Source organism: Hypomesus transpacificus, chromosome 8, assembly GCF_021917145.1.
Source record: "Hypomesus transpacificus isolate Combined female chromosome 8, fHypTra1, whole genome shotgun sequence".
Classification (NCBI taxonomy): Eukaryota; Metazoa; Chordata; class Actinopteri; order Osmeriformes; family Osmeridae; genus Hypomesus; species Hypomesus transpacificus.
The window spans coordinates 12,840,809-12,912,897 of NC_061067.1; the positions used below are offsets into that span (position 1 = coordinate 12,840,809).

Sequence of the window (72,089 nt, forward strand, 5' to 3'; positions counted from 1 at the left end):
CCGTCCTCTGAACGCGATCAGTTGTTCATCCACGGTCACTTCGGGCCCTGGGTCGTAGAGGCGGGGTAATCTCTCTACCCACATATCCCAGACCTCTCGTATCGCCGCCAACTTGTCCGTGGCGCGTCTCGCCGCTCGCGTCCCACGGTCGTCAAATCGTATCGACGTCGAATAGGTGTAGAAGACTTTCAGCTGCATGGTAGCGCGGAAAATCGCTCTGCCGCTCTGCGCGTCCCACAGACTGGCGGCCGCTTCGCCTCGGGACTTGTACACCCCTGCCAGGATTAGCAGCCCTATGTAGGCACGTAGGTCAGAGGCGTCCATTGCTTTCCACTCCTCTCCGCGTTTCAGATAGCCTTCCCGATTTGTCTCGTCCAAGATCACTGTTTCGATTTGTGGCGTGACAAAGAGTAAAAACGCAGAGACGATGTCGAGAGCGTGGGAAACGGCGTACGCTGTGGGTCCTCTGGGGGTCCTCTCACGGCTGTCACGTTGCGACAGCAGCCTCGGATTCCTCAGATACGCAACCGAACGCCATTCAATTTTGCCATCTTTCGACAAGAAAGTATCTCTGTCGATTTCAGGGGCTCGGGCGGCGGCGGCCGCTGCTGAGTTGTCGTCGACCGCATTATACTCTTGCCCGTCTGCTTGTTCCGACACATGCTCCGCGTACTCTTGCCCGTCGTCTTTTTCTTCTTCTTCTTCTTCTTCTTCTTCTTCTTCCTGCTCTTCTGCCACATGCTCCACGCACTCTTCGCCGTCTTCTATTTCTGACACATCCTCTGTCTCCTCTTCGGACTCACTTTGCTCGATGTTTGCAAACATCTGTTGTAGAACTTGCAGGGCACTGAAATCCCGAGCCATAGCTGCGTGACCCTAGACAACGGCTGTCCTGACCCCCAACGAATGTGTGTTAGTAGCACTTGCCTACAGCTCACGTGATTACATGGACAAATGATTGATGATATGATCGACGATCGTAAAGGCTGTGGTTGGACTAAATGGAGTGGGAGGGTGGGATGTTTATATATTTATATAAAGGTATATAAAGGCAGGCATAAAAGTATGAAATTATAAAAGTGACCAACTTTTGGTCGCTCGACCTGACCTCACAGGCCTAACGCGCCTCCGGGCCGGCCGGCCGGCGGACCAGCGGGCGGGCGGGCAGGCATGTCCCGTCGCGGTTTCCCCTGACGCTCGACCTGACCTCACAGGCCTAACGCGCCTCCGGGCGGGCCGGCCGGCGTCCGGGCGGGCAGGCATGTCCCGCCGCGGCCTCGAATTCCGGGGGGTGACACGCCTCTGGGCGAGCGAGCGTGCGTGCGGGCGGGACGGACACCCGGCCAATTCTCCCGCCTAGAGGGATCGACGATCGTGAAGGCCGTGGTTGGACTAAATGGAGTGGGAGAGTGGGATGTTTATGTATTTACGTAAAAGTATGAAATTATAAAAGTGACCAACAGGTAAGTTCGTCTATCACGTGACCCACGATCGTTCTTCATGATCACAATAGCGTGATATTATTCCACTCCACGAGAACTGCCATGCCAGGTCAGGTCAGGCCATGCCAGGCGCGAGTGCGGGCAGGCATGTCCCGCCTCCCCGCCTAGAGGGATCGACGATCGTGAAGGCTGTGGTTGGACTAAATGGAGTTGGAGGGTGGGATGTTTATATATTTATATAAAGGTATATAAAGGCAGGCTTAAAAGTATGAAATTATAAAAGTGACCAACAGGTAAGTTCGTCTATCACGTGACCCACGATCGTTCTTCATAATCACAATAGCGTGATATTATTCCACTCGGCGAGGCCTGCCAGGCCAGGCCATGCCAGGCGCGCGTGCGGGCAGGCATGTCCCGCCGCGGTTTCCCCTGACGCTCGACCTGACCTCACAGGCCTAAAGCGCCTCCGGGCCGGCCGGCCGGCCGGCGGACCAGCGCGCGGGCGGGCGGGCAGGCATGTCCCGTCGCGGTTTCCCCTGACGCTCGACCTGACGTCACAGGCCTAAAACGCCTCCGGGTGCGCGGGCCGGCGGATGGGCGGGCAGGCATGTCCCGCCCCGGCCTCGAATTCCGAGGGGTGACACGCCTCTGGGCGAGCGAGCGGGCGGGCGGGAGGGACGCCCGGCCAATTCTCCCACCTAGAGGGATCGACGATCGTGAAGGCCGTGGTTGGACTAAATGGAGTGGGAGAGTGGGATGTTTATGTATTTACGTAAAAGTATGAAATTATAAAAGCGACCAACAGGTAAGTTCGTCTATCACGTGACCCACGATCGTTCTTCATGATCACAATAGCGTGATATTATTCCACTCCACGAGGCCTGCCAGGCCAGGTCAGGCCATGCCAGGCGCGCGTGCGGGCAAGCATGTCCCGCCTCCCCGCCTAGAGGGATCGACGATCGTGAAGGCCGTGGTTGGACTAAATGGAGTTGGAGGGTGGGATGTTTATATATTTATATAAAGGTATATAAAGGCAGGCTTAAAAGTATGAAATTATAAAAGTGACCAACAGGTAAGTTTGTCTATCACGTGACCCACGATCGTTCTTCATAATCACAATAGCGTGATATTATTCCACTCGGGGAGGCCTGCCAGGCCATGCCAGGCGCGCGTGCCAGGCCATGCCAGGCGCGCGGGCAGGCATGTCCCGCCGCGGTTTCCCCTGACGCTCGACCTGACCTCACAGGCCTAAAGCGCCTCCGGGCCGGCCAGCCGGCCGGCGGACCAGCGCGCGCGCGGGCGGGCAGGCATGTCCCGTCGCGGTTTCCCCTGACGCTCGACCTGACGTCACAGGCCTCACAGGCCTAAAACGCCTCCGGGCGCGCGGGCCGGCGGATGGGCGGGCAGGCATGTCCCGCCCCGGCCTCGAATTCCGAGGGGTGACACGCCTCTGGGCGAGCGAGCGAGCGGGCGGGAGGGACGCCCGGCCAATTCTCCCACCTAGAGGGATCGACGATCGTGAAGGCCGTGGTTGGACTTGGTCAGGCCATGCCAGGCGCGCGTGCGGGCAGGCATGTCCCGCCTACAGGGATCGACGATCGTGAAGGCCGTGGTTGGACTAAATGGAGTGGGAGAGTTGGATGTTTATGTATTTATATAAATGTATATAAAGGCAGGCGTAAGAGTATGAAATTATAAAAGTGACCAACAGGTAAGTTTGTCTATCACGTGACCCACGATCGTTCTTCATAATCACAATAGCGTGATATTATTCCACTCGGCGAGGCCTGCCAGGCCAGGCGCGCGTGCGGGCAGGCATGTCCCGCCGCGGTTTCCCCTGACGCTCGACCTGACCTCACAGGCCTAAAGCGCCTCCGGGCCGGCCGGCCGGCGGACCAGCGCGCGGGCGGGCGGGCAGGCATGTCCCGTCGCGGTTTCCCCTGACGCTCGACCTGACGTCTCACAGGCCTCGAATTCCGAGGGGTGACACGCCTCTGGGCGAGCGAGCGTGCGGTCGGGAGGGACGGACACCCGGCCAATTCTCCCGCCTAGAGGGATCGACGATCGTGAAGGCCGTGGTTGGACTAAATGGAGTGGGAGAGTTGGATGTTTATGTATTTATATAAATGTATATAAAGGCAGGCGTAAGAGTATGAAATTATAAAAGTGACCAACAGGTAAGTTCGTCTATCACGTGACCCACGATCGTTCTTCATAATCACAATAGCGTGATATTATTCCACTCCGCGAGGCCTGCCATGCCAGGCCAGGCCAGGTCAGGCCACGCCAGGCTCGCGTGCGGGCAGGCATGTCCCGCCGCGGTTTCCCCTGACGCTCGACCTGACGTCACAGGCCTAAAGCGCCTCCGGGCCGGCCGGCGGACGGGCGGGCAGGCATGTCCCGTCGCGGTTTCCCCTGACGCTCGACCTGACCTCACAGGCCTGACGCGCCTCCGGGCCGGCCGGCGGACGGGCGGGCAGGCATGTCCCGTCGCGGTTTCCCCTGACGCTCGACCTGACGTCTCACAGGCCTCGAATTCCGAGGGGTGACACGCCTCTGGGCGAGCGTGCGGTCGGGAGGGACGGACACCCGGCCAATTCTCCCGCCTAGAGGGATCGACGATCGTGAAGGCCGTGGTTGGACTAAATGGAGTGGGAGAGTGGGATGTTTATGTATTTACGTAAAAGTATGAAATTATAAAAGTGACCAACAGGTAAGTTCGTCTATCACGTGACCCACGATCGTTCTTCATAATCACAATAGCGTGACATTATTCCCACTCCGCGAGGCCTGCCATGCCAGGCCAGGTCAGGCCATGCCAGGCGCGCGTGCGGGCAGGCATGTCCCGCCGCGGTTTCCCCCTGACGACGCTCGACCTGACGTCACAGGCCTAAAACGCCTCCGGGCGGGCCGGCGTCCGGGCGGGCAGGCATGTCCCGTCGCGGTTTCCCCTGACGCTCACCCTGACCTCACAGGCCTGACGCGCCTCCGGGCCGGCCGGCGGACGGGCGGGCAGGCATGTCCCGTCGCGGTTTCCCCTGACGCTCGACCTGACCTCACAGGCCTGACGCGCCTCCGGGCCGGCCGGAGGGACGCCCAGACAATTCTCCCGCCTAGAGGGATCGACGATCGTGAAGGCCGTGGTTGGACTAAATGGAGTGGGAGAGAGGGATGTTTATATATATTTATATATATATTCTCCGGCCGAGAGTAACGATGCAAAGTGTTTCATTCGAATCCAAGAAAGCAATTCATTTGACTCAACTTTTCATGATAAAATAAATAAATAAATTGAAACATTTTCTTTACACTCCGCGTGGTCTCTCTCTCTCTCTCTCTCTCTCTCTCTCTCTCTCTCTCTCTCTCTCTCTCTCTCTCTCTCTCTCTCTCTAGCCACCTAGTGTTAACTAGTGATATAACGTGGTATATTCACTTTGGGGGTCACAATGACCCGAAGGTAGCACAAGGGTTAGGTAAAATTATTTACCTACACGACGGTGGGTCACAATGACCCGAAGGTAGCACAAGGGTTAAGCAAAGGCTCTTGCTGGTTCTGCCTCCCACTGCCTCCATTCTGTGCCACCACAGCATTTGCATAATCCTTCGGCTGGCTGTCCGCAACCACAGTCCCACAATGTTCCCCAATGCACCACCACCAGTCATGGCACGGCATACTGTCCAAGCATTCTTTGGCACTCAGTGATACAGATAAATCTGGTGTCTGGCTAGAGCCATCGTGGCCGCTAGCAGCACAAAGGCTGCAGCACATTCCCATGGTGGGAACAGATCTGTTAATATAACTGGTCTGCAAATATCTACTGAGAAATCCCTTACCCTAATCTGTCCTCACTGATGTCTGTTATATCACTGTTATGGACTGGCCTTGTGTCCTTTGTATGTAAGTATCACCCTAGCAGCCTTACCATAAACCAACCAAGAGACACCACCCTCAATGAAGAAAAGGAAGAACCCTGTGGATGTCACAACGTAGGACTGATGTACCCTTGGACTTTACACCTTAGATGTAAACAGGTGTGTACACGCCTGTTAGGCCCTGATAACAGCTAGCACCACTCAATACAGGAGTCTCTGCTATAGGGTTAGGTTTAGAGAACATAGAAGGTGGAAGCAGAAACTCCAGTGGTCAGAGTATGACAGAGGGTTCGGGTAGAGGTCAGGTTTGGTCAAGGTTAGGATAAAGATTTAGCCGATTTTATCTATTATTGTACCAGCCTCCAGCCTTGATGTCTTCACCATAATCCTTGCATCCCAAAACCGAGGCAATGCCAGGCCAACAGTGAACAGACTGAAAAGTAGTAGTGTTCACAAGTGAGTAGCAGAAGTTTCATTTACCTCATTCATACTAAAACAATAATATTTGTGTTTTGTACATTTAGTCATTTTTCAGTAAGGGATACTTTTTCATCCCCAGTCCAAGCATAGTCGCCACTGTTAAAACACCCTACAAACACCCTGCTAATGGTGTTAACATCACTACTTTCATCTTCCAAATAAACGTATCGGTACGTTTATTTTTTTTACCCGAAAAATACACCCGGTACGTTCTCATTTTGGACGATACGTCTATTTTAGGGGGGAAAATCGAGACATAATTTTAGAAAATTCCATGCATTTGGGAAGGGAAAATAAATTGGAACTCTTTGATGGGAAAGCGTTAGCTACCTTAGCTAGATAGCTACTGGCAAGTAGCCTATATTAGCTAACGACGTTAGCTACCAACTGAAGGTTGTCAGTGCAAGCTAGTAAAAGTTAGCCAGAGCCTCATTATGGCACTGATGTTAGCTCTACCTACTGTACAAGCTAGACCTCAATAGACTGTGCAGCCCAGATCAGGCGATCGTCGAAAAGAGGAGTTAAGTCGCAAAAAGTAAAACGTAAAGCAGCAGAGGGATGTTGTTTCAGCACCGTAAATTGATTTTATGCGTTTTTTGGAGTTGTCCCCAAAAAGGGCAATGTTGCCGCAATTAACATGGTAAGGGAGACAACTTGTCAAACCATTACGACCGTTAACATGCGTAAATTGTAGACCTACCAAATCGATTTAACATATGCATTCAGGCCTACTGATAATTAGCGTAATTTGATGAGCTGTCTGAAACCGTTCTGATAGTAGACTAGCCTATGGCCGATATTCTCAACAGGAGATTGAGAATAATATTAGCCCAAAAGAGAACGTGGCAGCAATTGAAAATTGTAGGATAAAATTTCAACATATAGGCTACTTTAAACAATGAAAATACGTTTTACAATTGAATAAAGAGTCTCCTTGATTCTTTGTGTTTCAAGATAACCTGAAAAACTGATGATAATATTCAGGTACTGCTTGGAGCACAGTATACCCTTCACATTTCCTGGCATAGTTCAAGAACGTCCCACATGCAAAGACATACAGATGCAGACAGACTGAACAGTGTCAAGGCTTGGCCACAGTGGGTAATTTGCTTCCTTGTGTGTGATTCCAGCAGACTACATAGTCTAGGCATACCTACATAAACTGCAGTTTACTACCCTCCTTTCTACTATTATAGTCTACTCTCCTTTCTATTACTTTCTATGAAGGATGGTAGGCTGCTCTTATGTGTTCATTGCCATCCCAGTTGCCATCCCAGTTGCTAAAGTGTTACTTTACATATATATATATATATATATATATATTATTTATGTTTTTGTATTTTTAAGAATGACAATTAAATCTATCTAGATGAACTATGCTGGGCCTGCTGAACCTATACGTCTTCCACAGATACTGGTCAGGGAAGCATTACTTCTGTCTCTGAAGACCCTTGGGGCTGGTGGGATAAACGCTCTTTGTATAATCTGAGCACCTTCATCCACCACAAACTTGTCAAAGAACGGATACGCCATAATTGATTGTAACTTGTCTTGAGGCTCTGCTTAGTTTCTATGGCCTTATTTTATGTCAATTAACCAATGGCTTTTGAAAACAGCTAAAGTGACATTATTTATTAACTTGTTAATTTAAATTAACATATTTTTGGGAGATGAAGTAGGCCTAAACACGTGAATCATTCAATTCTGCACAAGTCTGAATTTACGTTTCCGAACGCGGACTAAAGTGCTTTGCGCGCAGGAATTTACTCGGCAGAACTGTCTTTTGAGATTCTGTATCCGTCTGTTTGAAATTATTTGCAACACATTTTAGTTTAGCTTGACTTCTAGCCTGACACGGATCAGGCTAGTTCCGAACCTTGGTTACGTAGCTAGAACTAGAATAATCCACCTTCATGGAACGGAACTCTCGCTAAAGTAAGTGAGACTTGGCGAAATAAGTCTCGCTTTTCCTTGATCGACGTTGATGGAACACCCCCCAGTAGTCATGGCATGTTTGTTATTTGACAGATTTGTAACTATGTATTTCCAAGCTACAGGCATTGAAGTACTTTCCTAGCAATGCTTTATTTGGTAGTGGTTGTCATGTTGACTGTAAGCTGTTTTAGGAAAAGTGATAATACTAGTACATTTATGTTTGTAACTAGACAGCCTCTTTTTTTAACTTTGTAATAACCAGTGGTTTTCATGTTATGTTGCAATCATGTTGGATGTAAGTTTTGGAGGAAAAGTACATATATTTGTAACCAGACAGACTCTTTTTTAAAAAATGTTCTCACAATGATTATGTATTTCCAAACAAGTGTTGAAGTTTTTCCCTAGCAATGGTATATTTGCTGTCCATTTCTATTCCTGATTGCAAGTGACAGTAAAAGATGCGCACTTACACTGGTAGTAACACATTTTGATAGCATATGGACACAGTTTGCGTGCTGATTTGGCGATTTTCCAGGGGGTACTTTTATTCCTGGGGGTACTTTTATTAGATTTTGAGGATTTATCTGGAGGGTACTTTTATTTTGGAGGTAAAAGTAGTGAACTTTATTCTATCGAGATACTGATACGTTTCTGTTCACAGCTGTGCTTCTTTTACCAAAGGTTGTATCTGTGTGTCTGTAAGTGAATGTTTGTGTGTGCCAGTGTGAGAAAGTGTGTATGCACGCATACGTGGTTAGGCCAGAGCCAGCTGGGACCAGTCAGGGATTAAGGAGTTAGATACGGAGAACAATTCTGTTTGACTGTTTGGTTATTTATTGCAGCAGTACTAATAATGAAACATAAAACAGTAACTGGTAACTAGGGATGCATCGAATCCAGGATTTTTGACGGGGTTCGGTTTCGGCCGAACCTTAAGATTTTTTTTTCACCGAACCCTAAGCTTGCACTACACGTGCTACGCTGGTCGACATAATGACGCCGCCGTTGATTACGGGAAGGTATTTACGTAGGTGGACTGTTTAATGTAGTAGGCTGAGAGAAAGTGAAAATGGAACTCGTGAGCAGAAAGTGTTGTATGGCAGTACTTTCAGTTAAAAGAAGGCGATTCAAGTCGAGCTACATGTTCAATTTGCAATGCTGATTTGTCTCGTGGTGGCAAGGACCCTAGCCTGACGTTGTCATACTCATAATTCTAGTCAGAATATGAGTCTGAAAACTCTCCGTTGGGCTGTGACTATGGGGCGTGTTTCAACCGAACTCGTAAAACAAATGCCTCTTAGCTCAATTGGATAGACCTACAACCAATCAGAGCAACGTAATAGGTTGTTTGTTGAAAACGAATTCAACCCAAGGGCTCTTTCGTGACGTTGTTGGTTAAGTTACTGTTGATCCTCTGTCCATCATCGTATAAAGCCCGCCCTGGCAATTTCATTGGTCCTCCCAGATCCTGGTTTTATGTAGTTGTTCCCAATACGAGACCCTCCAGACCCAACTTCCCGACCAAATTTTTTTGTGGGCGGGGAGAAGTTGGGCTGGCAGCCAGGCTACAAGGACCCTAAACAATACACAACATATCCGCTGTTAAAACATTTGCGTATGAAACATACGAAAGAAATTCAAGAAATCTAAAAGGCTAATATTTTGGATATTGATTGGATCTTGAGAGAGGTATATGGTAATTGCCAAAATAGTTTTTCCCACTTGTCTTCCTGGCATATTGCCTTTTCTTTTTTTTCACAGTAAAAATAAAATAAAAATACACTGCTTTGGACGTTGTTTACTTCATTAATGTGTTTACTGTGTTAATGGACTGAGGATGGGAGTAGGATTCGGTATTCGGTTTTGGATCCGGACGAATCTTAACCAGTGGATCGGTCGAACAGACAGGGAGTCTACCCGCGGGAGTCCACCGAGGATGGCCAACGAGGCGGATCACCTCTTCTGATAAGTATCAACCTATTTGTATTATATTCTACCTTGAACATTTTCATAGCTAGCATGTGTTTCCTTAGAATTCCTGTTCATTACACTACCCGTAGACGTAGACATGTCACAAAGAATATACGGTCAACTTCTAACCTTTACTACATATCCAGATCTTCTCCACCTGTCCTCTCTCTTTCCGTAGGGCTCTGGAACTGCCAGTCTGCTGTGAACAAGGCAGACTTCATCCCGGCGTTTGCATCCCAGGCTTCTCTTCATGCCCTTGCGCTGACAGAAACATGGATCCGCCCAGAGAACACTGCAACTCCAGCTGCTCTCTCCGTCAACCACTCCTTCACTCACACCCCCCACTCAACCAGGCGGGGTGGTGGGACAGGCTTGCTTCTTACCCCACATATTAAATACACATCCACACCAATCTCTTTTACTGCCAACTCATTTGAACACCATTATGTGATGCTAAATGCCATGAAATGAATGCATATCAAAGCATGCCTAATTGTTGTTTATCGCCCACCAGGACCACTAGCCGACTCTGTGGAGGAGCTGGACATGCTCCTCAGCGTTCTCCCGGATGATGGAACCCCGCTGATAATCCTTGGGGACTTCAACATCCACCTCCAAGGAACACAGGCCAACGACTTCTTGTCTCTCCTGACCTCCTTCGACCTGACGCTGCTGAGCACACAGGCGACCCACAAGGCAGGCAAACAGCTAGACCTCATCTTGACACGCAACTGTATCACTGACTTAACCTCTGTACCCCACTGCACATTTCTGATCACTACTTTATCCAATTCTCTGTCTCTTTCCCTCCAACTCCTCCTACCTCCCCTTGTAACTTTCCGGCGCAACATCCGCTCCCTATCCTCCTCCCATTTTTCTATTGTAACAGCCTCCCTCTCTCCCATTGACGAGTTCTCGTCCCACCCCATTAACACTGCCACCGACACCCTGTTAGACACTAACTGCATCACTTGACTCTCTCTGTCCCCTGTCAACCAGGACTGCACGATCTTCTCCCTCCTGCCCGTGGCTTACGGATTTTATTTGTGAAGAGCGGTCCACCCTTCTGGCACCTGAGAGGAGTTGGCGCAAGTCCAAAGGCGGTCTGGACCTTGATAAGTACCACTCCCTCCTTAAATCCTTTCTTATCACATAAATGGTGCTAAAACCCACTACTTTCTGAACAAAATTAACTCCGTCACAAACTTTTTTCTACCTTTTCCACCCTTCTTAACCCACCTCCCCCACCCCCCCCACCCCTTCCACCCTGACAGCAGACAACTTCTCCTTCTTTGAGGAAAAAGTTGCTGACATTAGCAGTCGGTTCCCGAAACCCACCTTTCCTACCCTCTCACCCTCCATGACTGACCCAACTAAATGTCTAAACTTTTTCTCTCCTCTGTCCGAGGCAGAGATCTCTGACCTAATTCTCTCTCATCGCCCCACCTCTTTCAAACCATCTCCCCCTCCGTCATAACTTTTCTTTTCCATGTCCTTAACTCCTCTCTTACCTCCGGCACCTTCCCCTCTGCCATCCGGGAAAAACCATCCCTTCCGCCCTCAAGAACTACAGACCGGTATCACTGTTACCCTTCTTTAAAAAAACTATTGAAAGTGCTGTATCTAACCAACTGTCAAACTTTCTCTCTCAGAACAACCTGCTCGACCCTGCTCGATCAGGCTTCAAGACTGGCCACTCCACAGAGACTGCCCTCCTTTCAGTCACCACTGCCCTCTAGTCTGCCAGAGCGGCTTCAAGGTCATCCGGTCAAGGTCATACGGTTAACCACCAGATCCTGCTCTCTAGACTTTCTGAGATGGGCATCACTGGAACTGCACTCCAATGGATCTCATCCTACCTGTCGGAAAGATCCTACCAGGCATCCTTCGGAGGCAAACTGTCAGGCCCTCGCCAGCTCTCCACTGGGGTCCCACAGGGCTCCGTCCTTGGACCCCTCCTCTTCTCTCTGTACACCACCTCACTTGGACCAATCATCACCTCCCATGGCTTCTCCTACCATTGGTACGCTGACGACACGCAGCTGTACCTGTTGTTCCCCCCGACTGATCCGGGATTTCAGCTAGAATCGAGGCCTACCTCACAGACATCTCCGCCTGGATGACCAAGCACCACCTCCAGCTGAACCTCGCCAAAACAGAAATTCTCATCATCCCGGCCAAACCCTCCATCTCCCACGATCTCTCAATCACCATGGGATCTGTGACGGTGACCCTTCATCCTCTGCCAGGAACCTTGGGGTTACCATGGATGACGAGCTCACCCTCAAAGCCCACATTGCTGCAGTCTCCCGGTCGTGTAGATTCACCCTCTACAACATCCGGAAGATCAGGAGATACCTGTCTGAGCAGTCCACCCAGCTGCTCGTCCAAGCACTTGTCCTCTCCAAGTTGGACTACTGCAACTCGCTGCTCGCCGGTCTCCCAGCATGTGCAACCCGCCCTCTTCAGAGGATTCAGAACGCAGCGGCCCGCCTGGTCTACAATCTTCTCAGACGCTCCCATGTAACCCCGCTCCTCATCTCCCTCCACTGGCTACCCATCATGGCCCGCATCAGATTCAAGACCTTGGTACTGACCTTCCGAGCAGTGAACGGGACTGCACCCAACTACATCAAGTCTCTCCTGCAGCCTTACACCCTCACCCGCCACCTACGGTCTTCTTCAGACAACCGCCTGGTGGTCCCACCGCTCAAGACGGTCCCAACGCAAGCTCTTCTCCTGTCTGGCCCCCCAGTGGTGGAATCAACTCCCCACCTCCATCAGAGACACAGACTGTCCCCCTACCTTCAAGAAAAGGCTCAAGACGCACTTGTTCTGGGAGTACAACGGTACTTAGGAATGGTTTGCTGGTCCCAATGTTAGTTTCCACAAAGATCACAATAACTTGCTTAGAGACGTGTTGCTCTTGGTTAGTGGTAACTGATTTAAATGGTTGTACTCGCTGTGAAATATGTTTTACTGTTGCTTGCTTTTCTACAGGTACACTTGTACTTATAGCGATTCATGTTGTTTAATTGTAACTTGTTTAACTACATGCTCTTTTGGTTCTTCCCTTTGGCACTTATTTTGGTTGTTCACTGTAGCGGGGTCTCGTCGTGTTAAAATAGAAATACTTAATTTATCATAAAGTTCGGGGCACCACCCTAATATTGGTTTAGGACATTAGGGAATCCTATATTTAACATGTATTAATCAGTCTCATCTTTAGGAATGAATTCGTTCTAAGTGTAGAGCCAATCGTAGCATCAGTGAACACGCACGTCAAAATATCTTTACAATGAATTTATTCAAGTAAGGTAAACAGATCTTATGAACAAGTTAGATTATGGGTTTGATATGAGTTATTGGTTTCAATGAACAGAATGAAATGGACTAACTTAAAGAAAGACAGAAATGGTAAGTCAATGATTACATCCTTACAAATCATAAACAGAGCTCACGCCAATGCCATGTCTGGGAGGAAAGAGCGTTAGCCATAGTTACGTTTGATCAGGGGTTGATCAATGAGGTTGAGGGCGGTTTGCGCCAAAGGTCCATTTGAAGAATCGGAAGTGAAAGCACGGTTGCGCTGCAAGGTCGTGTGGCTGAATCTGCGGGATCTCAGTCAAGTCGCAATGATAATTGCGTTTTGGGTTCTTCTGTTGAAACGTCCAGATAGTGTCGCGATCACTATGAAGTTGAATCTCAGGAGAAGCTTGGGGACGTCCTTTGGAACGCCAATCCCGATGGTGTTCATGCCATGGTTGGTTTCGCTGGAGTCTGAGATTAATGGTCATCTCAGATATTTATACAGTTCAGAGTTCGAGGGAGGACCTGTCTGGGTCAGACGTTGATTGGGGGAAGCTGGGTTGTCAACTCTCCCCTCCTTCCTTCACACCTACCAAAGGTGTGATCTGGTCTCTGGCTGGTTCAAAAGATCATTCAAATACTGTTCTGGACATCTTGGTACAGTTACAAAATATAGTTGAATGGTTGTTTTATTATGAGAGCTTTGTGTAGATACCAAAAATTACATGATTATCTTTCAGGAAGAAGGATTAGTTACTAGAATCAAGATTTCCGTAAACACAACATTAAAACAAAGTAACAAACATTACACAAATATCCCTCTCATAATTCTCCACCTTGTACTTTCGTGGTAAAGGTGAAGTCTGAAGAACTTTCCTCAAAAGTTCTGATTAAGGTATGTTCTTTGTTCAACTGCCGCCAAAACGGATGCACGTCTGGAGACGTGTTGTCTCAAGCAGGTCCTTTGAAGCTTGCAAGTTAGCAGGAGGGCTGAGATTGGGGAGGTCCCCCCCCATTTCTATGGTTCCTTTGCATTGGCATTTGGTGGGTAATCAGCATACTGAGGGTGTCACAAAGGCTGATTAGGTTTGTCTGATGTGATTGAATCACTCTTCAGGTGTGGCAAGATGTTGGCTCCGTGTGGTCTTGCTGACCTCAGTACATCACAATGTGTGCTTCATGTTTTGGCTACCCGCAATGTTTTGGGGGTTATCTTGTTGTTATTATCAGTGACCTATGCACTTTGTAAAGCTCTCTCTTGGAAGTTGCTTTGGATAAAAGCGTCTGCTAAATGAATAAATATAAATGTAAATACCGAATCCACTGGTTAAGATTTGACCAAAACCGAATACCGAATCCTACTCCCATCCTCAGGCGATTAACACAGTAAACACATTAATGAAGTAAACAACGTCAACAGCAGTGTATTTAAAAAAAAAACTGTAAAAAAAAAGAAGAAAAGGCAACATTATGCCAGGAAGACAAGTGGGAAAAACTATTTTGACAAATACCATATGCCTATGTTTACCCTATCTCAAGATCCAATCAATATCCCAAATATTAGCTTTTTAGATTTCTTGGATTTGTTTCGTATGTTTCATACGCAAATGTTTTAACAGCGGATATAGTGTGTCATGGGCGTCGTTAGACCCTTTTAACTGGGGCACGTGCCCCAGTATAAATTTGCTGTGCCCCAGTAAAATCTAAAGTTTTGAGCTTTAACAATTTTCTTTATTAGTCAGTGTATTAATTTAGATTGATAATCCCTGAAAAAATGAACGCAGTATCCCAAACAACACTTGCAAAAGTATTTAACCGAAAACACAAACCAATGCAAGCAGAATTCCATATCAGCGCGCTCTTCTGAGCTTGCCAAATAGCCACTGCAGCACGCACACAGAAGTCCTTGTGACTCCGCACACACAAGTCAGAATTGAGGTAAACTAAGAAAACATTACAAACAGTGCTCGAAGTGGGCCGGTACTCACCGCAGTACCGGCACCTCTACATTTGACTCTAAGCGTACCGGCACCTTTTCTTGTGTACCGGCACCTTTTCTTGCGTGCCGGTATGCTACATTCGAAAAAGTTATCTAGACAGCATCAACTGATGCCTGAGTAAAACAGATTTTTCGCTGCTGCTTTCAAACCTAAAAACTAAACGACTTTCGTTTGTAAGTATTTAGATTGGCCTGGCTTCAGAAAGGCACTAAAAGAACGCTTGTGCCAGAGCCAGACACTTCAACAGAGGTCCAAATCCAACCAGAAACACCGGGTAGGCTTTACCGGCTAAGGTTTTACCAATTAAAAAACAGCCATTTTTATTTTACACAAAAAACTATTTTGCACTCAAATAAAGGCCAAAAATGTTGGCCTTTAAGTATCGAACTCCCGACCTAGCATCACATCAAACACAGACTATGCATTAGCAGGCAGTTGTAGTGGCGTAGCTATACTGGGGCCGGTTATGGTGGTCCGGCTGGTCTGGATAAAAGTTCAGGGCCTATTTTTACTCCCGTCCGTCCTTGCTGCACCGCAATATTGAGCCACCCCCCTGAAAAAATATGTTCCCGAGGCTATTTGCATTTATGTGCATTTATGTTGTTAATAAATAGGCTAACAATAAATTGTTGTTGTACCAGCAATCCAAGTTGTTTTTCACTGTAGAAATCTCAAATTTCATAATGATTTGCCAATGCAAGAGAGTAGCCTACCGGCACCTTTTTTTCTCCACTTCAAGCACTGATTACAAAACTAAAGATAGTTTCTTAATGAGAGGCCTACCGATCATCATGTTGTGACAAAACAATTATTACATAAAGCTAACAGTATTTGCGCTCAGATGAATGCCAAAAAAAATTGCCGCTTTCTTTGATGTCCCTGCCAAAGCTGATATCAAACTTGCTTCCCTGAACTGTTGTATAGTGGGTTAAGCAATTCTGTAGCCTAGTAGTGCGTTGTGCACAGCAAGCTTGAAAGAAAAAAAGGGATATGGATAGGGGCCTGTGCCCCAGTAGAGTTTTATGTCTAACTACGCCTCTGTGGTGTGTTTTGTTTAGGGTCCTTGCCACCACGAAACAAATCGGCATTGCAAATAGATGTAGCTCGACTTGAATCGCCTTTTTTGACTGAAAGTACTGCCAAACAACACTTTTTCTGCTCACGAGTTCCATTTTCTCTTTCTCTCAGCCTACTGAATTAAACAGTCCACCTACGTAAACACCTTCCAGTAATCAACGGTGGCGTCATTATGTCGACCAGCGTAGCACGCGTAGTGCAAGCTCACAGTGCGTTCACACTGCAGCGACGCGATGCGAGCGACAACATGTTTTCCATTCATTTTCTATGGAGCCAGGCGAATCGCTTGCGTGGTGCATTGTGGGTAGCGACGCGACAGAGTTGAAATGTTCTCAACTTTATGCAAATGAGGAGCGATTTTCGCAAGCGATGGCCAATTGGAGTGTTTTCTTGTTTCTCGTAACGTAGCAACCATGGCAAACATTTCAAGGTGGAGGAGAAACTTATCGTTTGTGTGGCTGCTTACCCAGTCCTGTAAGATACATAGCTGTATTTGTACAGAGATGTTAATTTAAAAAAAACAATGCATGGCACAAGGTTTGCCGAAGTTGTGGGTGCTTGTACTTTCAAATTCAGTTTAGTCACATTACGTAACTTCGTTCTGTGGTAACTAGCTAGCTAACCCGGCTGGAACTCCCTATCGTATCGACAGATTAGCAGAGACTAAGGAATATAGTAAAACGTTTTTTACACATGTCAACGTGTATGTCTATTAACAGTGTGAATGCACTGTTAGGGTTCGGATTCGGTGGAAAAAAATCCAAGATTCGGCCGAAACCCGTCAAAAAGCCCAATATTTAGCCGAAACCGAATCCTGGATTCGGTGCATCCCTACTGGTAAAAGCTGCATCAATGGTGAGTTTCTTACAGAATAGTTTTAAATATATAAATGTATTTGCAGAAATTGAATGGGGCTATTACGTATAGGTTTGAAATGTAGGCTATTTAACCTGTTTATTTGCTATCAGATTCACACTGTTTAAGTTAGGATTTCGCTAGCCAGAGGTAATCGGTTAAAGCCTCCAGACAGTTATGTTGAAATAGTGATAATGCATATACGATATCAAACTTAAGCGTCTCACAAATCATCCACAAAAGAATCAGTGAAAATAAACGTTTAGAACTGTGCCAAAATAGCTTAGCCCTCAATTTTTCTAAGACTGTGTAGCTAGCGCGTGGCTGATCACGTTTTGAGACCGTCGGTCATGGAACGCACAGCTATTGCGCTATATAAAACTGCGTTGTCACTCTTTAGTTAGGACCTTGGCCGGGTGTCCCAGATTTGTTAAGAAGCTCTTAACGCTGAGAGTTTCTTAACAAATCTGGGAAACTCAGCCCTTATATGTTTGAGCTGTCTACTTCAAAATCACCTTAAATTAATCGAGTTTCAAAATGCTTTTATACAAGGCTACTCCTAACTATTATAGTTAGAATAGTTAGCATTATACTACATTAGCTAACACATGCAAAGTTTGCCGATGCTCCTCACACTGCTACCTCTGCTTAGCTAATTTAGCTAGTGCCATATTGTTTTAATATAATTATCTAGCTAGTTAATTACAAAAAGCTACATAGAGGCAATCTTAGCTTGAATTGTTCAATTAATTGGTTTGCCTCTTGCTCCTTTACAGTTGCATGCAGTGCAAATTCTGCAAATTTGTCGCAACCAGTCAAGAAGTTCTTCAAAGACCCCGGACTGCGGCATTGAATAGGAACACACTGACCCAGAACCTCATTTTCTGGAGCCTTGTAACCCCACATTAATTGGAGTGCTGAAGTTTAAAAACACAAACACAGCTTTGAGATGGATTCCAAGCCACGGTGGACGACAAAAAAGGGACCAATAAAGGTTAGATCTTTTTTTGTATGTCACAAAGACTGTACTAGTATGAATGCCATCATTTCATCACAATGTCACTTATCTTAAACTGTGCATAGAGACCACCTTCCCTCCTCTGCCATGACCACAACCAGTGACTGCAACATCCCATTGTTGGACAGATTGTACTACCACCGTCACACGGCCTAGCACTGTGTCCCTGGGAAATGATGGTTAAGTAATAAATGAGCGTTAATAACAGTGACAATAATTGTATGAGCCATGGCAACCCTAAAGGTTATGTTTTGAAGCAAAAGCATGACTTAAAACTTTTGCATCACCAGATGCCATACCCCAAGCTGTCAACTCTGGTCTGGAAGAGGAGAACCCATTGGGGACCCAGGAAAACAGCTGGCAGCCATGCAAGTGCAAATATAAGACTCTCAAAGCTTTTCAATATTATTGCCAACTCATTCTAAGGCATATATTAGTTGTTCTGATCGTGGCGGGGGGATACATGTCAAAATTCCAAATGTTGTCATATTAATGCTTTGTATACATCCATTCAAGGTAACATTTGTTATTTACATCAATGTTATGCACCAAGTGCACAACACAGACGAGAAAACCGAGGGATGGTCCAGAAAGGGTTAAATGCCGGGGTTAATGCAGAGTGGAATGACAGTGAAGGAAGAGACGGGACATGCAAGGTAGGCTGTGCAGGGATTTGGCAGGGTGGCGAGGTTGGCTGGTGATCCTGGAGGCACATGCAAAAAAACGAAGTTAGCAACGAACGGTGATCTCACAAAATACTGGTACTTGACTGATCTAGGTAAGCAACCGGGAGCGTGACTACCGAGGTAGACAAAACTATAATCCGGCGAAGAACGATGTGAAAACCAGGGTTGAAATGCTGCAGCTGATGAGTTGATGGGAGACAGGTGTGGAGACTGAGGTAGTGTGTGTGGGTAATTGGGAACCGGAGACCATGACCACACCCACTACTGGGAGACACAGAAACAAACAAAACCACCGCTAGGGGGCAGAGGTAGAGGGCATGACACAAATTGGTGCTGACAAAAAGTTCATGACTTCTCATTGCGCTGTAACGCTGTGATGAAGTGGAAGACGGGACTGGGAGAGAAGGCTGTGGAGCTCCTCATATCGGAGACACTCAACCCCCCCCCCCCCCCTCCGGCAGCCCATTCAAAACAAGCCAGGTGAATGAATCATGAATGCAGCTTCCATATCCAACCTTTCACATGGCTATGTGACAAAAAACTAGAATCGCATAATATTTTTTTGATTATATTATTGTATATTTGATTTTTTATGACTTGTATAGCTCCTTTCACACGTGCAATTATGTTGATAGGACACTAACTTATTTTGTGCTTTATTGTCAGGGCCACCAGACGGGACCTATAGCGGGGACTGGCAGAAGATTATAATTCACTGTTTGGCACTTTGTTTTGAAATAAAATGACTGAATGATACATGGAAATGCTGCCTCGTTTAGTATTAGCTTGAGTTAGTCTATACATCACACAAACAGTCCTCCTAAAGTTGGCTACCATGTAGCTTATTTTATCCAAACAGCCAATTCGTTGGAGCTATTTTAGTTAACATCGTTGTTTCTTTAGCAAAGAAATGGAAAGGAAAAGAAAAGGAGAAAAACAACGGGCACAGCAAGCAAATGCTACACAATGTAGAAGTATAGAATACATGTTTACGCCGTCAAAAGACGGAGAGAGTTTGCAGCCCGAAGATGCGGCTGTACCAGAAGTGCCAGGTGCAAGTAGCTGTAAACTGCTGTAATTTCGACATTTAGAAAATTCAAATATACCAAACCATATTGTTTAAATTTTTCTTAAAACATCATACATTTGGTATTACTGTTAGCCAATATATAGGCTATACATTTTAAATGAAGTAATAGAAATGGCCAAGAGAAAAAGGCACTCATCTAAATATGCACAACATGTTTTTTGGCTTTAAATAATAAATGTGCAATGTGGCTGAAATGCGATTGTCTTGATTTTTTGTTCTGTGTATTAAAGCAGGCACAGGTGACACAGGGAAAGAGATGGAGGCTGCTGTGGTGACACGGTCCAGTGGAGAGACTATGACTGGTGCAGAACTAAAACTGTACACAAGAGTCATTCTGTTAACAGGGATACTACATGGAAATTAGTTTATTGAATTGATTGTCATTATTGAATATAGTTAACTGATTATTGTTCTTTTGCAACATCAAATAGCAGATGCAGAAACAGACAAGTATGGAAAAAGAAAGTAAGGGTGAAAGTGGAAGGGGGGGGGGGAGGGCGGGCCGGTCTGTGTTTCAAAGTCCCGGGCTGTTTTTCAGTCCCAGTCTGACCCTGGTGTAGCCAAAACATGAAGCATCCATTGTGAAAAAACAAAGTACCAAAGGCCAAAACCACAAGAGCATGTAGTTAAACAGGTTACAATTAAACAACATCAACCTCAAAAGTGCAAGAGTGTACCTGTAGAAAAAGCAAGCAACAATAATATGGTTCACAGCGAGTACAATAATTTTAAATCAGTTACAACTAACCAACAAGAGCAACAAGTCTCTCAACAAGAGTCATTTGTGATTCTGGAGGAAACTAACATCAGGTCCAGCAAATCATTCCTAGGTGCCGTTGTACTCCCAGAACAAGTGCGTCTTGAGGCTTTTCTTGAAGTTGGGGAAACAGTCTGTGTCTCTGATGGAGGTGGGGAGTTGGTTCCACCATTGGGGGTCCAGACAGTAGAAGAGCTTGTATTGGGACCGGGCAGTCTTGAGCGGTGGGACCACCAGACGGTTGTCAGAAGAAGACCGTAGGTCGCGGTGGGGGTGTAAGCAGGGATGCAAACGGCGCGCTTTTCGTCGCCTCCCTCTTTTTTCACGTCAGTTTGGGTGACTTGCGTGAATCGTGTAGATCCGAAGACTTTCTTGAAAGGGGGGGGGGGTTGGATGATTATAATTGCACCAACAGTAATTCTGGATTGCCTCCCCCAAACAAGTAAATAAGAAATAAGCAAATCAGCAGTAGCCTATGCGTGCAAGCGTGAACCACTAGTGTTTCTTCTTGCTGCGTATCTTTTACTGTCTGCGGTGGGTACTCAACAAACGGACTCTGGTCCGGATTATGTGCTATAGCCTATATTGTTTTCCTACTCGATGTGTTTTATATCTTCCGTGTCCAATCAGGAGCTGTAATAACTGTTATCACCATGACAACTCACTCAACGTTGGCCGCAACCTCTGTGGGTAATGCAGTTTGTGTGCGTCATTCGCAACAACGCAGGCTAATCGATTTGCTAACGGTAGCTAGCCTGCCTGTTTCTTCCTTAGCAAAAACCATGGCGTGACAAAACCCAGCGAAAAAGTTGATTTTCCGAAAATAGCAAATTTCAGACAGAATGGACGGACAAGTACACATTTGTGTTGCCGGTGGGGAGCACAAAACCGATGTGTTTAATATGCAATGAGACGGTTGCCCTTGTCAAAAGTGGTAGTGCTAACGTGAAATGTCACTATGACACAAACCATAGACTCTTTGAACAAAATTATCCCCAGAACTCTGGTCTATGGGAGAAAGATGCCTAGGGTCACAGGCACTGTGCCCTCCTAAACTTAAGTCAATTTTGAATGGGAGTCAATGGGAGAGGTATGGGCCAGTCCGTTCCGGACCCTGGACTGAATGGAAATTTGGTGAGTGGACCTTTTGAGTTTCTAATTGAGTACCCCTTTTTTATTAAGAAGGTCACCAAGGCATACACAGTTTGTGGCAAGTAGAACAAACTACCTCTCAAAAGTAAGAACCTACAGGCCTTGTCCTCCATTGATCTTGTGGTGAGGGGCCATTCCCAGGCTGTTACTCAGCTGAATGAGTTGGCTAGGATCATCAACATTTAGTACCCTTAGAGGTGGCCAGGAAGAAGAGGAAGAAGGAGTAAAACCAGAAGAAGTGCTAGATAATTTAATAAGAGTTTATGTCTCGGAATAAGCCATCTGACTAAACGGTGAGGGAGTCGGGCTAGTAATCAGAAGGTTGCCGGATCGATTCCCCGCTGTGCCACATGATGTTGTGTCCTTGGGCAAGGCACTTCACCCTACTTGCTTCGGGGGGAATGTCCCTGTACTTACTGTAAGTCGCTCTGGATAAGAGCGTCTACTAAATGACTAAAAATGTAAAAAATGTAAAATAAAAAATGAAATTGAATATTACAAATTAGTGTCGCTGTATTTTGATCTTCAGAATGTAATTTTACTCTATGTGCATATAGGGGTGGGCCAGGGATGTCAGGGGGTTGGTGGCAATGTAAGTATATGGAGATTTGCCACGGGGCTAGGGCTTCAGTTACCTCTTTCTTTTTTGACCAGACATGTATTTGCATCCCTGTGTAAGCCTGGAGGACAGACTTGATGTAGTCGTGTGCACTCCTGTTCACTGCTCGGAAGGTCAGTACCAGGGTCTTGAATCTGATATGGGCCGTGATGGGAAGCCAGTGGAGGGAGATGAGGAGCGGGGTAACATGGGAGCGTCTGGGTAGATTGAAGACCAGGCGGGCTGCTGCGTTCTGAATCCTCTGGAGAGGGCAGGTTGCGCATTAGGGCTGTCCCCGATTTAGATTTTCTTTGGTTGACCAAGACTCAACCGAAACATCTGAATTTACTAATCGAAATTAGAAACATCAAAATTCAAAAAACGTAAAAAAATAAATGAAGTAGCCTACCAACATTTTCGCAATCTGACTCAATGGCTGCTGGAGATTGCAAATTCTGCCGCTACTAATAATAAGACTCGTATCACCAGTCCTGCTGTAACCGAATGCCGATGGTATTTAGTATCTCTTACAATGTACTACAAATAAAAAATAGTTTGTTTAACATGCAAATCATCAGAGCGCGATTATTACTGCCTGAACTTGCAGCATGCGAACTCACGTAGAAGCTGACTTGGGAACAGTGCAACAGAGAAATATTTTGTTGTCTTGGCCGGAGAAGATAATGTCATTCGATTTGGATGTGATTCTTATAATAGGCATATTCAGCGCGCAACATAAAGCATGAGCGAAGTAGGACTAGGCCAACTTATGTTTTTCAGGTGGTAGGCTACATCATATTTGACGTCGAACTATGAAAACTAAACCGTTCTTGGCAGAGTTTGCATTCAAAGTTTTTCGAGTCCCCGGTACTTTGTAAATGTAAATGTACTTTAATGAAATGCTGCCATTCCAGATTTCTTTGCCATTTTGACTAATAACACCGACAAAGTAGGCTATGGCAGAGTTTGTAGTTCTGCAGCCAATTGTGCTCGTGCCCTGTGCAAAATACCAAAACAAACCGCAGATCAACGAAAGGGAAAATAGTAACACCTTTTCTTTTAAATTATACATTTTTTAGAGTTGCTTTATTTGTCTTAAATAATATAATCTACAATTTCTGTAGTACATTTAGTTAATTCAGCAATGATGACACAAACGGGAATAAGATATCACACTGCCATATGGCAGCTCGACTAAAAAAAAAATCTTAGTCGACCAAGAGCATAGCGACCAGAAAATCGACTAGTCGACTGAGTGGGGACAGCCCTATTGTGCATGCTGGGAGACCGGCGAGCAGCAGTAGTCCAACTCGGAGAGGACTTGAGGAGTGCTTGGACTAGCAGCCGGGTGGAACGCTCAGACAGGTATCTCCTGATCTTCCGGATGTTGTAGAGGGTGGATCTACGCGACCAGGAGACTGCAGCAATGTGGGCTGTGAGGGAGAGCTTGTCATCCATGGTAACCCTGAGGTTCCTGGCAGAGGAAGAAGGGGTCACCGTCGCAGATCCCAGGGTGATTGACAGGTCGTGGGAGATGAAGGGTTTGGCCGGGATGATCAGAAGTTCAGTTTTGCCGAGGTTCAGCTGGAGGTGGTGCTTGGTCATCCAGGCGGAGATGTCTGCGAGGCAGGCCTCGATCCTAGCTGAGATCCCCGGATCATTAGACCAACCCTTTCACAACTGTGTTTTGTGGTGAGAGTACTGTGTGTGTACTTGTGTAGTCATGATAATGTGTGTGTGTGTGTGTGTGTGTGTGATACACACACACACATACACTTGTGTAGCCAGGGTACCGAGTTTGTGTGTGTACTTGTATAGTCATGGTACTGAGTGTGTGTATATACTTATGTAGCCAGGATACTGAGGGTGTGTGTGTATATACCTGTGTAGTCATGGGACTGAATGTGTAGGTGGCAAGATTCCTGTGTCTTCTCAAAGTTTCTGTACACTCCCTGTATTCTCATACGAATATATGTCAATGTAAAATAAAATTGAGGTTGATCAAATCGAGCCAATTTTTTTTAAGCTTAAATTCAAGCAAAAAAAATTAAGCCCAAAACATTTTTGTATTAAATTCAAGTAGAAAAATGTCGACCTTAAATTCCGATTGTAACATCTGGGATACAAAGGATTGGTAGACCAATAAAGAAGAGAAAACACATGATGGGTGACAGGGAAAACAACCATGCTTCAGTGAGTCCGATGTGATCAAATCTTGCATTAAGGCTCGATTGCTCTGCCTATCCTTGGTATCCCAGATGTTAGAATCAGATTTTTTTAAGCTCAAAAAATATAAAATCATGCTTGAATTTTTTGGGCTTGAAATTTTAAGCTTGAATTCTTTAAGATCGGCTCGAATTTGAGCAACCTGAATTTTATTTTACATTGAAATATATTCTTATGAGAATTCAGTCTTGTTTAAATTTCAATATTAAAGTATTCAATGCCTTTTAAAATTCAAAACATTTGTTCACAGTCACTGATATGCTTTCATATACCCGCCCCCTACACTACACCCAGGGACACTAGCCTCCCCTCCCTCCTCCTACACTACACCCGGGGACACCAGCCCTCCACTCCCTCCTCCTACACTACACCCAGGGACAGTAGCCCTGGATGTGGATTTACATTTGACAGATTCATGAATATATCAAATCTCCAACATGCATTATCCTGCAGTTCACTATTAGAATCATACATTAATGTCAGCGTGTTGTGGCAGGGTATTTTCTGTCTACTCTAACCACAATAAAAAGAGGAAATAGGAAGTACTGTGAGTCCATCCCACTCTGCTTTATTACAGTAATGTTTAACTGAGGTGACCTGAACTTGACATTACATTCTTTTTTTGTAAATATTTGTTCCACTAAGACCAGTCCAGACGTGTTCATGTGACTGGTTAAGCCTTCCAGCCCTCAGGTTTTTCCTTCTCCCTTATCTCTACAGAGGGTTTACCTGAGAGGAGGGGGAGACAGGCGGGAGAGGGGAAACAGGTGTGTCATACATACAAGTATGCCCAGGTGAAGATTGTAGAGAGGTTAGTATGTCCACTGAATAAAAATGGATACATGTGTACCACAAAATCTGATGCCTCGGTTTGGCCATTCTCTCTCGATTCATACGACGTCAACCTGCAGGTGGAACATTGGCAACCCAGAAACATGGTCACTAAAATGGCTGGGATTAGATTGGGGTTGGGGGACTAGTCAAGGTTCGATGTGGTCAAATCCACCTACCTCTTTTGCTGATGGTCACAGAATAACTTTACGGCCTGGGACTCTCTCTGCCAGAAACTCTAGAGGGAGAAAACACATCACTGAGCTGAACTAAAATCACCTCAACCAAACAGACCACACCCAGACCAGACCTCACCCACAGACCGAAACCTCAACCAACAAGACCTTCGTGTTTCTTGAAAAGTAATATTTTTTAGTCTATGCACATTAAAGGTAAAAAAAAGTTCAAATGTCCCACTATTGTAGGCACTTTAAGGACCTGGTAAGCTAGTAACTTCACCGACAACATGGTTGAAAGGAAAGTTTTATGTTTTAAACTTTGGAAACGTTGGGTCAATTCCATACAACAATCTCGCCATCGTCCCTTTCTCCAGCTAGCCATCTCTGTTCACAAAGAAATTATCCATGCTTATCCAAATAACGTATAGAGCTTCAGATACATCCCTACCCCTCAAAGACCCCACCTCAACTAAACAGCAGCTCTAACAATTGTTTACTGTTGTTTAGCCAACCATTGTGGTGTGTTACAGCAGACTTGAGCACAGAGAAAATGAAAAGTAACAATCAATTCCAGTAAAGAACATCCAAGACCAACCACAGTTTCCTTCTCAATGGTCTTAAGAGACAGACAGTCGTCCTCTAGTCGTCCCAACTCCTGAACAACTGTGGCTTGGAAGCGCTCCAGGTGGCCCAACCTGAGCACAGAGGGGTGGAGTTAGGGTGGTTTGAACATATGGGGTTGAATTTAGGGTGAGTGAGCTTGCCTGTGATGGTGGACAGCACTGAGGAGTGAAGAAACGTTTTGCTGGCAGTCCGTCAAAGCCTGCTGGGACTGGGCCTCTATCTGCTTGTACCTCGACTACAGGGGAGACAAACACACCTAGACTAGACAGACTACAAACAACCATGCATTTAAATCTGAGATACCTGACCAAGCTCCTGTCCACTAAGTTTGGTGTGTGTGTGACATAATTTGTGCAGAGTGGGGGATAAAGTAGGTATTTACGTATACATACTGTCCACACCAAAACAGACATTTTAACCCCATGCATCCCAACAATTTTGATGTGTGTTTTATGTAATCACAGAGAAGTGTGCTCTCAGTTGAGTTTTGAAGGTCTGGAAGGCAGTGATGACTCCAGAGCCCATTTCAGTCTCTGACTCCACATCCCCAACCAGAGTTCTGCTCAGTGACTCTTCAGAGACAGAAACAACATAGTAAAATGAAGGAAAGTAGTTTGACCTGTGTGAGATCTTAATTTCAAGGAAATGTAAATGGATAGTCGCCGGAGTCTGCCCTAAGGTAAACAAAACAGACTGACCTGTAGCCTCCTCTAGTGGGCTGGAGGGAAACAGCACTCTGGGTTTCAGGCCAGGACCCGACATATTTCTCTTCATCTTGGCTCCAATGGAAGGCATCTCACAACAATCTGTAAGTATAAAATAGGGGGGGAAAAAACAACTGCTCATCTAGCCCACCAACATGTGGAAGCAGGCATATCAGTTCACTTAGCAGCCTTCATAAAATGGGCATACAAACCTGATAGAAGTCTCTTCCTTGGTGCTGGTGGGTTCTGGCTGGGTGCAAAGACCTGAAACAAACCAACCAGTCCAGCGTCATCATAAGTACTTCCAATTTGTGTGTCGGTTTGAATTACAGTGTGGATTGTACATCTACATATGTACTGTATGTTTCTATATGTATGTGCAAATGCATGCATGTAGTTAGCTAGATCAGGGTGGCTTCAGGCACCATTGGTGTAGATGCATATTGTTTTTCATCATCCTGATGGGTTGTTATGTCTGGGAATCCTGTGAGTAAGAATTTTGTTAAAACTCCAGTTTGATGAACAATCTAGACTTCCAGCCTGGTGCAAAGCAAACGAAAATAGCATCATTATGGTAGCACAGACATGAAACCCTTTCCATCTTAATTTAATAATCCTCATGAAAATGATTGCTTGAATAGATAATGGTGAAACAGCAAGAAATACTGATCATCTTGCCTGAGTCTATGCCAGCCATCTTAACTGAATGAGGAATCTCCATGGTTTGGTCTCTGTGTTTGTCAAACAGCTGCTCTGAAATACCTTTGTTGTAGGCACTCTCCGTGAGTGGGAAAAGAGGGCAGCTGTTATGAGTTTAAAAGAACAGATATTGTCAACAGAGACTTTACAGAGACTATACAGAGACTTACCTTAACAGGTCTGGTCTCGTCTGTACTGCTGGGAGAAGACAGGGGAAGAACTGTGGTGGGGAAAATAATGTTAAATAGTGGTGTAGGAGCCAAAATAGTTCTATACTTTATCAATTTATTTGTTTTAAAAGGACTTCCCACAGTCCAGTTTTTGGCCTGATTGGTTAACTGGGAAATAAGCTACAAGGGAAAGTACTGGGGAATGTGGCAGGAGATGCTGGTAGTGAGTTGAGGCAATCCAGTTTTTTTGTCACCAGGACCAACACTAACATCACTCAAATATTACAAACCACTGTTTTGTAAGTAGCTCATGTGATTGTGGGAACCTAGCTTTGAATTCAAGTTTTAGTTGTTACAAATATGATCTTCAATTCAGTGGACATTGGACTACACTGTAATAAAGAATAAGCTCAGTTAAAGCATAAGCACATTTCAGGAGAGCCACTACAGGTGAACTAATAGAGCTGAATGATTAATTGCATTTGATATAATATCGCAATGTGACAAAACAAGATTTTGTATTGAGATTTTACTTGGTCACGTGACAAGCAAGTAACGCAGTTTGCAGACGAAGGATCAACTTTGCACGCTACACTTTACCTTGACCTGTACGATGGCCTCAAGCTCGACAGAACCTGACCCTTTGCCAATTTTGCATTTTAAAAAGATGCTGTGCAGTGTCAAGAATTGTGCAAAACCTGCCTAGCTAACGTTGCTACCTCACGAGGCAACACCACCAACCTAATTTGGCCCAAAAAGAAACACCACAAAGCCATGTACAATGCATAGCTAAAATGCTGAACACCAATGTGTAAAATAAGCCAAAGACCACCCGACAAGATCACTGATCGAAATGTTTCAAAGCCTACTCCATATTCATGTACAAAATTACTCAAGCAGTAACAGCATCCCGAAAGATATGATGCCCCTCGGTGACACACATACAGTAGGATGACTATGGCATACCGTTTCTGAAGAAATGTTCATAGTGTTTCTTTTTCTTTTAAGATTCAACCTTTAGATGCGTGAGTCTCTCCTCCCCCCTCTCCCCCCTCCCCCCCCCCCCCCCCCGTTCACTGTCAAAGCAACGGGCTCGAATGAAGGCCCTTTTTGATGCTGGTTGAAGTTACCGCCGCATAGCCAATGACTTGAGATTCAGTCCAAGCACTGTAAAGTACATTTTAGACCGCCATGATGCCACCAATTGACACCAGAACCGAAAGGGGAGGTAGAAAAAGGAAACTTTCAGACAGACAAGTGAAGCATCTCAATTCTCAGTCTTAAAAACTGAAGAAAGACCTCATGAGAACTGCGTGATGAGATCAACACCACAATGACTGATGGTGCAACAGTGTCTTCAAGAACTGTGCGATGGAAACTGGGAGAAGGACTTGTGGCAGAATAGCAACAAAAAAAAGACAGCAAGAAATGGTCAAAGGAAGATTGGTGTAAAGTGTTGTGGACCGATGAGTCCAAGTTTGAACAGTTTGGCAACAAGCAAAGAATGTATGTTCAACCGATATATAGTATATATATATACTATATATATTTAACCAAACTCGTACACATACATTATTACATATATTAATAATATATATGCACAAGTTCGGTTGAAACACGCCCCATACTCACAGCCCAACGGAGAGTTATCAGACTAATATTCTGACTAGAATTATGAGTATGACAACGTCAGGCTAGTGAGGAGGGATTAGGAAAGTGAGGTATGCGACTTGATGGCAGGGTGTTGGAGGGGATGTAGGTTTAGGAGGGTTGACTTTAGGGTTAGATACAAGTCTTACTTTTCAGCTTAATCTTAGTCCTAGGTTTCTTCCTGCTGTAGTTCAATTTGCTCCGGGGCATACCACCTCCAGTTTCACCGAGGCTCTGCTGAGAATCTTATTAGGACATTTAGCAGAATTCTTCAACTATAAGGCCGAATCCCAATACTCCCCCTTACCCCTTCCCCTTAGTTTTGCGCGTTCCCGTGAGAGCTAGTGGTGTCCCAATACTCTTTTGGAGCTAGGGGAAGGGCTAAGACTAAGGGGTATACACCCCTTTAAACCAAGTAAGATCGGGAGCTTACTTGAAACCTAGGGCTATGTGAAAACTGCGCGACCGACAACAATGGCGACCAAATCATCCAAAGAGTCCAATAAATGTTATGTTATCGGCTTAATTAATTGATAAAAAAATTATGACAGTCTTGTTTTGTGTTATATACAGTCATGAACATATATACTTTCAACCATTTTCCTAATTTAAACGTTTCAAAAAATCGCTAGTTTGGTACCTTAATGTTACAGTTCTGAATTGCACAACAGTCCCGCATTTCTTTGACTAGCATGTCTACAGTTCTAAGTAACTAAGTAAGTTCGCTCCATTAGCAGCGAATTCCGTTTAATATCAGTGCATAACGCTACTTGCTTTGGAGATATCGATACGTGCTAGATGACGTACCTGTAACCAAGTGGCGTCCCATTTCCTAGGGCTATGTAGCCCTTACCCCTTACTTTCGAGGGCCATGGGGAAGGGGTAAGTTAAGGGGAAGGGGAAGGGGTAAGGGGGAGTATTGGGATTCGGCCTAAGTACTATTGAAAATGTAATAAAACAGCTTCCAGAGCCTTGGATATCATAGATAATGTGTTCTTTATGGCTATTTATAAGACATTCAAACCTGCCATGCTGGTTTCTCCTTGTTTTCTGGGGTACAGTGGGAGGAGCTGCAAGCCACAGGAAGACATGTTAACACTGAACAGAGTAACAGTTCACAGTCAGGGGTGAAAACGTACCCATCTGAGGAGCCTGACTGACTGAATAGATGACTTTTGGCTTTGTTCACCTGGAAACGGGTAGAAAGATGCACGGTTAAAACAAGGACAAGGGCTGTAGACTTATGGTGGTGACATATGGGGGGCTGCCCGGTGAAGGGGTAGGGAACTAGCCGTGCTGCATGGTGAAAGGGGTAGGGGACTGGGCGTGCTGCATGGTGAAGGGGTAGGAGACTGGAACGGGTATACCTCTGTGTCAGAAGAGTTGTCAGGAAGCTGAAATAAGTCCTGCACCATGCCTCCGGATCCTTCCCTGCAAACAAAAAATGTATTATTGTGGTGGCGACACACACACAAACATTAATACTAGAGTTGGGATAAGATTTGCAGAGCTACTTACACTGGACAAGCATCCTGCTTAGGTTTTCCTTTCTGGAAGTCTAAGGCAGAGACACAACCTAGTCATACATTTAAACCTGGGAATGGCTATGATGTGAGCTCTCTTGGGTGGGCGAGGGAGGGGAGTCCGAAAGTTTACCTCAAAATAAGTGATTTTTTATAAGCAAAAAAAAGAATAAAAACGCTCAAAATGAATAGTAGATATACATTTTTAAATCAATCATTAAAGTACAACAAACCATGATAGAACATACAACTCTGACATCACTAAAAAATGTTCTGAAATAATTTAATCAGTAAATGCAAATGCACCCCCTGCATCTACGGTAAAATTGCCTATGCCTATAGTGTTATTTATTCATCTAGGTTGTTTTAATACATTTGTTTTGGTGAGACCAGCAATGGAGATGCCTTCTTTCAAATTATAGGAACTGTATGGCCCTCAACTTGTGGTGATCAAAGCTGCAACATTTCTTTGAAGAATTAAACAGCAATGTCTCTTTTTAAAATATTTACCTGGTTATTTAACAGACCTTGTTGTGTGCAGTTTCATGCAGAAATAGGCAATCCAGTTTGATATAAATAGTATTGTTTCTGCATGAAACTGCTCACATCAAGGTCTGTGGATTATAGTAACCTTGTCATGATTTCTGAGAATAGACATTGCTGTTGAGTTTCTCAATAGACCGCCATGCCCCTCGGTGGCAGGGAGTCAGATGGCTGAGCGGTAAGGGAGTTGGGCTAGTAATCAGAAGGTTGCCGGATCGTTTCCCTGCCGTGCCAAATGACGTTGTGTCCTTGGGCAAGGCACTTGACCCTACTTGCCTCGGGGGAATGTCCCTGTACTTACTGGAAGTCGCTCTGGATAAGAGCGTCTGCTAAATGACTAAATGTAAATGTAAAAGATTTTGGCGCTTTGACCACCAAGTGCCATCCAGTTCTATTATATTAGAGAAATGGCAGACATCTCCATTGCTAATATCTCCAGATCTTGGCAACTCGCACCAAGACAATCTAGATGGAAGAATAGCACTACAGGTAAGAAGTAAAATATGTATTTTGGGGTGATCTGTTAAGGTGAAGGGTCAGGGTTTGTGAAGATGTACCTGTTGACAGGATGTTTATTGGGTCTGCAGGGGATGGCTGATGTTTTTCTGGAATATATGGCTACAGACAGAAGAACATAGCAGTGACAAATTTCACAATAAATCTGACGTGTTCCCTGGGTTACCTTATGTAATGCTACCAGCACCAGTTACCAGTAGGGCAGCTGTGACCAGTAGAACAGAAGAGTAGCAGTACCACGAGAGATGAGGCGTGGAACACCATCTTGGCTGCCTCTAGAATGGGCTGACAAGAGTCAAAAAAGATCTTCACCATCCTCCCCTTGGTCTTGTGGTGGCTGATGGCATTGGTCAGGTGAATGGTAAGAACAGTCTGATCATCCCAGTCTGAAGAAACACACCAGGGATGGAAATTAGCACCCGCCACCAGCCAAATGCGGGTGATTTTGTGTTGTGGCGGGTAAACTCGCTTCAGCTACCTAAATTAAAAGATCACACGGCTGTTATTAATGCTGCAGAACGCCCCATTCACTTGAATGGTGCTTCCCAACGTTCTGCGGTCAATTATGTTTCGATAACAGACCCTTGCTCTGTATAATTGACCGCTGTCAAGTGGCCTTTTTGCCTTGGATTCATGTTTTACGTAGCACTCCGCAAGTAGTCCGGTAACTTTTCCACCCCAGCGTACTCCGTTGCTTAGTGACGTCAGCTGATTTGAAGCCTCAAGAATGTTCAACGTCTATGAAGTTCAACGTCTTTGGCAAAGTTTTTTTCTGCTGATCAACACTACGAATGGTAACATATAAATTGTAAAAAGACACACTTTCTTTTTACAATTTCCATCCCTGAAACCCACACTTACAGGTTACATATATAGACCCCCCCCCCCCCCCCCCCCAAGCATGGGGGCTTCTGTTTTGCGGGTTTCTGAACAGACCAATTCTTCCATCTTACCTCTGATGCAGTATCTGTACACAATCTCTCTGGTAAGGTGTACTGACTCCCAGAGCGATGCCTGAGGAAGACCACAGAAATTAACTAACCAGAAAAGCAGCCCAACTAACACAAGTAGGGTATGCGTCCAGTTTCTCACTTCAGGGTCGTTAATAAAGAAGCTGACACAGGATGACCCAAGGTTGAAGTCTATCCAGTACTGTTCCAAGTTGTCATCTTCAGGTTTGAACAGCTGGAAAGATGGGAGAGAAGAAACAAGTAGACAGACCAGTTGACAGGGGTCAGAGCACAGGAGGAGGAAGACTCAAGGTAGACATACCTCAGTGCTGTCCAAGAACACTCTAATGCAGGGAAAAGTGTAAACCCTAACAGAGATGAAAAAGGTGGAGCAAGATTTTATAATATTTAAATATCATTTGAAAATTCATGATTTTGATCATCTGAATGAGTTTTGAGCAAACGCACCTTCTCTCATCTCCAAAATAACTGTTCACCTCATTTAGAAAAGTTCTACAATCCTATTATTCAGGAAAGACATTTATTCATAACAATATAATTGAAGTCAGCTATTCCGTACCGGAATCGTGCAAAAAAAACTTACAACTTCAAACTCTCCGTCCTTAATAATGCTGAAGGATGAGGCAAAGGCTGGATTGGAGAACCAACCAGTGGCTAGATCCTTCCTCCACTTCCTGGCTGTCATCCTACATAAAGCCTCAGACAGGCTCACCTGCATCTCATAGTCTGCAATAGGAGAACATCAACATCCTATAAAGATTTATGTTTTGCAAACCACCTGGATGGTTTAATTGGAAAGAGTGAATTTACATGCACTTACCCCCCACGTGAAGAATCCCCTTGCCAAACTTTCCACTGGAAACGACACACAAACACAGTGGTCTTTCCTCTAGTCTGGTGCAATGGTAAAGACCAATGTACCCTACCCACTAGAGGGCAGTAGAACACCAGCTAACAGTATGTTTTATAATACAGATAAGGTCTTGAACAAATAACTGTATACTGGATATACTGTGTACTTCAAGGGCCATTGTGCAAAACAGGATTAAGGACAGTCTAAGGTTATATGTGATGGGTTAGATCTATTTAAGGTTAGATGTGCAGGGTTAGATCTAGTTTAGGTTTCTTGTAAACGGTTACGGTTTGATATATTTGAGGTTAGATGTGAAGGGTTAGATCTAGTTAAGGTCATATATGAAAAGTAGGATATAGTTAAGGTTAGATCTAGTTAAGGTTGGGTGTGCCAGAGTAAGACAGGAGTCTTTTCTTACAGGAGCAGAGAATGATCTGAAGATAGGTTGAGTTTCTTTCTCTCCTCTCTCGTCATCTTGTCCAGAATGGCGTTAAATGTCCTAATGGCCTAAGCCCAGAGAACACCGTAACTCAGTTATTCATTATGTACCACACATGGACCATAGAAAACCAATGGTTACTGGTGCACAGCAAACTACAGTGCAAAAATCATATGGTTCCATTGTCCTGTATCTTGGGGACTCTGAATGGTATTGTGAAAGAGTTGTTCTGGGGTCAGATGTTTACCTCCAATCTTAAGTCGAACTTTACCCCAGAGTCTGTCACCACCCCTCCTAATTGCAGAAGGAACAGACTGGTCCACTGTCCTTTGCCTGCCCCCAGACACAAAAAAAAGATAAACCACCCTGCAATACCACTTATGAGAGAGACATATGGAGAGAATAAAATCTAAAAAAACTACCTTCTATAGTGATCTGACATACAAGCTGCGGAAAAGTAAAGAGATCAGTTTGTCAGTTTAATACAATTGACTTTTGATTCAGTATCATTACTGATTGTTTGAGCCTTAAATAAATTGTGATTAAGTCTTCCATTTATAAGGTGTAGCCCATGTTCAATTTCTCAGAAATCTTATAGTTTCTGTTTTAAAAAGTAATTCCGATTTAGTTAATATGCAAGTAGTAGGTATTGGTTCGGCACAGGCCTCCATCCTACCAAGAAGAAGTCATAGAAGGCCTCCAGCAGGGTGTGCAGCTCTTGGGCTCCTCCTCGTTCCTTCAGAGCCTTTAGTGCACTCTCAAACCAGCTAGAGATGTGCAGAGGAAAGGTCTATTACACTAAAACTGTTGTTTCATCGATTTACAAAAATAAAATACATTGTTGAAAGATCTACCCTGTACACTAAACAATTAGTCATGAGATGACTATTGATGAAGGTTTTTTTCTGTAAACTGTTGGTTTAATAATAATATTTAAAACAATGAGGCCAGCCACTGTGAAACCTCCGTTCTGGTGAAACTATGTATTGATGAAAATGTGGACAAACTATGTAACCATTTCCATTTAGGTATTTTCTGAACAATGCACTTCTGATCCTTGATTTCCGACTGCAATTTATATATAAACTATTTGTTTGTTGCTTTGGATGAAAGCGTCTGATAAATTAAATGTTTATAGTGTAGGCTTCATTATGAGTGAATATTGACTTGAAAGATTAGAGAGCAATCTAGGTTTAAAACAAAAGGTGAACATCCAAGCACTCAAACAACTTTAAGATACCGTTTAAGATGGGACGTTACGTCTTTTCCATTGTATTAAACAGGGGCGATTCTAGGATCAGACCTTTAGGGGTGCTCAGCCCCCAATGAGAAGACATGAATACAGTGCCTTGCAAAAGTGCTAAACCCCCTTGCTAATAACAGGCATACAAACAGGTCAGGGATTAAAAAAAAAGGTGATAAGGATACGGTAATCCCCTAACCCTCTAGGCAAGTCTGGGGGCATGCTCCCCCGGAAGAAAATGTATTAGATTAAAGTTAAACGCATGAATCTTGTGCACTTTGAGAGCAAAATTAAGAGGCTAGATCAATGTAGAATTTGTGCCCTTGTAAACTATGTCATGTTCCTTTAACCATAGAATTTTTTTGTATAGCATACATCATAAAAAACAGTTAAACAAACGGGATTCCCTGTGTTGAACTACTTTAAAAAGTAAAAGTCAAAAGCATCACTTACTGTAAAGCTAACACACATCCAATAGACATAGTTTTTTATATTGTATTAAAATAGTTTCTACTAGATGTGAGATGGGTCTGTAAACCTCTTCCCACGCTGCCTCTGATTGGCTGTGTGGTTTAGGCATTAGGAGTGACGATTGGTTCCAGAGGCAGTTGTAAAGTCTGGAAACACGGGTAAAATGCTGTGCTCCATTACATTTTCCATTTATTCATTTAGCAGATGCTTTTATCCAAAGCGACTTCCAAGAGAGAGCTTTAAAAGTGCATAGGTCACTGATAATAACTACACGATAGCCCCAAAGCACTGTGTTGGCCACGGCCATTACATTTTTTATTATTATTATTATTTTTAGGGGTTCTGAGATTACATTTTGAGCACCCCTAAAAAGGGTCTAAAATCGCCACTGGTATTAAATACACATTTAATGTGCTAGCCATTTTCATGTTTCAAATCTAATTTAAAAACGGATGCGTCACGTGGGAGGTGTGCGTCCAAGATTTTGCATGAAAAGGTATAAACATCACATGCAAGGAATGGAGAGAATTTTAATAAACCAACCATTCTTTGTTTTTCAACATTTGTGTGCAATATCTAGAACTTTACGTAGGCTAAGCAAGCAAGAGGAATATATTCGATTAATTATAATTCTCCTTGAGTTATAGGTAGCTTGAAAATGTGATTAGAATACAATAAATGTGCACCATTACTGGAGACGATGCCCCAATCCCCACCCCTGAGACACATACCACATCACAGCCAAGATTGGGGAGTTAAGAAAAACGTTCCAAATACAATTGACAACTTATCTTCACAACAAGGCCGTGTTTCGCCAAATTTGCGAAGTCTTCTTCCATTTCCGATACATTCTCAATGGATTTTAGAAGCATAGTGACATTGTTGAAACGATTTACATCAATCTCCTGTCAATCACATTTGTTAAAGGAGCAGGGTCATTCAGACAATTATAACTCGGCAAGCCTTTCACTTTCCAGATGATATTTTGGCTATACCGAGGGAACAATACCAACCTTGAAGGCTACTTTACTCAGCGTCGTGACCAATGACTTGGACGCTCCCTCTGCGAGGACTGCTGCAGTAATGGCTCCAACGTTACCGCCAGCGAATGCGTTCTCCAAAGTCTTCTCAAACTAATACACACGTTTTAGGAATCACATTATGCGTGCGTTTCTTTGTCAAATAGTCGATGTATTGAACTGGTAATCGTGGAATTGTATCTCTATACGATTTTGCTTGATACAAATTATTTAGGCTATTACAGCCACTAAAATACTATTAAAATACCTATTATTTCTTAAGAAAAACATAATTTATCAATTTAAACAAGCAAACTCACGTCCATAATGTGCGGCGTGGGACAGATGATCAGATCACAGGTGTAACAAATCAATTAAGTCCGTAAAACACACAAAACATTCCCGCGAGGTTCTGTAGGTGAAGCGTTCCCTTAAATTTAATGCGCTACATTTTAAAATGTGATGCAGATTGTTAGAAATGTTGAGGTGGATTACGTTCCTAAATTTCAAGTTCGTGAATTCTAAACGGGGAGATTTCGATTTCTTAGTCATTTGGAATATTGGCTTATTGAGCGAACAAATGTATATGTTACTATTGTGGGAACTCTAAAAAAAACAGAAAATTATGCACAGTCAACTAAGCAATTGTGACTACTGTAATGTCGATACGTTTGTTTGTGAACGTCTAGACACAAGAATCCACGCGGCATTGCAACCTTAAATGTATCTTTCAAATAATTATTTTTATAATAAAACAATTTGAATATGAAGTTTGTGTAAATGAACGAGCCCACTGTAGTGATTAATGTTGCCTAGTGTTTGTTGCTGGGCCGTCCAGTTGTGATGGCTACATGTCAGTGTGCTTCAGGTTTACACACAACACCGCTGATGATTTGGCAGATTGCCTGATAGCGGGCGTCTTTGTAGCCGTTAAACGTGTTTATTTCACCTTCTCATATTTTCACATCCTTTTTTGCTGACGTATGTGCTTAGTGGTCAAATTGTTCCACTCAAGCAGGTTTTAAATTCGCATTACTTGTGATTCTGTAGTCAAAAGTGCAACACCATCAGAATAACGGGGATGTTGTCCCAAGTTTTATTGGTGGCCCTGCATTTAGGTTTGGCTCCAAAACATGAATAGCATACATGTGGTAGAGTGAGTCAGTTAATTGTTAATGCTTGTTTGGGACTTTTTTGGTTATTGGTTTTCTTGCACTAATAACGGACATAACCTAAGTGGGGTTCAGTGTCACAGGTCAAAGGCAGTGAGAGCGTGCGTGCTGGTTAGGGTTGGTATCGGGAGTACCTGCCTCTTACATGCGCAGTGTAACCTCACCTGCTGTCATTATCAGAAGACTCCTGGCTCAGCGGGACCTCTGCTCTGGACGCAAGCAACGTACGCTTGGATAAAAGCCGCAAATGGAACTTTAATCATACAAATTATTCATTATTTACTGTATAAGCCTAAAGAGTGTTTTCTTTCATAAGTACAGTTGCCAAAAACTGTTGTATTTAGAAACATGTGTCCTGTTTTGCGCGACTGAGGTGCCGTGGCCTTGATGGTTGCCCACAAGAACGTTAAATTGTTGAGAATCTTCACAATGTCAAAATCGTCGGATCAGTTTGATGACCCCGACTGTGTCTGCTCCTTCGGTATGAAGTTAACCTGGGATATTAACGACCCAAAATTGCCTCAGGTAAAGTGACCATTCTGACTTTCTAACACAGTCTTATTCTCGAACAGCAAATTAGGCTATACGGGAAAACCCTTCTCGTTAATTGCGAACGACACTTATGCGGAATTTCAGAATGCCAACAACTAAGTACAATCGAACAATTAATAACTTGACCTCGAATTCGGGTAATTAGCACGAAACGAAAGGTAGTGTTGTTGGTGTATTTATTAAGGTTATGGTCAGTTTCCCTTCATTTCGCACAAACTTAACAAATGGTTTTCTCAATATAATAACAATAGAACAAAATTTAGGCTATAGCCTATTGACATGTCATTTAGACCTTTTGAAATGAAGGCTTTTAGGCCACATAAGTAATAAATAGCCTGCACGATAGGCCTACATATCACATGTATGAATGCAGTTAATCCCTTAAAGTCAGATGAGGTGTTTTTGTATTTAAACTACATTTTGTAAATGTTGTTGCAGGATACCAAGCAGTTTGACGCTTTTCAGGAATGGACGGATGGGTATGTTCGTTACATCTACAGCGGCGAGGATAAGAACGCTCAGCGGCACCTGAGCGGATGGGCAATGCGCAACACCAACAACCACAACTGTCAGATTCTTAAAAAATCTTGCCTCGGCGTCGTAGTGTGTTCACGGAACTGCACGCTGGCGGATGGAAGCAAACTGCAGCTGAGACCGGCTATCTGTGATAAAGCACGACAAAAACAACAGAGTAAATGACTCCATGCTAAACCATTTGTGATTATACATTACATAGTCTATCTCTATATATATATATGCCACAGATTGTCTGCTGTAGCCTAGGTCGGAAAAATGAAAAGCCTCTCCTTGAAATAGCTTTCCAATAGGCCTATGTATATTTGAGCTTGTTACTGTCAATTATATTAGGTCAAATTTTACAGTAGTCTGTTTAAAAATCTAATACGAAAGCTATTGTATTTAATTACTTTACTTAAAACAACAGTCTCTTGAGGAAATATTGGCAAATTTGGAATAGGCAACTGCCTTGCCCAATGGTCAGCCTACTTAGGTCTAAGTGAACATCATAATCTATTGCAAATTATTTTATGCAATAATGTTGCCGTTTTGGAGTTTAAATTATCGTCTACAAATGTATGTAAACATTTTTTTTTTTTGAGGAGTATGGTTAATGTTAGATACACAAAACTGTTTTACACGATAGCAAAGTCAGTGTAATTGTGTCTTTCAGAGAAGCTGTGTCCTAGTTGTAGCTCTGGGCTGGAGCTGCTGCCTTGTCGCGGACACAGCGGTTACCCAGTCACCAACTTCTGGCGAGTGGACGGAAAATCTATATTTTTCCAGGTTGGATTTGTCAGATTTCTGTCGACTAGACACATTTCTAGACTGTTTTCATAAATAGAATACTTTATACAAATAATAAGCAATTTCAAATAAATTATAGGCTACATTTATAACAAACATTTAATGAAGGAAACATATTTATTTCCTTAAAATGTGCATCTCACAAGCAGATCACATTTTTGGAGAGTACACATAATGTATATGGTGCTATAAGGTATTAATTACTTTATCAGATATATTAATGGCAATGATGATAAATGTCAATTTTTAAATTAGTAATTCCAAAGCCAGTAGTTCCTGTGCTGATCTGCTTTTGGTTATAGTGAGCCATTTGTTGTGCATTTCTATGGTTACAATGTCAGAAATGTGCGGGATGCTAAACACAAGTTGTTGTTTATGAATTGTGTGTGTCTGTGCCTGAAGGCTAAAGGTGTCCATGACCACCCAAGGCCAGAGAGCAAGTCTGAGACGGAGGCCAGGAGGAGTGCAGTTAAGAGGAGGATGTCCTCCCCTCACTTCTCCCAGAAGAGACGGCTGGTGGAGCCAGAGGTTAGTGCTCAGTTATCAGCTCTGTACAGTGACACAGCACTGTAAGATGCAAAGCACTACCAAATATATGCATTTCTCACACATGCACACATTTGCTATACTCTGTTTCAGAGGTTCCCTGAAATGAGTGGTCCGTTCGCCAATCTGCATCCGCTGTCCTGTATGGAAGGTCCTGAGCGCTTCAGCATCATTGCTGAGTCTAACTTCCCCCTGCAAACTCAGCACTATGCCCCATTCCAGAGCCCTGAGCCCTACAAGTTTGCCTACGACTCCCATAGTGCCCTGGGGGAGACCCCACCCACGCTGCAGAAGCCGGCCAACCACCGACTGTACATGCCTCGCCCCTCCTGTGGTTATGACTTTGCTGTACCGGGGTACCTGGGCTCAGGCTCCTACACATCCCTCTACAACAAGGACCCCAGCAGCCCCCAGCCTGAGAGCTCTGAGCCTGGCAAGCCCAGCCCAGGCCTGGTGTCCAGCTCCACACCCCACCCCTGCAGCAGCTATGATGCACCCCCCAGCAAGCACCATGGCTGGAAGCCTCTATTGGGGAAAGGCACTCCCTATGGAGAGCGAGGTGATTATGACCACCACTACTACAACCCTGAGTACCCCTGCCGCTTCCCAGGGCCAGCACCCGGCTCCCCTGCTGCCCTGCAGACCATCATCACAACCACCACAAAGGTGTCTTACCAGCCCTGCCCCAAACCCAACCTGCTGCCAGCATGCAGCTCCCTGTTGGATGATGCCAACCAGACATCCTACTCTGAGGACTCTGGCGTCATCAAGTCTGCCATGTCATATCAGCCAGAGGCCTTGCCTCTGCCTGCCAAGGTAGAGCGTCCGGACAGCTTTGACAGCTACAGATACAGCAGCTACTCAGCCAGCTACCCTGACCGGGTGAATCACCCCTTCAGATATGAGGGAGGGGAGTACTGACAGACCTGCAGACAGAACTGGCCTATCACTGACAGACTTTCACACAGTACTGACCTATGACTGACAGACTTTCACACAGTACTGACCTATCACTGACAGACCTGCACACAGTACTGACCTATCACTGACAGAACTGAAGCCTGGCTGACAGAATCAGGCAGCCACCTGAAAAACACATCGATGTGTGAACCGAAATCTCCTTGTTCTTGTTATTTATACATTTGATCAGTCAAAGTTTCTGACTGTGAAAATCTTCATTAATGTTTCTTATAACTTCCCAACATTTCGAATTAGCATGAAATGCATTATGAAGTTCATCTCACTATATTAATATTATTGTAGGCATCGTCTTATAAGAATTTCTTTCACAAACAAGCAGCCTGTCAGTCTCCATCTATATTTATGCAGGAATAGGTATGCATGTAGTTCAGTTTAACAACATGTCTTCATGACACTTAAATAAATGTGATTTTGATGATGACTTTTTAATGACAGAGTGGAGTTATTTACACTGTTTATTTTGATGTTCCGATGTGCAAATTCTGATGGTCTGGGTAGTTGTGGAGTGTAGGTAGCATGGTCTGAATGCAGACAACCTATCTGTCTTTACAGTCCAATCTTTCAGAGATCAACCAGCCATTATGCTGTTATCCGCTGCTCCGAGTGAACCTGAACCCACACACAGAGGCCTCCACTGAGGATATCTCTTTGCCAGAAGGGATACATTTAAGTAATTAATTGTTGGGTTTGTCAGTGTTTCACAGTTAATCTTGTAGTTGAGAGGTGCCTCGGCACGTTGTGAAGGGGTGCACTGATGGACGGAGGGTGGGCAGGAATCTTTTTGTCTTGTCCCTCGGAGCACTGGTTATGTGTGTTGCTGACAGTATCTTTTCTCACGGTGGGTTCAGCAGGGGAGTGGCGCCGCTTTAGTTAGCAGCTCAACACCTCAACTCCCTGTGACATTCCCTGTGATGTCCCACCTAGATAAACAGATGACTGGTTTGGTTTGGGGCCTAGATGTGTGACTCACACTGATTGGTGAGTGTGTCTGTTATGGCATAGCACTGGCCTTTTACTGGGTCTGGTTAGGGCTTAATTTAGTGCACAATACACACTGACAACAACCTGAATATGAAAACAATGCATTTACCGATAAGTATCACTGTACATGCAGGGACAAATCAAATCAATGTTTATTTGTAAAGCCCTTTTTACAGGCAAGCATGTCACAGAGGGCTTCATATACACCCATAGAACTGCCCCTCAACCAACCTAAACCCTCAAGGAAGACAAGGAAAAACTCACTGCAGGAGAAAAAATGATAAGAAACCTTGGGGCACCATGGCAAATGGTACCATGATAAGGCAATAGTTAGGGGATGGAACCCTTGATGCCTTTTATTAACCCAGCTGTCTTGCCCTAACTCTAGGCCAGGAAGACACAAGGCCTATAGTGACCAAGTGTTCATAACATAAATCCTCACAAACAGCTGTTTACAAACAGCAGGGAGAGACAATACTTTCTTCACACACCTGTCTGCTATCTGTACAACTTTTCAGAAGGTGGCAGAATAGTTCCTGACTATTGGACAGATGCGCAACAGACGGGTTAGAGAATGTCGTATTGTACTGACATGTACAGATGGGAATGTGAAGAACAGTGTGTCTGCAGAGGACTGACACATACTGTAGTCATGAGTGGAAGCTGTCACAGTTGGTCGATGCTGTTTTGTTTTCTTTAGCTTTGAACCCTATTAAGAATCTTAGCTATGCCAGGCTCAAGATATACAGCTAATATTTTAGAGAGCATGGGACAGGACCGTCATCCTCTTCTACACTTAACAACAACAAGCTCAACCAGATTACAACAAACTATAATAACAAAGGTGCACCAAAGACACACACACACACACACACACACACATAGTCATAGAGTCATACAGTATAGCCACATATATCAAATTCAGGGTGACAGAGCCATTAGCTACAACATATCTGGGAGCAACTTGAAGGGAAGATAGAATGAAAGGAGGACAAAGCATCTGTCACGCTCCCCTGGCTCCGTCAGGGCTCCTGCCTCTGATCTCTCCTTCTCTCTCAACTCCGCTGACCCACACAGGGGCTTCTGCCTACGGAGGGTTAACACCTGCACTGGAGCCTCCACACTGTCACAGTTTTGGTGGCCTTGAGCAGGAGAAAGGGCTAGGGTCAGCCATTGGTGGCCTTAGCCGGCGTTGTAGTGAGTGATATTATGATCAACTTGCTCACTCAGAAGTAACAGAAATAGTAACAAGATAATCCCTAATATCCCAAAAGTTACTCAAGCTGTGTGTACCAAACAATCTTTATCTCCAAACACCCCAACATGTCAATACTCTTCCAGAGCACAGTGATACCCATCAGAACATGACACTGCGATGGATCATTTAAACATGTACATTATTATCCTTATTAAAGGAGACATTTGTAGGATAGTTACTGCAAGACAAAATGAAATTACCCTAAATAAAATATCAACATAGAGTTTGGGTACAGTCTGTCTCTTGGAGACAGTCATGTCCACAACCAGGCTCTCGGCTTTAGTTCGTGAATGCCCATCAGAAGTTCAGAGGATGAACAAAATGTTTGAACAAAAAGTTTGAACAAAATGTAGCAGACACTAGGGCTGCTGTACCTACAACAACAGAACACTCAATCCAGCTCTAGCCACCGCAAGACAGAAAAGCTATAGTGTGACAGATAACAACTCTGTCAGTTGTCTTGCGTGAAGATAAACTTTGCTTAAACCAGCTTAATTCTTTTCAACTGGAGCAGAAAGGCTTCCTCTGCAGAGATGAAGAGAACACTCCATGGCATCAGGGTTAGGAGTCCCATGTCTCGTCCAATAAGGACCCTGAGATCCTGTGCTGAATTGATACGATGCCATGGATTTCAGGTTGTGGCCTAGTTCAGAGGCCGTTTGGAGATCACCTGGAAAGTACATTCTTAGCAAGCCAGGCAGTTTTTGTGTGTGTTTTTTTAATTTGGAGTAGACATGAAAGCCTGTAATTATCAACAGTTGATAACAAAAGTGTTCATTACGATCTGATTGACTTTTTAAAATCTGTTCTTAAGATGAATTTTTTTAGTTTTAAAGTGAAAAAGTGCCACACTTCAGAGACTTGATATGAATGACATGAAAAAATCATCCAGGGCTAAGAGCCTTGAACAGAACTGTAGAGACCAAGAGTCTCCTCAAAGCTCCTTCCCAACTTCTGAAGACCCAACCCCTCCTAGAACCACCCCAAACTAAACCCAGCCCAAACGAGACCCAGCCCAAACTAAACCCACCCAAACTAGACCCTGCCCAAACTCCTGAAGACCCAGCCCAAACTAGACCTACCCCAAACTAGACCCAGCCAAAACTAGGCTCAGCCCAAACTAGATCCAGCTCAAACTAGACTCAGCCCAAAAGAACCCCAGCCCAACATAAACCCACCCCAAACTAGCCCAGCCCAAACTCCTGAAGACCTAGCCTAAACTAGACCCTGCCCAAACTAGACCCAGCCCAAACTTCCGAAAACCCAGCCCAAACTAGACACAGCCCAGCTAGACCCAGGCCAAACTCCTGAAGACCCAGCCCAACGTAGACCCAGACCACACTAGACTCACCCCAAACTAGACCCAGCCCAACGTAGACCCAGCCCAAACTAGACCCACCCCAACGTATACCCAGCCCAAAGTAGACCCACACCAAACTCCTGAAGACCCAGCCCAAACTAGACCCAGCCCAAACTCCTGAAGACCCAGCCTGAACTAGACCCTGCCCAAACTAGACCCAGCCCAAACTCCTGAAGACCCAGCCCAAACTAGACCCAGCCCAACGTAGACCCAGCCCAAACTCCTGAAGGCTCTGCCCCAACTGCTCAAGGCTCCGCCCCAGCTCCTATTCCTCCAACATTTTACAGTTTTTCACGATTGCTAAAACACTAAACCCCATTATCTGAATCAAATGTTTAGTGAACTAAACCTCAAATTTGTCAAATCAGACACTCTTTTGGCAAACCTCTAAACACATTCTCATTCACTAAACACATTTTGCACTGTGATGCACTTGTGCTGCAAACGGTAAACACGGGGCACACAGTAAACACAACTACAACACAGTAGTCATCTGTAAAACACAATGACTCAAAATTGTTCACACTTGTTTCTAATGGTGGTTTGGGACTATATAAAAGAATAGTTCAACATCAACCAGCATTTTTCACTGTAAATGTTAACTTTCCACCATACAGCCCTTTTCTCAACCCAATTGAAGAGTTTTTCTCTGTGTGGCGGTGAAAGGTCTATGACCGAAACCCATATACCAGGGTAAATCTCCTACAGGCAATGGAATTGGCCTGTGGTGACATAGGTTTGGAGTGTTTTCAAGGCTGGATCCAGCACACCAGAGGGTTTTTACTCCGTTTTTCTTTGTTCTTTGTTGACAGTACTAAGTTGTGATGGTTACTGTAATATTTTCAAACCAAATCAAATGCACAGTATTTGTATAGATCTTTTTACAAGCAATGTCACAGAGGGCTTCACATACGCTGATAGAACTGCCACCCAGCCACCCTCAAGGAAGCTCCCAGAAACTCCCAGAAAAACTAACTTGAGGAGAAAAAATTGAAGAAACCCTGGGAGGAGCAATTCAGTGAGGGATCCCATCCTCCAGAGACGGTTGGAAAAACACAGGTGCAGAACACGGGCTAAACATAGTCATACATCAGGAAAGTGTCAATGGGTGTTGAAACTCCAAAATCCAGTGTTTCAAAATCCAAAATCAATTTTCTTTATTGCTACGTAAATGCATTTACTGTGTATACATAAACAAATTTGTCTTTACATGGAACTACATGGCCTGGATGTTGTGTTCTCCATTTTTATGTGTTGTGTCTAATGATTGCTCCACGGTGTTTATATATTGATTTGCTGTGTTTATGATCTGACAGCATAGTGTGATTTTGAACACAGGTTACATGGTTTAGGGGCAGGTGTTTGATTTTGCCAGAAGAGTCAGAGGTTTTGAAAATTGAGTTTTAATATTTGGTTTTGTGTTCACAGTTTTGAGAAAATTGTTGACTGTTTCAAGAAATGTGTTTTAGCAATCGTGAAAAACTGTGATAAATTTGATCACACATTTTTTTTAATGCTCTGAGACCAATGGAAGGCACCAGACCATGTTTAAAACACTGAGTTTCAAGACCTACCCCTCCCCCCCCAGCGGGGTCCCATGGCAGCTACTGAGGGGTATACCTGGTGTAAGATGATGAGCAGGTGTGTAAGTGGTGCATGTGTGTCTCTCTCAGTATGGCTGGGTGGAATTGTTTCTTGGTTCAGGGCACGAGCAGAGAACATTAGCTTGTTATGTCTCAGTGTCAAGATGAGGTGCTGAGAGACCCGAAACCTTGAAAGAGACAGAGAGAGAGACAGAGAAAGAGAGGAGCAGAGAGAGAGAGAGACAGGGAGAGAGAAGAGGAGAGAAGAGGAGAGTGACAGAGACAGGGAGAGAGGAGGAAAAAGAGGAGGAGAGTGATAGAGACAGGGAGAGAGAATGATAGAGAGATGGAGGAAGAGAATGATAGAGAGATAGGGAGAGAGGAGAGTGATAGACAGACAGGGAGAAAGAGGACGAGAGAGAGGAATAGAGTGATAAAAACAGGAAGAGTGAAGAGGAGAGAGAGGAGGAGAGTGATAGACAGGGAGAGAGAAGAAGAGAGTGATAGAGAGAGACAGTGAGAGAGAAGAGGAGAATGATAGAGACATGGAGGAGGAGAGTAAAAGAGAGACAGAGAGAGAGTGATGAGGAGAGGGAGAGGGGTAGAATGATAGAGAGAGGAGGAGAGAGAGGAGAGTGATAGAGAAACAGGGAGAGAGGAGGAAAGTGACTGGGAAAGAAACAGGTAGAGGAGGAGAGTGATAGAAAGAGAAACATAAAAGATTGAGAAAGAGAGCATCCAGGTCTAGCCTGAGAGAACAACTCATCAATCTAAGATTCAAGATACAGTCATGGTTACCAGTGTTTATGACAGGGTAAAAGAGTTAGTTACGAGTTAAGACCAGGTCCATAAGTCAACAAACTTTGGAGAGCAGAAAGGAGCAAATCCTTTAAGAAGCGGTGTCAAAGAGTCAGTGTGAGCTTTATGGCCTGGACATGTACTTACAGGATGAGAACTTGCTAAATGAATGGCTTTAGTCTCCTACATAATCCATGATGGTGATGAAAAGGTAAATGTATGGCTTTGTTGGGAAGAAGGAGGGAGAGAGAGGAGGTTGTTGTGGAGGGCCAAAGTTGTTAGGATTAGGTCTCAGTACTAGTTCAGTCTGACTGAAACCAGTGGCCATATTTACAAAACACTTTATTTTAACACTAAGAGTTCTCCTAAATAGTAGTAAAAGTTCTTAGCTAAGAGTTTCCTTCTAAAACAAATTCACAAAGCTACGGAGACCAGGTTGTCACTAATGAAACAAGTATATGTTGAGCTAATTGTCAGTCTCTTACGTGTGTATCTCAAACAAAAATAGTGAATATGCATAAAGGCAGCCGTATGAATTGTCAATGTGTCTGCAAAGGGTATATTGTTTGATGCAATGTTATGTATTCTACTGATGGTCGGTCGATCTATACAATCATAATACCCGACGATACTTTTTCAAAAGCTCATTATCATGAAATGTTTAAAAAATGTTTACGTTCCACAGCGGATTGCCAGCAACAGACATTTTTTGTGATTTGGTCTTAGTGACTTCGGAGCCCTCTGACTACCCCTAACTTTTCACAGAATTAGGAGCTGGTTTTAGCGCTTAAATGCTTTGAGTAAGAGTCCAAAAATTAAGACTGACTAAAACCTTAAAGAGTTTCTCCTAAACTTTCCTACTTTTAGCCTTTAGATGTTTTGTGTGACGGTCCCTGGTCTAGTCTGAGTCTGGTCTGAGTATTTCTGTGACTAAGAAGTCTGGTCAATCCTGCACATGCCTATGCCAGCCTGAAAGAACTGATACCTACATTAATCTACCTAAGAAAAACTGCTTCAACATTCCTTGGTTATCTGTTGAATCTGATAAAAGAAGTGACATCACTTGTGCAAATGAGTCAGATACCATAGTAATGACTCCACAGTACTGTAGGTGAATGTTGCTGGTTCAATGCTGCCGTAAAGAATTGCAACATAACTTTCTGTAATTTACTGAAAAGTATTCAAAATCATTTTAAGCGACTTTAACTCATGTGTCAACATCTCAGCACGTAAAACATGATTCTACACAACCTCTTGCGCCAGGACAGAGTGCATACTCTAAGGGGGAGTCAATAGTTGAAAAGCATCTAGTGTGAAATCCTTCAGCTTCCAACCAGCTTGTCTCTATGTAGGCAACATGGCCCATTCACTGAACCTTGAACTCAGCTCCTCACATCCGCTAATCTGTTCATCTACATTGACAAGTATGTACTCAGACAGATACTGTACACAGAAGATGGAAGGGAGTCATCTTACGTCTCAAATGCCATCATGAATATGCCAAATAAGTCAAGCAAAATGTTCTCATAGGAATTGAAATAAAATGTAAATACAATTTTAAGATAATTCATGAACCCAAATCACCACTACCCTTTTCCCCTGTCCACCACTCAATGGCCCTCAAGGGCATTCTTCTAAAGTTGAGTTTATGTCTTGTGAGTTTGTATACAGTTGCATTCTTTCCTATCTCCAGACATCACTGATGCTTGAGACACACGTGTGTTTACATGATGAAAAGCAACTGATACTTTATCAAAGCTACCTGTATGAGCTGGAATTGTTTCTCATCCATCTTGGCTGCTGTCCAATTAGTGTGCTAGGTGCCTACGTGCAGTTTGTTTGTGCTGAGCATCAACTGGCAGTTGTTCCGGCTGACCAGTAGATAATTACTGTCAACAGGTTTAACCTGTACGTTCAGCATCACAAGCTTCTGCCTGCTAAATAAACTAGAGTAAATGGTATGGTGCCTGGTCCATCCTGTGAGCAACAACCTGGATCTCACATACCATTGCAGGTCAAACCCTGGTCATGCCTGGGCCCTCTCAGGTGCTTCTAGTGGAATAACCACTGCAGTTCTGAACTCTGGCTTCAACTGGGATTTACAACTTATTTGTGGGTGTGTTGTAAGAAACAGATAGTTGTTACTGCTTTAAGAACACTATGTGTGAGTGTATGAGATTCCATACATTCAAAATATTTTTGCAGCTTAATGTTGGACCGTGTTTGTTTTGTAATTAGCAACTGTGCTATATGCACAGTAAAAATGTTGTTACACACTAACAGCCAAAACATGATAATAGCCCTAACCTGAACCCTGGCCATGGCCCTAACATAGCCTGACACCTTAACCCTAGCTCTAACCATGGTTTCAGTCTAAACAAATGATTGAAGACAGGTTGGATATGAAGGTCAGAGAGATTCTAGAGGGCAATATGATTCTAAAAGACAACACGTCTAGTAGACAAAGTAATTCTAAAAGATATGTACTATTACCCAACCATGTCAAAGAGAGATATGCATTGATTTAGGATGGGGGTTTAGCTCTAGGATTAGCGCTTGGGCTAAATTGCAGGCTAATTCTGAGACATCTGATGCAGAGAAAAAAAAGAAGAAAAAAAAGTTGAGGAGGACACCTTTCCGTGAGAATCCTTATCTAAGCAGGAAGCAAGAGCCAAAAATGTACTGTCTTCTTAAAGAAGCATGAAGCTGCTGGTTAAGACACCACCTCCCAGATCTTAGTCAGGATATTGTGCATCGTCCTGATAAGCAATCTGCCAGCTGCCTTGTACCATGAATTCCATTATACTGTGGCTCATATGATTCATCTTTTTCTTCCCTGTTTTTCTCCATGTCCTGTCTCTCAATGTCTTTGCCTTGCCTCTGTTTTCTCTCTCTCAGTGCTTCCTAGGTTTTTGATCATCTCCAAGTGGCATTAAAATGAAAACAGCCATTAGTGCGGAGCCACATCTGAGGCCCAGGCAGGCCAGAGGGGCTCTCCATGCTTCTCTGCGCTTCTCTCAGGACTGTTTGGAAAGTGATCGGATTTCAGCCGATATGGTGATTTATTTATATGTGAAGAGAAGGAAATAATTTGCGTGTGAAAAAACAGAGATGTAGTGATTAAGTCCTGACACCTTTCATCAACACTGAGAGCAGAAGATAACAACCAGCCAAACAATCCCCTTGTTTTGTAATGGATCTTCTCTGACTGCCTGGGATGTGTGTGTGTGTGTGTGTTGAGGAGAATGAGGAGTGATAGAGAAAAAGAGTAAGGGGGGGGGTGAACATCCGTGTCCATTAGTAAGTTCAGAGGGTTAGCAAGGCCCTCCTGTAGTAGGGAACTCATCCCACTAAAAGCCAGTGCAACAGAATACACCTGATGTCAGTCTCTCAAACCCCCCAATCTCACATTAACTTGATAAAATGTATTTTGTCATAACCATAATTGACTATACAAATAATCAGATAGCAAATTGCACTTCTGTGAATTTGGCTTTGATATGTTGTTTGCTCTATAATGTATCAGGGAGATGATTTTCAGACGTAGATCACAGTAGTCTGTGTGTTTTACTGCAGGTCCTTAGATAGCTCATCCCAGAGATGCGGGGTCAGATTGGCCTCCTCAGTCTTTGATGATGTTGTTGTCTCCCCTATGTGATAACACATGGATGGACTCAGCTCTGCCCGGGATGCTTGTTTGTCAGGGAGATGAAAGAGGATCAGAGCACAGAAACAGAATCAGCATCTTCTTAGACAGAACCAGGTTCTAGTACTTGTCTGTACTCCAGATAGAACCAAGTTCTATTATTTGTCTATACTTCAGACAGAAACAGGTTTTAGAACTTGTCTGTCCTTCAGACAGAACCAGGTTCTAGAACTTGTCTATACTACCGACAGAACTTGTTATGACCCCGGCCTAGGCCAGACCGGGTTCTAGTCTGTTTGTTCCAGGTCCAGTCATCCATTCCGCTTCTTCACTCCCTCCCGGTAACTCAACTCACCTGCGGCTCATTCCCTCATCAACACCACAGCTCCTAAACCCCAGGTTATCATCCACTACTCGCCAGTTTGTTGAATCACCGACCCCACGTCTGTATTCCTGGCTTTCCGTGCTTTTGACTAGTCTACGCCTGTGTTTGTGCTGACCTTTGTTTCCGTTCTACCACCAGATAACAGCTTCCAGTCCTCCAGTCCTCCTACCGGTACTACGCTCCACCATCCACCAGCTACCCTCAACCGTCCTCCCCATCTCTCTCAAATAAAGTCTGCGCACATCCAGAACCTTGTGTGTCGTGCGTTTGGGTCCTCAGTACAGCTTTGACAGAACTAGGTTTAAGTACTTGTCTGTCCTCCAGACAGAACCAGGTTCTAGCTCTTGTTTGTCCTCCAGACAGAACTACTCTTCCCCATATCCTCACCTTGTTCTGTCTGTTCCTTTTGTCTTCTTCTAACCCTGACCCTGACATCTCCTCCTCCTGTGCCTCCCCCTCTTTCCTTCATGCCCTGCAGTGTGTTTAAAACCCAGAGGTAATGAGGGGGAAAAAGGGACAACAAACAGAGATGTCCCTACAAACATGAGGCAGGAGGGAAAGTATTCACTGACAACTGTGCTGATTACAGCAGAGCAGCAGCCTCTGAGCACAGGTCAGGTTTTTGTAATCTGAGCCTCAGTATAAACACACATCTGAGAAGCTTCCAGAACACCTGGCTACTGACATCCACCCCATAGAGTCTCTAGCATACCTGCTGCCTGACAGGCTAGCTTCTCTCCTGCCATACCTACCTGTCAGGCTACCTTCTCTAGAACCATACCTGCTGCCTGATAGGGTACCTTCTCTCCAACCATACCTGCCTGACAATCTACCTTCTCTACAACGACACATGCTGCCTGACAGGCTACCTTCTCTACTACCATACCTGCCTGCCTGACAACCTTCTCTACAACCATACCTGCCTGACAGACAACATTCTCTAGAACCATACCTGCTTGATAGGCTACCTTATCAACAGCTACACCTGCTGCTTGACAGGCTACTGCTGACAGCAACCATAATCACATCAACATATAAATTTTGCAGACACTATCAGCTAAAGTGACGCACTGGAGGGATTTGAACCAGGGATCTCTTGACCACTGAACCTTTTAGATTTCCTTTTCATGGCAATCAGCATTAAAAGGTGTACAATATAACGGTAGGTGTGTGGTGTGCTCTCATGAGTCTGGTATAGTCACCTTTAAGGCCTTCTGTTTTGTAAACACTCCAAGTTTGTCCATGTAGACTGGCTGTGGATGCCAAACACAGTGAAGTGCTTGAGGTGCTGCACCCTGCCTCAAAGGCATTCAGGTCACTGATCACTGTGGCTCATTAGATTTCAAGTGCTGCCTGATCTGCTAGCCTCCCTCAACCTCTACCTTCCATTCTGACTATCCTCAAGGTCTGTCCCTAGGTTGACATGCTCCCACAACCTACAGACCCAGACGCAGATCCATCCCCACACATAATGCAGAGCGTACCTCCACATACACAAACAAAACAGAGACTACCCCTTACATACACACACATGGTGCAGAGTCTACCCCACTACACAGCCCGTCATCCAAGGGGCTCCGTCAGCAAAGTGCTGGTCATCAGCTGGGGCTTAACCCTAACCCTCTTTTAGAGAGCCAGCAGTCACTTAAAGGACATTTCTAAATCCACTTCCCCTCTACCATCCTCCTGAGCTCTGGTCTGGACTGATGGCTGCCAGTACGGAGAGCTTTCCTTTCAGCCTCTCGTCACACCTGGAGTGCCTTTCTCTATTGTGTGTGTTCTGAAGTAGAGGGCACGTCTCAACTCTCAGCTGTGCTGGATAGAGGTCATTTATACAGTACATTGCCTCAGATAGGCCACTGTATAGTGGACATTGTTAGGCAGTGCACTTTTGGGCAGACAAGCCCTACCCAATTGTGCAAAATACATATTCAGTCATATTCACGCATTTCATTGTGCTACACATTTCATACAAATCTGTTAATGATAGTTGCCTGTTTCAAAGCCCTGTGATAACTGGTAAAGTGCAAAACTAGTCTGGTTGTTTTCTTTAGGTAGGTCTGCCATCTACAGGCTGCATAAGATACTGTGCACATAATAGTAGGTAGTGATACATTTAGGTTTAGGATAGAGAGTTAGCACTTGGTTTGAGGGTTAGGATTAGATTTCAGGGTTAAAGTTGGGTTTCAGGGTTAGGTTTGGGTTTGGCGGTCGCAGGACCTTCATACGTAATATGATTCAAAAGTGGTAAGAATAAAAATAAAAAGGGTAAACAATATTACCTTAAACACAAATGTGGAACGTAATTCATCAGAAGGGGGGACACATACATGCACACACAAAATGTATAATATATAATGTGGTGAAGAAATCCATAGGCATTACTTTGAATTCGATTTTTTTTATGAGAAGTCAATATAAATAAATACATATTACAAAATGTTTGTGAACCAAGCAATTTTTGCTTGAGTTTGAAAGGATTCAAACCCAAATTTCCCTATCTTAAAAGCCACTCTTCTAAAACACATGAATGTTTCCTATCATTAGTGCTGGTCCAACCTTAAATTATGTTTTACCACGCCTTTTCAGAGTGAGTGAATACTAACCAGGATATTCATCAAATTGTTAGGCTATTTGATCAAAAATAGGGAAATATACGAGAGAACGCCGATTCTGTCTATTTAACTAGGGAAATGTACAAGAGAATGAATGATAAATTTATATAGCGCGTTTTCAACCTGAGCGGCACTCAAAGCGCTTAACAATTTTTTGCCTCTCATTCACCCATTCATACTCGCACTCACACAAGGCCCGTGCAAGGCGCCGGCCTGCCCATCGGTAGCAACGTGGGGTTCAGAGTCTTGCTCAAGAATACTTCCTGGGAGGAGTCTGGTTTGGGGTAGATTTTCACTGCTATGCAGATGATACTCAGCTATACATGTCTATAAAGCCGGGAGAATTTCCACATGCTATGGAAACCTGTGTTTCCGGGTTGAAAACTTGGATGACTGCAAATTTCCTTCTTCTTAATTCGGATAAAACCGAGGTTCAAATTTTTGGCCCGAAAAAACACCGAAATAATTTATCCCATCTAACCTTAGACTTAGACGGCGTCAAAGTATCTCAAAGCCAGCTGGTAAAAAATCTGGGAGTCACAATGGACCCAGACCTTTCGTTTGAGTACCATATTAAGCAAATCACCAGAACAGCATTTTTCCATCTACGTAATATTGCCAAAATACGAAAATTCCTCTCAAAGGATGATGCTGAAAAACTAATACATGCTTTTGTTACGTCCCGATTGGACTACTGCAATGTGTTGTTCTCTGGCCTCCCAATTACCTACCTAAAAAACTTACAGCGGGTGCAAAATGCTGCTGCTAGACTATTGACTAAAACTAGAAAGTTTGATCATATAACATCGACTCTTATCTCTTTACACTGGCTCCCTATCCAAGCCAGAGCTGATTTCAAAGTTCTACTACTAACTTACAAATCTCTGCATGGATTGGCACCACTGTACCTCTCCAGTCTCCTTGCACCCTATTGCCCCGCAAGGACTCTAAGATCTCAAAATGCCGGCTATCTGGTAATACCCAAAGTTAAGAAAAAAACTGCTGGAGGTAGGGCGTTCTCATATAGAGCACCTCTTCTTTGGAACAAATTACCCATCTCAATTAAGGAAGCTGATACTGTCTCGACATTTAAAACTAGATTAAAGACGTTCTTGTTTAGTAAATTCTATGATTGTTAAAGGGAAGTATGTGTGTACTTTCTATGTAAACCTGGGGTGTGTGCTTGCCTATGTGTGTATCACATGTAACTTTTAAATTTTAATTATAGCTTATGTTCACATTGCCCAGCTAGATGTTACAAATAAAGTAAACCTGTTACTGTATATTGTTAGTATTATTATTATTATAGTTCCGTTGCTGTATATTGTTACTGTTATAGTTTTTATTACTAGTTGGAGACAACGGGGGACTGGTTGTTTTCATCCTTATTCGTATAAGTATAACCTACTTTAGAGTTCTTTCCCCTAGAACAGATTTCATGTTCCAACTGAGGGGGGCTGTCGTTGTTTTGGTGTGTGGGGCTGCATCAAATACCCTTTTTGCTCTGTTAAATTGCTGCACTAGTCCACACTTGACCGATGGGGATCTCATTCTATTATGACTGTAACTGTTAGCTGCTCCTGGCATTCTCTAATCCCTGCTCTCCTCTCTGTCCCCCCCCCACACATTCCCTGTGGTGTGGGGGGTTTGAGCTGTCAGGACCTGCTTGGTCGTCGGTCTGCCTACGCTGAACCAGGTCGTCACCCGGAATCCAGTCTCCATGACGGCCAACAGCGAGTTTCCCGGTCCCATCCAACGTCTATAAAGCCGAACAATGGATTTTGGTGTTTCAAAACCCATTGACACTGTATGACTATGTTTAGCTTGTGTTCTGCTCCTCTCTCTTACCAACCGTCTCTGGAGGAGGGGATCCCTCTCTGAATTGCTCCTCCCAAGGTTTCTTCCATTTTTTCTCCCGGTGGGAGTTTTTCTGGGAGTTTTTCCTTGTCTTCCTTGAGGGTTTAGGTTGGTTGAGGGGCAGTTCTATGGGCGCATGTGAAGCCCTCTGTGACATGCTTGCGTGTAAAAAGGGCTATACAAATACATTTGATTTGATTTGATTTGAGGAGTCGAGCATCGAACCGCCAACCTTGCGATTACAGATGACCCTCTCTACCCCCTGAGCAACCAGCCATAGTGTAAATTGCGTTAATGGCGTGGGGTTCGGAGGCACTGTTTAGAGAATGAGGTCACACATTTTATAATTGTGTCTGAGTGATTGAGAAAAACAATAATTCAGTGTAAACACTATTGTCAATAATAGGTGGTAAACAAAATAATGCATGACTCAGTAGTTGCAGGGTAAATTCCAGGAGGCACGAGGTGTCCCCCAATAACAACACTGCCAGAACACCCATGACCTCACATCTCACACCTAGAAGAGGTTAGACACACAATGACACACAGATTGAGACTGCAGTAGCGAGCGCTGCGACGGCCACTGTATCAATAACTTTAGGAATGTCTGTGTGTCTGTGCCTCTTTCCACATCCACTTACCGACATCTCAATTAACTGGCTGCATCACAGGCATGGGCACTGCACTACTCATATTACAATTACAAGAATCTGTATGTGCATGTGTGTTTCATGTGTGAATGAGTGTGTCACCGAATCAACTAACCAACATCTCAATCAGTGGCTGGAACATGGGCACGGGCACTATACTAGTATGAAATAAAAAGGACAGAAAATACTATTGAAATCTAGAATTTTACATTTACATTCACAGACATAAACATTACATTTACATTTATGCATTTAGCAGATGCTTTATCCAAAGCGACTTCCAAGAGAGAGCTTTACAAAAGTGCATAGGTCACTGATCATAACAACGAGATAGCCCCAAACATTGCGAGCAGCCAAAAGATAAAGCATACATTTTGAAAACCAAATAAGTGCCAAAGGGAAGAACCATAAGAGCATGCAGTTAAACAAGTTACAATTAAACAACATGAAACTCAAACAGTGCATAAACAGACTAGATAAAGCATTTAATGCATTATTTATTTAGTTTATAGTGTGTATACTTAGGAGGTTTGATAATAAAAAGTGTAGGTTCTGTCCCAGGTGGTCTGTGGTGAGACAGTAGATGAGCTGCACATCGACCCTGTGTGTTCCCAGAGGTGAAAGGGCGGGGCTGGACCACTGCAGCCAAGGGTAGTGTAGAATTCCCTCCAGAGTGGGCATGTCTTTAGGATGCTGGTGATGTTTTCTGATTGGCATTTAACTCTCTATAACTTGTTGAGACAACTATCATTTACATTTACATTTATTCATTTAGCAGACGCTTTTATCCAAAGTGACTTCCAAGAGAGAGCTTTACAAAGTACATAGGTCACTGATAATAACAACAAGATAACCCCAAAGCATTGCGGGTAGCCAAAACAAGCACACATTGTGAACAACCAAAAAATAAGTGCCAAAGGGAAAAACCATAAGAGCATGTAGTTAAGCAAGTTACAATTTAAACAACATGAATCTGTAAGTGCAAGTGTACCTGTAGAAAAAAACAAGCAACAGTAAAATAAAAATATAAGATTAACTAAAAATAGAATACAACAGTTTAAATCAGGTACCACTAACCAACAAGAGCAACAAGTCACTAAGCAATAGTCATTGTGATCCTTGAGGAAACTAGCATTGGGTTCAGCAAACCATTCCTAAGTACCGTTGTACTCCCTGAACAAGTGCGTCTTGAGCCTTCTCTTCAAGGTGGGGAGACAGTCTGTGTCTCTGATGGAGGTGGGGAGTTGATTCCACCACTGGGGGGCCAGGCAGGAGAATAGCTTGTGTTGGGACCGGGCAGTCTTGAGCGGTGGGACCACCAGGCGGTTGTCCAAAGAAGACCGTAGGTGGCGGGTGGGGGTGTAAGGCTGCAGGAGAGACTTGATGTAGTCGGGTGCAGTCCCGTTCACTGCTCGGAAGGTCAGTACCAGGGTCTTGAATCTGATGTGGGCCGTGATGGGTAGCCAGTGGAGGGAGATGAGGAGCGGGGTAACATGGGAGCGTCTGGGTAGATTCAGCTGGAGGTGGTGGTCATCTCAGTATCCCTGCGCCTCGTCCATGAATTTTATATAGCGGGACAAGTTATCCCTTACTTCTCAGCGTGAGAAATGGTTGAAATGCGTGAGAAATACAAAGTGTTGCGTGAGAGCGTGAGAAATGGCTGAAATGTGTGACTCTCATGGCGGATGTATGAGACTTGAGAGCCCGAGCAGTACCAGCTGTCAGACAGTGGATGGAACAGCCTGGTAGGAAGCATGAAGTTACTGTCATGCCAAAAATTGTAAAGCAGACAAAAACTGTCCGGCCTGACATAACAAAGCTGTTCCATAGACCTATATAACAAGACCAAGCTACGGAGGTCTTTAAAGATGGGGTCCACGTTCATTTCTATGGAAAGTGCTCAGTGGCGCAGTGAGGCAAGCGAGAGCGCAATAGGGGCCGCGCCATCTTTCCAGTTCCGGCTCGTCTGGTCTTGCGCAGAACAGTGGCTCGCCATGCTTCTACCTACTATGGAAGCAAATTGTGACCAAAATTAAAATGCATTTCCAGAAATGCTTTTTCATTTTAAGAATGTGGCTGCATTATTTGACTCATAAATGAAATTAGTAATCAATCATCCTAGTTGCATTTAAATTTTCTTCTTCATGAGTGCTCAATCTTTCACTTAATTAAGATGAAAAAAAAATAGACGTTTGAGATCTTTTTTTACATGCCCCAACAAATAGATACCAAAATTCAATTTGAAAAATGTAAAATTTGAAAATGTAAATGCATTTGCAGAAATGCTTTTTCATTTTAAGAATGTGGCTGCATTATTGGACTCATAAATAAAATTAGTAATCAATCATTCTATTTTCATTTGCATTTTCTTCTTCAAGACTGCACATGTTATGCAATAATCAAAAAGAAAACAGAGTGGACATTGCTTTTTAGTTTTCTTGGTCTGCCCGCAAAGTACTAGCCTGACGTTGTCATAATCATAATTCTAGTCAGAATATCTTCGCTCCATTGGATATACCTACAACCAATCAGAGCAACGTAGTATGTTGTTTGTTGAAAACAAATTCAACCCAAGCGCTCTTTGGTGACGTGGTTGATTACGTTACTGTTGATCATCTGTCCATCATCGTACAAAGCACTGACAACATACTTTTTCCCATAACTAGCGACACCAAACCCAACTTCCCGACCAAATGTTTTTGTGGCAGCCAGGCTAGCAAAGTACTGCACATAATTCGAAAACGAAAAAGCAATCTGAGCGGCGCAGCAGAGTGACATCAGTAGCTGCTCTTTTTCAGCTCCCTGCTGACCGAGCTGCCCATCTTGTTCGGTAGGGGGCGGTGGCCTACACCGAACAGCTGCGCTATTTCCTTTATTTTTAAACCATTTAATAAATAGCTTTCAATGGCTCCACAGCCTCAAACTATGGCAACCTCATTTGTGTGTAAATCTGTGACGGCAGAGTATGCAGCCAATCCTTCTTTGACTCATTCCACTCGCTAGTTTGGGGAAAAAGTATGTCCGAACAGGAACTGTTCGGACCAATCAAATTGTCAAGGTAGGCTTTATATGATGATGGACAGATGATCAACAGTAACGCATTCAACCACGTCACCAAACAGCGTTTGGGTTGCACTTGTTTTCAACAAACAACATATTACATTTCTCTGAATGGTTGTAGGTATACAGGGGCGGTTTTAAGTAATCGGAGACCCTGGACGAAGAACAATTTTGAGACCCCCCATAAGACGCAAACCCCCAGAATGAGCCCTTTGAGTATATGAAGCGGAGTATAAGCCGCATTTTTAAGTTAAGAACGTTAACCGTTGCACCTTCCCAGAAGCACTTACGTGTTGGACAGCTTGGATACAGATCTAACTAGACAACATTTGCAATCAAGGTTAACAGTTCAAGTTCAAGTCTTTTATTTGACAGGTACACAGAACAACACAAGGTTAGACTGGGCACTGAAATTCTTAAGACAGGACAACGCAAGCGCCTGGCATAACATAACATATAAGTACACGGAACACAATTTACATCAATGCTGAGCTTAAATAGGTGAAACATCCTAAATAAACAGAGAGCAATAAATATCGACTATACTAACCCTAATACTAAAACTTCCTAAATTACAGATAATAATAGATAGTACGCTATACTAACCCTAAATGCACAAGAAAACTGTTTCAACCCTATAACCTATTCTAACCTAAGTGGAGTACAGTACAATAGTGCAAATTTGCAGATCGGTGACTATATCAATGACCATACAGAAGCCTGTTGGCGAGGTACAGTGAGGTACAGTAGTGCAATTTACACTCAAATTAACACTAAAATTATTTAAGCTGTAGACCATTGCTTTACACATATCAAAACAGAACAAACAAACCAATAGAACTCCAAACAACGCTTATTTAACCCTCACGCTCTCCTCATTGTCTATGCAGCTTGCATTTATCCCTCGCGCTGTCTCCGGGTCGTTGTTACCCACAGTTCCGTCTATTACGCCACCTTCGCGCTGTCTCGGGGTCATTGTGACCCACACTGGGTGAATATAAAGGTTTCACTTTATTTTATTTTTTTGTATTATGAGAAGTTGTCAGAAGACCGCTGTGGGTCACAAGGAACCGGAGACAGTGCGGGGTCGCGTAATAGACGACACAGACGTTGCAGTGTAAAAAAAAAATATATATATATAAACTGGCAGAGACAGTACAAAGAACAAGCAACTCCCCTTGTGGTCTAGTGGCAAGGCTGCGAGGCTGTCAACTCCACAGCCCTGGATTGCTCCCCGGCCAGGGAAAATATGAATTGTTTTAATTTTTTTATGTAGACAGATAACGTTTCACTTTTATTTATGTATTACGAAAGGTCGTCAACACGAGAGTGGCGTAACAGACTAGGTATGGTGAGTCACAGCGCAGACTAGGATACAGCGCGAGAGTGTAATAATAGGCAGGTAGACAAGGCTAGAAATAAAAAGTTTCACTTTATTTATTTATTTTTGGCTATGAAAAAGTTGGCACAATGTCAGTTTGACTCACCACGACCCCGAAACGGCACGAGAGTGGCGTCATAGACTAGGCAGACAACGCGAGGAATAAAATCAAATGTTTCACTTTATTTTATTTATTTTTGTACCATAAAAAGTTGTCACACCGTGCATCACAATGACCCTCAGACAGCACTATGGATAGACCTCCAGCCTGCCGTCCTGATACATCATCTATTCATCCCATGCATGTAGTGGTGGTGGTGGTGCTGCTGGTGGTTGTGGTGGTGGCGGCGGCGGCGGCGGCGGCAGCAGCACTGTGCTGTGACTTGAGCAAAGCCCATCTTCTGCACTCGACTGAGTTGTTCAGTCTCCTGCACACACTCCCGCAGGTCGTCCAGGGTCAACGGGAACCTCTCCTTGGCCGAAGCCCAGCTCGGTGGGGCATGTGGGGCAGTATACATGCGTCGACAAACCGTGAACGTTTTACGGTCCTTCTTCACCGGGCAGACTTGACATCTCTTCCTCTTACTGGCAGGGACCGGCGAGGTCGGTCCTGCCGATGAGGCGGCGGCGGCGGCTGCGCCATCCTCTTCGGGTTGTCGTCGAGGAGGTGGATCGCGACAGCTGGCCATCCGTAGATCTTTCACAACAGCGGCAGCAGCTTCCACGCGGGGCAGACATCGTCTCCTCTCGATCAGCGGAGTCACGAGGGCCCTTCCGAGCTGCTCGAGGAAAAACCTCCTCTTGTTGCGCTTACGCGGCATCCAGTTGGGGTTGACCTCTCTCCATAGCACAAAGGCGTTGTAGGAGGAGACGTCAACGATGTTGCTGAAGATGACGAGGGGCCAGCGGGCCGTCTTCCTTTTACAGCTGTAGGCCGTGATGACGATGTCGAGAGCGTGGGAAACGGCGTACGCTGTGGGTCCTCTGGGGTCCTCTCACGGCTGTCACGTTGCGACAGCAGCCTCGGATTCCTCAGATACGCAACCGAACGCCATTCAATTTTGCCATCTTTTGACAAGAAAGTATCTCTGTCGATTTCAGGGGCTCGGGCGGCGGCGGCTGCTGCGTTGTCGTCGACTGCATTATACTCTTGCCCGTCTGCTTGTTCCGACACATGCTCCGCGTACTCTTGCCCGTCGTCTTTTTCTTCTTCTTCTTCTTCTTCTTCTTCTTCTTCCTGCTCTTCTGCCACATGCTCCACACACTCTTCGCCGTCTTCTATTTCTGACACATCCTCGGTCTCCTCTTTGGACTCACTTTGCTCGATATTTGCAAACATCTGTTGTAGAACTTGCAGGGCACTGAAATCCCGAGCCATAGCTGCGTGACCCTAGACAACGGCTGTCCTGACCCCCAACGAATGTGTGTTAGTAGCACTTGCCTACAGCTCACGTGATTACATGGACAAATGATTGATGATATGATCGACGATCGTAAAGGCCGTGGTTGGACTAAATGGAGTGGGAGAGTGGGATGTTTATGTATTTATGTAAAAGTATGAAATTATAAAAGTGACCAACAGGTAAGTTCGTCTATCACATAACCCATAATCGTTCTTCACAATTACAATAGCGTGATAATATTCCACTCCACGAGGCCTGCCATGCCATGCCAGGCGGGCAGGCATGTCCTGCCGCGGTTTCCCCTGACGCTCGACATGACGTCACAGGCTTCACACGCCTCTGAGCGGGCGGGAGGGCAGGCATGTCCCGCCGCGGTTTCCCCTGACGCTCGACCTGACGTCACCGGCCTCAAATTCCGAGGGCTGACACGCCTCTGGGCGAGCGTGCGGGCGGGACGCCCGGCCAATTCTCCCGCCTAGAGGGATCGACGATCGTAAAGGCTGTGGTTGGACTAAATGGAGTGGGAGAGTGGGATGTTTATATATTTATGTAAAAGTATGAAATTATAAAAGTGACCAACAGGTAAATTTGTCTATCACATAATCCATTATCGTTCTTCATAATTACAATAGCGTGATAATATTCCACTCCACGAGGCCTGCCATGCCATGCCATGCCATGCCAGGCAGGCGTGCGGGCAGGCATGTCCCGCCGCGGTTTCCCCTGACGCTCGACCTGACGTCACAGGCCTCACATGCCTCCGGGCGCGCGGGCGGGCAGGCAGGCATGTCCCGCCGCGGTTTCCCCTGACGCTCGACCTGACGTCTCCGGCCTCAAATTCCGATGGCTGACACGCCTCTGGGCGAGCGTGCGGGCGGGACGCCCGGCCGATTCTCCCGCCTAGAGGGATCGACGATTGTAAAGGCCGTGGTTGGACTATATGGAGTGGGAGAGTGGGATGTTTATATATTTATGTAAAAGTATGAAATTATAGAAGTGACCAACAGGTAAATTAGTCTATCACATAACCCATAATCGTTCTTCATAAATACAATAGCGTGATCATATTCCACTCCACGAGGCCTGCCATGACGGGCCTGGCCGTGCCATGCCATGCCCCGCCGTGGTTTCCCCTGGCGCTCGACCTGACGTCACAGGCCTCACAGGCCTCACACGCCTCCGGGAGGGCGGGCGGGCATGTCCGGCTGCGGTTTCTCCTGACGCCCGGCCGATTCATTCCAAGTTCTGCCACGGCTCTGGTTAGGCGGGTCCAGCTGTGGTTTCTTCCGAAGCCGCGGTTGGACTAAATAAAGGCGTTTCCAATGTCTCTGGGCGGGCGGGTCGGTCCGCCTGCAGTTTCCCCCGACGCACGGCCGATTTTCCCACCGAGAGGGATCGACGATCGTAAAGGCCGTGGTTGGACTAAATGGAGTGGGAGAGAGGGATGTTTATATATATTTATATATATATTCTCTGGCCGAGAGGGAAAGAAGTTTGAAATAGCACAGGAAATCTGACAGAGTTCGATGCAAAGTGTTTCATTAGAATCCAAGAAAGCAATTCATTTGACTCAACTTTTCATGATAAAATAAATAAATAAAGTGAAACATTTTCTTTACACTCCGCGTGGTCTCTCTCTCTCTCTCTCTCTCTCTCGTGATATAACGTGGTATATTCACTTTGGGGGTCACAATGACCCGAAGGTAGCACAAGGGTTAGGTAAAATGATGTACCTACACGACGGTGGGTCAAAATGACCCGAAGGTAGCACAAGGGTTAACTAAACTAATGCCCTTAACTTAGTAGCTTTTCAGCTTGCAGCAGGGCATTCTGGGTACCAAGTGCAATGCACGAGTATAGATGATCTTACAGCATTGTGTAACAGACTTCAGTTGTGGATAGTATGTCCAGAAATAAAGCCAAGTCACTCATTTAGTGGCAGAATCCATTGTTATTTCTACCAAATTATTTTAGATATATTATAAGTTTAGCTCGCTTGCAAATCCTGAGAAAAGCCTACTGTAGCAGACCTTTCTATGGGACAACGGACAGGTGTTTTATCCCTCGGGAGTTGCCGTAGGCTGCTGACAGCATTACGTGAAATCAGTGAGGGCTGTTCGAATTAGTGATGGGAAGTTCAGATCATTTTACTGATTCGGTTCTTTGAATCTCGTTCTGTAAAATGAACGAATCTTTTTTCGAATCATTCGTTCATTTCAACGGGGAGGGGGGGGGGGCTATACGTCCACTGCAAACACGTATCATATTCTTATGTAGGTTAGTGCATGACGTGCACCAGTAGATACTATTTCAAAATTTATTCCTGCATTAAAATAATGTATCATGACAGTTTGTGTGATTTGGTCATTTATTATCACACTAGCATTTAATTATCACGGCAAACAATTACACTGCAATTACAATTACACTACAATTTCACGTCCTACTAAAACAGCGCCACGCGAAAGGGAATGAGGAAACGGTTTCCTCTACTAAAAAATACAATGTGGGTCACGTGAAAAAAGGATCCAAAGACTCGTAGAAAGACCTAGTCGGGAAAATAACGAATCGTTTGTTTCCTCTTGCTACAGAGCCCATGCAGGTCACGTGAAAAATGATCCAAAGACTCGTAGAAAGACAGAGTTTGGAAATGAACGAATCGTTTGTTTCCTCTAGCTACCAGTACAGAGCCTATACAGGTCACGTGAAAAATTATCCAAAGACTCGTACCCGAAGACCGATTTGGGAAATGAACGAATCATTTCTGTTTACTTGGACGAGCCAATGCAATAGTCCCGATCCGCGGCCACGAGAAATTGAACAAATCACTCTTTGAGAGGACTTGTTACTCCCGAGTCCTTCTAAGGATTCGTTCAAAATGATCTTGTACATTGTAGAAGGTCAAGAGTTGGACAACAAGAGAGCAAAACTACTTCATGTTGGGCCAACTACAATAGGGTGAATGGGGATTTGAACTCATGAGCATAAGGTTACAAGGCAGCCTCTCTGTCCTCTCTGCTACACACCAACTTTTGAGAATGTATGAGTAAAAAGGTCCGAGTATTGGCTTTGGTCAGCTTTGGGACAGAAGCGATTGACATTTCAAAGTGGAATTGCATGAAATTGCCCATGGTATTTCATAATGATGTCGTCATGTTTAACTAAACAGATATTCAAATTTAAGACAGGCTAAAAGACTGCGGCTGGATTCAAATCTGCAACCTTGTACTTTGCAGGTCACTGTCCCAGTCCACTGAGCTATTCTCAGTGTTGAATAATGTCAAGTTCAGTTACTGTATACAAAAGTACGCTGTTTCTTCTGTGGTAAGCGTTGTTAGATTCAGCCAAAGTTTAAACTACTCAAATTCAATCCTATTTTGACATGCCAACGTGAAATTGTTGATGGTACTTCAGAGTGATGTCATCTTGAACCCAATAAGGTTTGAAAACCGTCAGTCAAAATGATATTTGATTTATTGACACAAAGATATTGGGGCAATGTGGACATTTACATAAATACACCCCTTTCAGACATTTTGTATTACATTTCTCATTCCATTTCACCCTATATAAAAATACACCTGCCCGCACACTATCCCCCAATCCATGCTGTTTACCTCCCTCCCATCACAAGTCAAGCCAAAGCAGAAATGCTGTAGCGAATGCATGAAGTTTAAACGTCGACCAAATATTGCCTCCCACAATCAAAACACATTGCTCGCACCGCTGTTTCCAGAATTTCTCAAAGATGGCTTAAACCGCTTTCCAGAACCTCAATCATCTTACAATCAAGAATAGCCTCATTGGCAAGAGGTCTATGGCACAGCCCATGATCATCTCCTTGCCAACGTAAGTGTATCAAGGCCGACTCTCAATTCCGATTAAACCACACAACATGCACTCTCAGGGTGACCAACGAGATTATTTTAACTAACAAACAACAATATTACAAACATCTAACTGAACGAACGCAACAACTGAAATCCCTTGCATCGGTGTTGTAACCATACTATTTTCCACAAGTCTTGGCGTTTTTTGACATGCCGCACTGCATGCTGGGTACTCAAGAGCGCTGACGCTGATGATCTAGCTGTGCTCCGACTGTGTGATATGACGAGATGCTAGTGACGCGCTAAGGTCCCGTCATCTCCTGAAATGTAACGCGTCTCTCTGCCTTGAAGCTGCGTGCGCGTCATCATCAAGACCCCATGTATATGTCAGGATAACATCGAAGACTAACAATTTCGCCAAATCTGACTGCAGCTTTGTATACCATTTGTACTATGTTATGGTTGTTTGAGTTAAACAACTTGCTTAATGAATTCAATGGCTGTTAAATGTCAAATCCAACTATACATTTATAAAAGAGAGAGTTCCAATCAAATCTAAATTATTTTTAGAACCTAGAGGTTTAAAAGACAACCTTTGCCTAAACTGGTCACCCTAGTGTCAAGGGGCAGGATGAGTCTGTGAGAATTTGGAACGCGCACACTGTGGAGCAATTCAATTGAATTCAATCATATATTAACATACCAAGGTGAACTTGTTTATGTACTTCAGAGTGATGTCGTCTTGAACCCTATTAGGTTTGAAAAACAATCAGTCAAAATTATATTTGATTTATTAACACAAAGATATTGAGGCAATGTGGACATTTACATAAATACACTTCTTTCAGCCATTTTGTATTGCATTTCTTATTTCATGTCACCCTATGTAAAGACATGTACTCTACACATCTGGAACACATTTCAAGTTGATTGGGTCTATGGTTTATGAGTAGAAGGGTTTTGAAGGTTGGACCAAATTTGGACAGTACAGCAAAATCTATCAATCTATCTTCAGGCTTTTTTGTTCCCCATGAGAAATAAGGCATGTATACCAATTTTCAGGCATTTTGGAGTAACGGGGCGCTGGGGAAATCACGTAGACTTTGGGCGTGTTTTATAGCGCCATCTATGGGCGCACATGGGCCACTAGCCGTCTGGGAGTAATGAGTGACCTGTTGTATCATTGGGCCAAATTGGAAAAAATCGGGTCCAGAACTTTTTGAGCTGTTGGGCCATTTAGCGGAGAAATATAATAATAATAGGAATACTAACAAAAACAATAGGTTACCTCCTACCGGAGGAATCCTAGTAATAATACGAATACTAACAAAAACAATAGGTTTCCTCCTACTAGAGGAACCCTAATAATAAGAATACTAACAAAAACAAAGGTTTCCTCCTACCGGAGGAACCCTAATTATAGCCTAATATAATTAGTTATAATATTGTGGCATGTTACGGCGTAATTATAGATTGTTGATTTCCGCCAGGGGAGTCAGCTGGCTGAGCGGTTAGGGAATCGGGTAGTAATCAGAAGGTTCCAGGATCAATTCCCGTCTGTGCCAAATGACATTGTGTCCTTGGGCAAGGCACTTCACCCTACTTGCCTCGGGGGAGTACTTACTTACTGTAAGTCGCTCTGGATAAGAGCGTCTGCTAAAATGACTAAATGTAAATGTTATTCTGGAGCAAAGACGAAGATGTATAAATCATCTCTGATAACCACAATATTGTAATGGTCGTTATATCGAATATATATATTCTGAGAGCTTTATGTCAGTTAACACCACAACGATGGCATTAACAATAAGCTAGTAATAGTAAGCAACAATCATCATCATTATAAAAGAAACATGTTGTGGCGACGGTGCTCTTGGCCTATGTATTTATACATAAAAAATATAAATATATACAAATAAATGTATGAAAAAATATTAATTACCTATTTCTGTATTTACATGGCCATTTATTTCTGTATTTATTTATTTTTGTATTTATTTATTTCTGTGTACATTTATTTCTGTATTTATTTATTTATGTGTACATTAATTTCTGTATTTCCTTGTCCTTAAGCTAATGAGGTAAGCTGTCAATCAATGTATGTCACGGTGTCACCTTAACCCCATTGGCTGATCGGTATCAGAGTGCGAAGATGGGCTTTCCATGCCTGGGGTTGCTATGACTACCTTAGTAAACAAAAGGCTGCACACATGCAACAGATAGCCAGAGATTTGAGAGTTTTGGCAAGCTAACCTTGCTGAAAAAGTGCTAGTCACGATGTTTAACTTTGTCGCGTTGAGGCTCTAAATCTGTACAATTTAGCTGCATGCAGAGTCATAAAGAGAAAGAGTTGCATCAATTGATTGCCTTCTATCATCACCGTTATTTTTACGTTCATGGTACTGTAGGCTAGTAGAACTAGAGCGAGCTAGCATCAGTTTCAAACACAGCAGCATCGTCGTTGAGGAACATTTGTACTGTACTGTATGACGGAGCTGTGCCAAGGTAAGAATGTGTAAGTTCTTGGCCCATTTAGTGGCATCTAGTACATTTAACATTTCAGTATCTTAAAGTGCCGAGATTGTTTTTATTTATTTTTTTGATGCTAGCTAGAAATGTAAAAGCCAGAACGTAGCAAAAACAATGTGCTACGAAGTGAGTGATGACCTGTTTATGTAATGTTATGTGTAGCTAGCTAATTTAGTGCCCTATTTATATTTATTGAGAAACTAATGCCTACAAACAAGTTTGTGTGAGAGGAAAGCTGTATTTAATTATTAATCCATAATTGTGGTTGCTTATTTGCACCAAATCTGGGTGTTGGTACAGTAAGAAATTGGATGATTTTATACTGTAACGAGCTGAGTTATTGTGTTCCTGTTATTGTCAGTCAATCAGTTTGACCAGTGGTTCTCAACCCTGGTCCTCAGGGACCCCCTGTCCTCCATATTTTAAATATTTCCCTGTTCCAACACACCTGACGGAGCACGGGGAGGGAGTTCCTTGACGGAAAGGGCGTTCCCTGTGTGCGTGTCCGTAAAAACGCAGAAGTATAAATTGGCCTTCACACTGCAGCATTGAGGCGAACATTACACTGGTGTCAGAAGTTTAAAGTGACGGACTGGTTTCTTCTTTAGGTTAGCCTAGCCGGCTAGCAGAACCGCCGAGCAGAGCCGTTGTTTGTACTGCTGGTGGACATGCCACACAAGAGAGGAGCCCGGCCGAAAGTTAAGGAGGAGGAGGTGAGCTACAGTTATGCCAGTGTGGAGGGTCTGGTGGCGGAGTTTGAACGCGCTGCGGAGACCAAAGCCCGTATGGGCCGCGCTGACCCCCGACAGAGCGGAGGACGTTAGGACGGCTACCTCACTGGAATGTTGGCCCGACCACAGGATTACCACAGAGAGAACGCACAGCCTGTGTGGCAAAATGGCGGTGCCCATGCTTACCGGGCCCCCTGTAAAACACCAAAGTACTCTGGGAAGGCAGACTGGCAGGCATTTCACACGCAATTTGAACTGCTATAGCTAGCTGCGGGCTGGTCAGAGAGTGATAAAGCACTACAGTTGGCCTTATGCCGTACAGATGATGCACTAGCGTGCCTGTTACTACTCAGCCCAGAAGAAAGAAATTATTATACAGCTCTTGTTGGAGCCCTACAGAGACGGTTTGGCCACTGTGAACAACCCGGTCTCCTGCGCTCTGAACTGTCCAACAGACGCAGGCGGCCTGGGGAGCCCCTCCGTGTCTTAGCTAATGACATTGAATCCCTAGCCCAGAGGGCTTATGCCCACATTGCCCCTGCAGTACAGACGGAGCTTGCCAGGGACCAGTTTATCCAGGCCATTACCCCCAGGGGGCTGCGCGTTCAGACCCAGCTCGCCCACCCCCGTTCCATACAGGAGGCTTTGGAATTGGCTCTGGAAAGGGAGATTGTGGAGGGCGGGGCCATGGAAAGCGGCCCTGGTGAGGGTGGTCCTACGGTGAGAGCCGCTGCATGCAGTGACACACCCCAAGTAAAGCCTGCATGGGTGGCTGAAATTATTTAACTGATCCGGGCTGTGTCCATGCATTCGCCACAAAGTGCCTCCCCAATCCACAGTCCCTGCCACTGGTGCCCCCTGCCCCCAGCAACGGTCAGCCCATCTCTGCACACTCCACTTCATCTCCCCAGCCCAGTCACCTACGGTGGAAGGGACAGATAGGTTGACAGCGGTGAGAGAGATATGGAGACAGCATTATGACCAATTGGAGCAATAGCAGCAGGAGGAGCTGTGAGAGGTGTTATCTGGCTTTACAGGTGAGGTGTTAACTGACTTTCCTTTGTTTTTTTCTGGTTTCCTTTTTGGATACCTTTTGTTGGATACATTGCCGGCTCTGTTCCGAGGAGAACTCGACATCAATAAACTTGTTTGAACCCTACGCCTGCATTCTGCGCTTGTGCTTCAGACCTAGCCTGATAAATTCAACGTTGAAATGCTGGTTGGCAGTCACTCGCTAGCCATACAGTAAATGTGTAGTGGCCATAACCTAGTGGATGTTACTGGAAAAATGTATGAAGTGCTGTACTATAGCCTAGTTGACAAGATCATGCAACATACACAATTGTATTTGATCAATCGTTAAATTGATCAAACAAAAAAAAAGAAATTCATGTGTCAGACGGAGTTGACAAATGTCAAGTTACTCAGTGAGTAAATGTCAATTTTTATCTAAAGTGGTCAAATAAAAAACCTGTTCCTTTTTTTTGTATGATAGGTGAGACCCGTGTTTATGAAGATATCCAATTCAAATAAATGTAGTATAGATTTGTTGTCCCTTATCTCAAGAATCAGTGAGCTAAAGTGTGTCTTGAAAATTTGTAGCTTTTGAAAGCGCATAGATTTTACTCCTCAAGCCCAATTTATGCTTAGGTCGCAGACACTTTTGAAAAGGTCGCCGACAGAAATGGCGTCACAGTTGACACTTTTAACCGTCGCTTGAAAGTGTCGCCTACCAGGAGAAATTTCTACTGGCGCTGATGTCATCACAGTGTCGCGCAAGTGTGATTGGCTAGATAGACGGCACGCATCGTTGACTGCATTGTTTTGAATTTTCAGTGAACGCTCAACAGCTGTTTAAGATGGAAGGAATAAATGAGAGATTGGCAGAGCAAGTTAGAACATATCCACCTTTATAATGCCTCTCAAAATTAGCTACAGCCATTTTATCCGATCGATCACCTAGGCTACAAAGCGTAAACAATGTAACCATGGCTATGAATGTAACAGTAAAATGATTCTGTTTACGTCTCGCGAACCTTGAGCACAGGCGACTGTCGAAGTCGCCGAAGTATAAATGCAGCAGCCTGAGTGACACATTTTTTTTTTTCGTCTGCGACCATTTCAAAAGTGTCGGCGACATAAGTATAAACTAGGCTTTACAAGCATGTTTGGGAGCACGTAAGAAATATCGATGGTTTCTTTCTTTGCTCAATCGTTGCTACGATCCATAGTTATCGGAAAACGCAGCCCTGGTCTTGATTGCTTTGGCATAATGCTTGGCTGAACGTCCTGCACCGATCCCGCCCCGATCCCGCCACCTAATTAGCTTAAGGATGAAGAAATACAGAAATATATGGACACATAAATAAAAAATAATAAAAATGTATACAGACAGACAGAAATAAATTACGTAGAAAATAAAAGACTATAGTAAATTTATTGTTAAATTATTTCTATGTATGCAATATATTTATTGATAGATTTATTTCTGTCTGTATTTATTTCTGTATTTATTTATTTCTGTGTACATTTATTTCTATATTT

At 44.1% G+C, this 72,089-nt stretch overlaps 2 protein-coding genes across 12 annotated transcripts; one reads left to right on the top strand and one right to left on the bottom strand.

The window, feature by feature from the left end:
• Nucleotides 1-24,055: 24,055 nt before the first annotated feature.
• sycp2l (synaptonemal complex protein 2-like) lies at nucleotides 24,056-37,747 on the bottom strand. Of its 11 annotated transcripts, none has more exons than XM_047023649.1 (28): nucleotides 37,225-37,746; nucleotides 36,899-37,018; nucleotides 36,677-36,790; nucleotides 34,848-34,946; nucleotides 34,594-34,618; nucleotides 34,419-34,504; nucleotides 34,151-34,239; nucleotides 33,700-33,734; nucleotides 33,463-33,605; nucleotides 33,001-33,093; nucleotides 32,862-32,922; nucleotides 32,146-32,294; nucleotides 31,950-32,010; nucleotides 30,845-30,884; nucleotides 30,694-30,757; nucleotides 30,466-30,515; nucleotides 30,351-30,396; nucleotides 29,476-29,560; nucleotides 27,677-27,726; nucleotides 27,486-27,585; nucleotides 27,233-27,291; nucleotides 27,020-27,071; nucleotides 26,802-26,909; nucleotides 26,566-26,675; nucleotides 26,244-26,338; nucleotides 26,075-26,174; nucleotides 25,480-25,538; nucleotides 24,056-25,374 (listed from the first exon to the last, which is right to left on the bottom strand). In XM_047023649.1, exons 1-28 carry the CDS (start codon nucleotides 37,228-37,230, stop codon nucleotides 25,242-25,244), a joined length of 2,232 nt encoding a protein of 743 aa, XP_046879605.1. In that variant the 5' UTR covers nucleotides 37,231-37,746; the 3' UTR covers nucleotides 24,056-25,241. The 11 variants fall into 11 exon arrangements, with proteins under 11 accessions (XP_046879605.1, XP_046879604.1, XP_046879602.1 ...); XM_047023648.1 differs by having other exon boundaries at nucleotides 29,476-29,563; XM_047023646.1 differs by having other exon boundaries at nucleotides 24,056-25,198; nucleotides 25,320-25,374; nucleotides 29,476-29,563; nucleotides 30,351-30,515; nucleotides 37,225-37,745.
• Nucleotides 37,748-37,926: 179 nt separating this feature from the next.
• Nucleotides 37,927-41,899, top strand: gcm2 (glial cells missing transcription factor 2). The gene is made up of 5 exons (XM_047023665.1): nucleotides 37,927-38,601; nucleotides 39,067-39,319; nucleotides 39,818-39,930; nucleotides 40,354-40,479; nucleotides 40,591-41,899. Exons 1-5 carry the CDS (start codon nucleotides 38,464-38,466, stop codon nucleotides 41,416-41,418), a joined length of 1,458 nt encoding a protein of 485 aa, XP_046879621.1. The 5' UTR covers nucleotides 37,927-38,463; the 3' UTR covers nucleotides 41,419-41,899.
• Nucleotides 41,900-72,089: the final 30,190 nt, after the last annotated feature.

Excerpts from the sequence above, each read along its gene's own strand:
- sycp2l (XM_047023643.1), bottom strand. Across the intron at positions 34,947-36,676 it reads AACACGGCCTTGTTGTGAAG|ATCTCTAGCTGGTTTGAGAG; the intron begins ATAAGTTGTCAA and ends TTTCCTCTGCAC. Across the intron at positions 33,094-33,462 it reads AGGACGGAGAGTTTGAAGTT|CTGTTCAAACCTGAAGATGA; the intron begins GTAAGTTTTTTT and ends CCATCTTTCCAG.
- gcm2 (XM_047023665.1), top strand. The coding sequence starts at position 38,464 with ATGGTTGCCCACAAGAACGTTAAATTGTTGAGAATCTTCACAATGTCA. Across the intron at positions 38,602-39,066 it reads ACGACCCAAAATTGCCTCAG|GATACCAAGCAGTTTGACGC; the intron begins GTAAAGTGACCA and ends ATGTTGTTGCAG. Across the intron at positions 40,480-40,590 it reads GACGGCTGGTGGAGCCAGAG|AGGTTCCCTGAAATGAGTGG; the intron begins GTTAGTGCTCAG and ends ACTCTGTTTCAG.